At 39.3% G+C, this 72,089-nt stretch overlaps 3 protein-coding genes, 1 long non-coding RNA gene and 2 pseudogenes across 4 annotated transcripts; 2 read left to right on the top strand and 4 right to left on the bottom strand.

The window, feature by feature from the left end:
- Nucleotides 1-18,829: 18,829 nt before the first annotated feature.
- On the top strand, nt 18,830-20,369 carry LOC149388524 (uncharacterized). Its single transcript, XM_089623993.1, has 5 exons — nt 18,830-19,169; nt 19,273-19,352; nt 19,885-20,003; nt 20,088-20,164; nt 20,284-20,369. The coding sequence occupies exons 1-5, from the start codon at nt 18,896-18,898 to the stop codon at nt 20,307-20,309; spliced, it is 576 nt and encodes a 191-aa protein (XP_089480119.1). The 5' UTR covers nt 18,830-18,895; the 3' UTR covers nt 20,310-20,369.
- A 1,372-nt stretch (nt 20,370-21,741) lies between these two features.
- LOC149388525 (uncharacterized) lies at nt 21,742-23,125 on the bottom strand. The gene is made up of 3 exons (XR_016300475.1): nt 23,006-23,125; nt 22,814-22,913; nt 21,742-21,859 (listed from the first exon to the last, which is right to left on the bottom strand). It is a non-coding gene; the product is annotated as an uncharacterized LOC149388525 (long non-coding RNA).
- A 7,121-nt stretch (nt 23,126-30,246) lies between these two features.
- LOC149388526 (uncharacterized) lies at nt 30,247-32,312 on the bottom strand. The gene is made up of 3 exons (XM_089622457.1): nt 32,059-32,312; nt 30,489-31,545; nt 30,247-30,312 (listed from the first exon to the last, which is right to left on the bottom strand). The coding sequence occupies exons 1-3, from the start codon at nt 32,310-32,312 to the stop codon at nt 30,247-30,249; spliced, it is 1,377 nt and encodes a 458-aa protein (XP_089478583.1).
- Nucleotides 32,313-50,806: 18,494 nt separating this feature from the next.
- On the top strand, nt 50,807-53,827 carry LOC149388527 (uncharacterized; annotated as a pseudogene).
- Nucleotides 53,828-59,389: 5,562 nt separating this feature from the next.
- Nucleotides 59,390-65,245, bottom strand: EMB1270 (Pentatricopeptide repeat (PPR) superfamily protein). Its single transcript, XM_089623388.1, has 4 exons — nt 61,554-65,245; nt 61,251-61,457; nt 60,449-60,539; nt 59,390-59,932 (listed from the first exon to the last, which is right to left on the bottom strand). The coding sequence occupies exons 1-4, from the start codon at nt 65,192-65,194 to the stop codon at nt 59,405-59,407; spliced, it is 4,467 nt and encodes a 1,488-aa protein (XP_089479514.1). The 5' UTR covers nt 65,195-65,245; the 3' UTR covers nt 59,390-59,404.
- A 2,782-nt stretch (nt 65,246-68,027) lies between these two features.
- On the bottom strand, nt 68,028-70,132 carry LOC149388529 (uncharacterized; annotated as a pseudogene).
- Between the last annotated feature and the right edge of the window lie 1,957 nt (nt 70,133-72,089).

Genomic DNA, 72,089 nt, shown 5'->3' on the forward strand with positions numbered 1-72,089 from the left:
TGAACCTTAGGTTGGTTCTTCTTCTCGGCGTTGCGAGGTCTCTTCTTAGATCCAGAGGTGGAGGCAGTAGCATGTACTTCTCCTTGAGCCCTCTTTTTCTTAGTGAGTGCCTCAGCGGTTTAAAGTTCCTTCATGAGCTCGGTAACAGTGTACTCCAGCTTGTTCATGGAATAATTCAATTTGAAGGTATCAAAGGTTTCGGGGAGAGTTTCCAAGATCATATCTATTTTAGTCTCCCCATCAATCTCAGATCCAAGAATCTCCATCTCGTTGAGATAGCTAATGATCAGCATCATATGATCTCTAACGGGAGTTCCAGCCTTCATACGACAGTTCATGAATTGTCGGACCGCTTGTTGCCTAGCTTGACGTCCTTGCCCTCCAAACATCTCATGGAGATTGTAGAGCATATCGGTGGCAGTTTCGAAATCACGATGTTGTTGTTGCAACACATTGTTCATTGATGCCAAAATATAGCATCTCGCAATCTCATCGGATCGAAGCCAGGCCGCCAGGACGTCTTTCTCCTCTTGCGTCGAATCATCATTCGTTTGAGGACAGGGGGTGGTGAGAACCCATTTGTGCTTGTCGACAGTAAGGACTATGTCGAGGTTACGTTTCCAGTCGACGTAATTGTCGCCTTCGAGTTTATTCGAGGAAAGAATTGTTGAGAGAGGGTTGAGAGACATATTGCCTATAACAGTTGAAACAAGTTTATGATTAGTCTTTGGTTTAGGATTTAAGTTTCATTAAGACTTTTGTAAAACCCAAAGGTGTTATAAACCAAACGATAATTTACTCCCTCAAGAGAAGGCCGCAAAAAATCTCCATTTATAAGTAAATGACACATCATTAATGCTAAGCCAAGATGTCAGTACATCATTTTGACTAGCCACCTTGTAAATTGGTTTGATCACTCATATCCTTTCGCAGAGCCTTAAGGAAGGATACTAGGGATTGAGCCTAAGTGTGCAACCAACCACTTAGTCCAAAAGATCAGCTTTGAAAAACAATCCCCCAAGGGGAGGCCTTGCCATCATTGCATCATTCTCGGACGTAGCTCATTGAGCAATGATCGAAGCAACAACGCCTTGGAGTACTCACATTTAAGTGAGGGTCGCAAGAGCGGCTCTTAGTCCCACGTTATTGCATCTTTCATTAGTGTTGGGGATCGCGGGTTACAAACAACGAGTATAACCCTCCCACTTAGTTTTTGGAGATGGTTCATCGACTCTTTTAAGTTCGGAAACAGATTTCCTAGTTAGAGAGCGACAGAGCGGACAACTAGAAGAGAATCCTAGATCGACATGTTCAGAGCAGTATTAGTGCATAAAGGCACAAGGGACATACTCGATCTTTTCCTATTTTCTATTTCGGGAAAGTGCGTGAGGGAAGTGTGAACTTCAACTCACTCGAACACTTGAAAGTTTGAGATTACACATCTTTTTATTTTTCGGTTTTGTCTACAAAGAGACCTCCCACTCAAAATTTCAAGAGCATATAGATTTTGAACATATGTGATATAGATATAGTTTTGAAAACATTTTGAAAATTTATTTGATTTGGATGACAAAATATTTTCAAGTTTGAAAGTGAAAACGGTTTTTCAAAATTCAAACTAGTTTTGTAAAAATTCAATTTCAATTAATCTTTCCAAAAACAAAACTTTTAATCTTTACACATCATGTTTATAATCATATGAAAAACATTTTTGCTCAAGAAAGTTTTCTCATTAGAGTTCTATAACTCATGGTAGTGGGGTTTGAAAATCCGGATTTCTAAAAAAACTGGAGTTTCAGACAGCCGCGCACCTCGGAGTAAAATCGCCATAACTGGCGGCTCCGATGTCCTTTTGAGCCGAAACCGGTGGCATTGGACAGAGGACAGACAGAGCTTTAATTTGATTCAAGAATCATTAAATTTCGATTTCTGAGCAGAGAGTTATGCCGCTTTTAATGCGGGTTTACATTCCAGCTCGAAGAAAAAGAAATAAATTAAAGCTTTGTCCTTTTAGATGCGAAAAAGAATCGAGTGTAACGGAACGTTTTATGAAGTTGTTTAAAGCTTTTATTTGTGTTTTATTAGCAGGGTAATAACATAAAAATAAAAGAAATAACAACATGCATAAAACGATTCAAGTAAATAAACGAAACTAGCAAGAAAACAAAACTAGTCACAAAATTTACTCGAAAATTCTCAAACCTTTAAAACACGTTTTTCAATATAAAAAAATAAAAACTTTTAGAACTGATTCTAATGTGTTTTAACATCATCCCAAACTCATAGAAAATCAACATGGTTTTTAATTTAAAGGCATGAGCAATAAATTAAAAAAAACTAAGATTACAATTCTAACTTGTCACAAAATTAGTAAACTTTCGAAAACGATTTTCAAGCTCATAATTTAAAAACATGCACATGCATTCCTTTGACCATAGCTCTGATACCATTTGTTGGAATCGATCTAGGGTTTGAGAAAAAGTTTAACGCTTCGTTAAGCGGCGGAATTTTAAAAATTTTCTTTTTAAGTAAAACTAGTTTTTACTAACCTAGACAAGAGCATATGCATGTAAATAAAAACTAATATGAGCTATAAAAGTTACTAACCTTTTGATGCTTGAACGTTGATGAGCCTTTGGAAGGTTGGCAACGTTCGTCTCCCCTCGCAGCACGTCTCTCTTTTCTTTCCTCGGGAACTCGAGCAACCACGAAAGTTTCTATCACTAAATCACTCGAAAAGAAGGAATTAGTGAGTGGGTACTTTTAAACACTACGACTTGAGAACGAGTCTCGAAGTCGCAGAGCTAAAGACTAGGTCGAGTGAGGACCTAGGTGCCAAGACAAGAGAAAACCGAAAATAAACTAGAGAGAGAGAGAAGAGGACTTCGGCCAAGTTCTAGAGAGAGAGTCTCTCAAATCTCTTAAACTTGGATGAATGAATTGTGAGGAAATGAGGCTCCTATTTATAGGAGAGGTCTCACCTTCAATAAGGTAGTTTCCTCTTCTATAGAATATCACATATTCATGAGCAATTTCCTCTTTTTTCCCTTTGAGATACTCGGCCAAGCTAGGGCTTCTAGAAGCCTTGATTTGTTTCCTATTTTGTTCAAGGCTTGCCTTGTCTCTCTCTTGGCCGAATTTCCTACAAGCATGTGTGGGAAATTTGTTTCCTCTTTTTCTTTTGGCAAGTATCTAAATACATTTATGCACAAAATAAACTCTCTTTCCTTGGGTATTATGGGCGCCCATTTCACTTCTAGAAGGAGCTTCTAGAAGCTTCTTCATTTATTCATGAGAACATGAAAAAGGCCCATTAAGAGTTTTCAATAAAATTCTTATGAAATGAAATTAATTCACAAGGCCCAATTAATCATATTATGGCCGAGTGACATTAAGTCATCAAATGAACTTGTCAAAATTTATTGACATCCATTTCATCCTTATGTCTCAAAAGACAAAAATACCCTTTTAACTATTTTCGTTCTTGTTTTGGCTTAGCTTCCAGTTTAACTATTCCTATCGATGTGATTCGTGACAGTGACCTCATGGACCCAAATGAACAAAGCTTTAGCTAAACACTTGGACTCAAAAGTTCACAAACCTTTTCCAAGTTTAGCTTAATGCCAACTGACTCCACTAAAGAGCTGACACTGAAAATCTCTCGGTTCAAATGAATTTATTTTCTACTCAAGAATTCGACCTAATTATGATGAGCGGATCCACTGAATATTATCTATGTTTACCCTTCATGAATGTCATCAGCTAGTCGGGATTTACTAAATTACCATTTTACCCTTCTAGCTGTTATTTCCTCAACTCCTTTGTCGCTTGTGAATAAGTTAGAAACAATGTATTGACGAGGAGCTAACAAGTCACATTGTTTCATCCAAAAAAAGTCAAGACTCAATTTGGACACTGGCCAGTTCATTTATTCACACTCCAAGGAACAAAGCATGAGGTGACATACATTGCATTTCAGCAATCTTGTACATGAATTCCATATCTATGAGAACTTCACAAAGTTACTCATGACAGACTCACAACTTAGTACTTCACCAATAGGCCTTGTTCGGAATCACATAGTGAGTCCGAACTTTGACTTTCTCAAATGAGAATACTAAGGTGTGAAATGGCATGTCTCATTTCAGGATTAAGGTAAGCATGATGCAATTCATACATAGTGACTTCGAGACATAAGAGGTTAAATGGTTTGTTCTTATCTTGTCTCTAGAAGTGCACTGGTCAATTCAGTACCTTCGGAAGATACCTAGAAGAACTATAGAGTTCCTAACTCTCAATGCCTCATAACCAGACATCATAGATTCTTCTAACAATCATACTGAGGTCAATAGTCCTTTGACCCTAAGATTGCGAATATATCGTTTTAAGCAAACTACGAAGAGTTTGTTCATGCAAATCTACATTTGTCTCTTCGTAAGTTGTTAAGTTTGTTTATGGACTAAAAGACTATGGTTTTATCATAAAGCTTCAGACAAGGAAGATTGAATGAACGTTTCAACTTTATTAATGAATGAATAGACAATTACAAGCAAGAGTCTTTATGAGACTTTATTACATCAAATGTTCAAAATAAAGACTACAACTCTTCTTGTGGGCACCATTGACAACATTAACTTCATGCAAGCTGCCATCGAAGGGCCACAGATTTCCCAAGGTCGTTTAGAAGCACCTCCAACCACCCAAGTTCCACCACCACAACAAGCCCGCATCTACGCCTACACCAACGCTGATGCTCTAGCCAGCTCTTCGAATGTGGTAGCAGGTCAGCTTCCTATAGCTCATTTTGACGCTTTAGTATTGTTTGACTCTGGTGCTACACATTGTTTTATTTCGTTAGAACTGGCTAGGAAATTAGGCGATAGTGTAGTGAAAACTAGGAAGGTTTTCAGGACGGCATTACCATCTGGTGATGTGCTATTATCAGAGTACTGTTTAAAAAGAGTACCGATAATAATTGGTGGTCATGAGTTAAGGATCGATTTCATTGTCTTAGAAATGAAAGATTTTGATGCCATCTTGGGTATGGACTTCTTAGACGAGAATAATGCAATGATCGATTGTCGCCGAAAAAGGGTAATCTTCAAACCGGTAACGGGAAGAGGGTTTACCTTTGAAGGAAGGCCACTCAAGAAATCTAAGATGTTGGTGTCAGCATTACAAGCTAGAAGATTGATGAGTAAAGGGTGTTATGGATTCCTAGCGTCGGTAGTGGACAAGACTAAGGATGTAGAAGCAACTCCTGGCGACGTGCCAGTGGTGAGGGATTATGTAGATGTTTTTCCCGAAGAATTACCAGGCTTAGCTCCAGAGCGTGAGATTTCTTTTGGGATTGAATTACTACCTGGTACGGGACCGATCTCTAAAGCCCCCCTACCGAATGGCGCCAGCTGAACTCAAGGAGCTGCAAACACAACTTCGAGAGTTGTTGGATAAAGGATTCATCCGCCCAAGTCATTCACCATGGGGAGCACCGGTTTTATTCGTGAAGAAGAAGGATGGATCTTTCCGTATGTGCATCGACTACAGAGAGCTTAACAAGGTCACCGTCAAGAACAAGTATCCGCTTCCTAGGATTGATGACTTGTTTGACCAACTCAAGGGAGCAAAAGTATTTTCGAAGATTGACTTGCGATCCGGCTATCATCAATTACGAGTCAAAGAGGACGACGTTCCAAAGACTGCTTTTCGCACCCGCTACGGTCATTACGAGTTCACGGTCATGCCTTTTGGACTCACTAACGCCCCAGCAGCCTTCATGGATATGATGAATAGGATCTTTAGCGACGTCTTGGATAAATTTGTAATAGTCTTCATTGATGACATTCTGATTTACTCTAAGAGTGTCGAAGATCACGAAGAACACCTGCGAGTTGCACTACAGACTTTGAGACGACATCAACTATATGCCAAATTCTCGAAGTGCGAATTTTGGCTGGATAAGGTGCATTTCCTTGGTCACGTAGTTTCTAAGGATGAGATCTCCGTTGATCCTTCCAAGATAGAATCCGTCAATGATTGGAAACCGCCTCGAAGTGTGACAGAGATCATGAGTTTTCTCGGTTTAGCAGGCTACTATAGAAGATTTGTTGAAGGGTTTTCTACATTAGCTGCTCCACTCACCGCCCTCACGAAGAAAGATAAGAAGTATGAGTGGACCGAGAAGTGTGAAGAGAGTTTTCACGAGTTGAAGAGAAGACTCACCAGCGCGCCAATACTTATAGTCCCTGAAAGTGGAGAACCTTTGTCTATTTACAGCGACGCGTCAAAGACAGGTCTTGGTGCTGTGTTAATGCAAAACGGCAAAGTAGTGGCTTATGCGTCACGACAACTCAAAAATCACGAGAGGAATTATCCTACTCATGATTTGGAGTTAGCCGCAGTGGTTTTTGCCCTCAAGATTTGGAGACACTACCTGTATGGTGTTCGGTGTGAGATATTTACCGATCATAAGAGCTTAAAGTATATTTTCACTCAAAAGGAGTTGAATATGAGGCAAAGAAGGTGGCTAGAATTGGTTAAGGACTACGACTGTGGTATCCATTACCACCCCGGAAAGGCAAACGTGGTAGCAGATGCCTTAAGTAGGAAGGGTGAGGCTAGTCTATCAATGATGCGAACTTTATCTCCTCAACTCACTGATGAAATCAACAATTTAGGGGTTGAAATTATCACACAAGGATTAGCCAATATGACCTTACAGTCAGATCTTTTTGAGAGGATCAAGGAAGCGCAAATGCGTGATCCGGAGATGTCAAAGTTGAAGGACGATGCGTTGGAAAGCCAAGAGTCAAAATTTTCCATTTCGGAGAATGATGTACTCTTTTTTGATGGAAGGATTTGTGTACCCAACGAAGATGAGTTACGAAGGCAAATTCTTACCGAAGCACATGAGACACCGTATTCAGTTCACCCAGGTTCCACGAAGATGTATCAAGACCTCCGAGAACACTTTTGGTGGAACGGAATGAAGGGTGACGTTGCAAAGTTTGTCAGTAAATGTCTTACCTGCCAGAAAGTGAAAGCCGAACATCAACGACCAGCTGGAGAATTACAGCCAATCGAAGTTCCTGAATGGAAGTGGGAACAAATCACAATGGATTTTGTGGTTGGATTACCTAAGACGGTTGAGGGTTATGATGCTATCTGGGTAGTAGTGGACCGTTTGACCAAGTCTGCTAGATTCATCCCGATGAAGGTCACGTATTATGTGGAGAAGTTGGCTGAGTTATACGTGAATAACGTGGTGAGACTGCACGGCGTTCCTCTATCCATCATCTCTGATCGCGATGGGCGTTTCACTTCTAACTTCTGGAGGTGTGTGCAAAAGTCGCTGGGATCGCAACTAAAGTTTAGCACCGCTTTTCACCCCCAAACGGATGGCCAATCCGAGAGGACGATTCAGACCCTAGAGGATATGCTAAGGGCATGTGTCATGGATTTTGGTGGGAGTTGGAGTAAGAGGCTGCCACTTATTGAATTCTCATATAACAACAGCTACCAAGCCTCAATCGGCGTTGCACCGTATGAAGCTCTCTATGGAAGAAAGTGTCGATCTCCAATTCACTGGTTTGAAGCGGGAGAAAATAATCTCGAGAAAACAGATTTTATCCGAGACACAACAGAGACTATCAAGAAAATTCGTGATCGAATGGGAACTGCCCAAAGTCGACAGAAAAGTTACGCTGATAAGAGAAGGCGGCCACTGGAATTTCAAGTCGGAGATTTGGTGTTCTTGAAGGTAGCACCTCTAAAGGGTGTGATGAGGTTCGGAAAGAAGGGAAAGTTGAGCCCGCGGTACATTGGTCCTTTCAAGATCATAGAAAGAATCGGAAAGGTAGCCTATCGTCTAGCCCTGAATCCCGAGTTAGCATTGGTGCACAATGTGTTTCATGTCTCGATGCTTAAGAAGTACCTACTTGACCCAACGCACGACTTAATTCAAGAGCCCATCGAAGTTCACGAAGACTTGACGTATGAAGAGAAACCTGTCCAGATTCTCGATCGCGAAGAGAAAGTTTTGAGGAACAAGGTGATTCCTTTGATAAAGGTGCTATGGCGGAATCACAAGATAGAAGAAGCTACTTGGGAACGGGAAGAAGACATGAAAACACGATATCCCGATCTTTTTAAAGGATTTTAGTATGTCCAAGTAAGAATTCTTATGTTTTTCTCGACTTTTATTAATTTTCGGGACGAAAATTCTAATAAGTAGGGGAGATTGTGAAATCCCAATTTTTTTTTAGCTTAACTAAAAAGCTAAAATTTTTGTGTTCGAGTTACGTTAGTTTTTTTTTAATAAAGTAGTAGTAAACGATTTATTTATGTGGTAGTTTTTGAAGTTGTATTTTTTTTATGTGTACTTTAGAGTGTTTTTGAATTTTACTATATTTTTTAGATTACAAAATATGGATATAATATATATAAGTTATATATTATAAATAAGTTATGTGTATATATACATATTTTATACATATATGTTATAAGAAATTAAAGTTAACGTATGATATATTATATATATATATATATTACTTTATATTATATAACATAATATATATAACTCATTTTTAACGTTTATATATATATATATATATAAATAATGTTACCTATATATGATAAGCGTGTGTTTTTTTTTAAGATAAGTATATAAGTATATATATGATCAGCGTTATATATAAGTATAATAATAATTAATAATTATTATATTAAGAAAATAAGTAGGATTAGGGTTTGGGCTTTTAGGGTTTTTTTTGAAAATCCTATTTAAGCATCCCTCCTCTTTTTTTTAACGCTTCTTCTCTGCTCTCTCTCTCCCCCATTCCTCTTTGGTTTGAAAAATTCGTAGCTCCTAATAGGTATGCTTTCTTTTCTATCTGATTCGGATTCCCTGAAAACGTTTTATTAAAACGCTTGTGCTGGTTTCAAAAAAATTGTTTTTGCGTTGATTCTTTTTGGAGACGTTAGTTTTAAGTGTCTTCTATCTAAATCTGCAATCGAAAAATATTTTTATGAAATACAGAATATTTTCCGATTATTTTCAAATCGGCGCACAGACCTGAGACCTATTCCCGATTTTCAGACTTTAAACGCTTACTTTGGATTCAACAAATTTGGTTTTGCGTTGTTTCTTTTTGGAAACTTTAGGTTTAAATGTCTTCTATCTAAACCTTTAATCGAAAAATATTTTTATGAAATACTAAATATTTTCTGATTCTTTTCAAAACGGTGCGCAGACAGTTTTTGACAAAAACTTTAAAGTTAGATCTTAGCACTTCTTTTATTTTTAATAAATAGTTAAAATATTATTTTGGCCGTGATTCCTTTACAAAAAGTGCTCAAAATTATATTTTATACGTACTTGATTTCTTACAAAAGTTTTTCCAGAGTTTCAGTTTTCTCCGAAACCCTAATAGCCAAGGGTATTTTAGTAATTTCACGTCGGATCTCGTTTCTGAAAATTTCCAGAAACTAAGTCATGTATTAAATCCTTTTCTTACCTGATAAGTAATAGTCAACCTTTTCCGTTTAGGTTCCGAGTCATTAAGAGCATCTTTTTCCTTCGACGGTCTTCGATCGTAATTCCGATATCCAGGTGAGAATAATCTCACTGCAACACGGATTAGTTAAAAAAAATATATATAATACGTATTATGTGATATGAAGTATTTATGTATTGTGTGAATTTTTGTGTGTGCGTGTTTGTTCGGAATGTGCTTGTTATGATATGATATGACGATATGTGAGTTCATGTTATTATCTTATGCTGTGTGTTAGAATATCTATAACACGTCTTATGTTTCTAGCTATGTTATCATGTATGTTTTATCTTATGTCGCTCATGCTTTTAACGTAATAAACACGATTAATAAGTTAAGTAAGCAAGAGAGTCGTACCGCCTCGAATTACGGAGGTACCTAGAGGAATTTCTCGAGCCGAACTACGGGCTCACATAGAGAGTTCCTCATATGTTTATGTATGTGACGGGGCGTACTATGGGAGGTCGCAGTCCCATGGTTCGTTACCAAAGTGTACACTGAAATCGGTACGGCTACTCTAGGGGACCCCCGAACTAAAATACGATAGACTTTTAATAGGGTATCTCATGTCACGGTTAAAATTTAAAGTACTAATAACCGGTTCATGCATTTTTGTTTTATTGCTTATGTTTTGTGAGTTATAGTTATTCTCGCTGAGCGTTAGCTCACTCTATGTATTTACGTCCGTGTTGTAGGTAAACAACATATGAACAAGTGAGGAGGGTGGATCAGCGGCGGCGATAGCGAGAGGGTTGGGTTATGGTTGCCGTTTTCGAAAATAAAAGACTTCCGCTTTGGTTTCAGTTTTTCAATAATCCAAACCCAAGGTTTATTTGTTCATGGTTTAAGTTATGTTTTTCAATTTCGTTAAAGGTTACGACTTTATTTATGGTATTTATTTTACGATGGTATTGTGTTGGTTTTATATTTCCATTATGCAACTTCGACTTTTTGGTTGTTTTCGTTCATCAAGTTTTAAATGAAAATTTATTTTTTTTTGTTATGAGTTTTCAAACTTGATATTTTAAGTATGTTAAAAAAAAAAAAAAAAATTTACCCCAAATTTTCTTAAGTTTTAAAAAGTAAGATAAGTAAGACGGTCCGAAAAGTCGGGTCGTCACAGAACCCACGACCTCCACACAGGAGGTGGTGTAGAATTACCAAGGCTATCCTAGGTACCACTTAGAGTTTTGTTATTTTAATTATGTTATTTTCTTACATTTGTATTTAACTCACGCATATATATATATATATATATATATATATATATATATATAAGAAATCTATCGGGTATAAATTGAGCCCCCTGGGAGAAATCACAGTACAACAAAATGTAGCTCTAGCAACGATCATTATTTGTCGCAACAAGTTGCAGCTAAATGCTGGTACTGAACTTTGTCCACTTATAAAGCACAATGATTCAAACCCATTTTTTGAAGTCCTAAATGAAGACATTTAAAGAAAACAGAGCAAGTTCAGTCCATTTTAAGTGTCAGCTCGATAGCAAGCTGAAACGTATAATCAGCTCGATGAAGGATTGATGACCACTGATGTTAAGCTTAATAAAAAGATCAGTTCGATGGCAGCCAGATAGAAGAAGATTCAAATTAGATTTAGAGAATTATAACCGATATAACATGAGAAACGTTACGTATCCAAAAATTTATGTGGATAGAACGTTTATACACGAATTAATTTTGTGAACATTAGAATTTTACTATAAATAGATGTAGCATGGTCCGAAGGAAGAGGCCTAGCTCATTCGAACAAAACTTAATTCATATTTTCATATTCAACGGAAATTCTCTAAAGTTCATATTTATTGTTCTTATTTTTTTTTCCTATGCGAGTAGTCACGACTGTTTAAAATTTCAACGATTCAATTGTACATCACCAGCTTACTGTTCATTCTTTGAAGATAAAAATATCTAGTCTCGACAAAGTCGCGGTTGAACACTGTAAAACGATCTACGTACAACCACAATCTTAACCGCGAAAAGTCACACAAAACCCTTCATTACATTTCAATTTCCAAATGGAAGCTTTACAAAACTGGAAATTAACTTTGGAAATTTCGATAGGCCATAAATTTTTTGAGTAATAATTTTATAATACAAGAGTTATTTAATTTTTATTATCGTAATGACTTTTATTTGGAATTATTTAATTATAAATAAATATCTACATTCTCTTAAGATATGCTTCGCTTTCATATATATATATATATATATATATATATATATATATATATGTGAAAAAAATATGTTCGTCGAGGCTTAAAAAGATCATTGTGAACTTTTAACACTTGGTCAATAATACTAGGCTTACTTTATATTTTCATTATATAAGATAAAAAAAAAAGAATAATTACACAATATAGCCATTTAAAAACTATGTCATTTAAAAAACAAAAATGTTTTTTCATCAGCGATCAGCAAATGTGGGAGAAGAGGTGAGACCCATTGACATGTGAGTCCCACCTCCTCCCTTACATCAGCGGTCCGCGGAACGCTGATTTGAATAGCCAATTTTTTTATGATTTTAAATAATTAGCAATATACAAAGTCAAAGTAAGAGTAGAGTGAGTGAAGTAGAGATTGTACTAGACCCAAATAATTATTAATTTATAGGGCTGCACGGCTTTATTCCATATTTCCATTATTCTAGTCTGGGCCGGCCCAAACTCACCGGGGGCTCTAGGCGATTAAATATTTTGGGGCCTTATAATACTAATAAAAATTTAAATTTTCAGGGTAAAAATGTAAATTTTTTAGAAAATAGGTTAAAAGTGTAAATTTTTAAAGTAAAAATGTAAATTTTCTTAAAAATAGGCAAAAAAGTGTAAATTTTTGGGGCTCATCTACATATGGGGTCCTAGGCCTGGGCCTAACCCGCCTTAGCCCAAGGCCGGCAGTGATTCTAGTACAAGGTTTTTTATTTACGAGTTTTTTCAAAATTAATTTACGCTTGTTAGGATACGAAAGTGTTAGTTAGAATGACAGATAAATATGCTATCTTGTTATCCAGGAAATGATAATACCAACATACATATGGAGTTCAGAACTTTCGCTGGAATCATATATAGTTTTCATTTCTTATCATTATAGAACTCATATGGTATTCTTGTTCCCTTAAACACTTTCCTACGGTAGATTGTAGATTAAGGAATAACATGAGCTAAATAATGAGAAAAAAGAAAGGGGAAAAAAGGTGAATTAGCGTGAAGAAAAAGGACTCATCCTTTAGGAGAAACATAGCATGTCACAAACAAGAGTCGGAGATTGGAACTTTCGACTTTTAGAGATGATACTGAGTTACATACCACCGATGAGTTACATATTCTGTTCCCAGGTCCGGCCCAACTATAAGGGTGGTAAAGCTTTTGCTTTAGGCCCACTCATAAAAAGAGGCCAAAAAAAAAAAATTGAAACCCATACAAATTTGAACAAAATAAAATAAAAATTATTGCACTTTTGCAGACATATCAGCCACTGCTACAAGGCAATGCAAACGTGTAAGTGTAAACCAAATTAAAAGGCTAAAAGCTCATTTGCTAGCAAAAGACAACACAAGGCCCATTAATTTTTTAAATTTTTTAATCTTTTTTTGTCTACTTTTAATCCTTTAAATTTTCCACAATGCTCTGTATCATTTATTTTTTTTACAAAATGAAACACTACTTCTCCAATTTTTTATTTTTTATTTTTTTTGAAAAAAAAAACATTACTTCTCCCATCTTTATAATTGCTTTTATGATTTTCACTTATAATTTCTCTTGGTTTTGCCTTTTTTTTTTCCACTTTATTACTTTACCCCTTACATGTTGTATTTAAATTAGTATTGTGTGTGTGTGATAAATTGTTGTGCGTTGCCATTTTTTTATGTGATTTGAATATAAGCAAGGGCTAATTATGTAAGTAAAAAAAATATGAAATGAGATAATAATACGATTAGAAAAAATAAAATGAAGAGAGTAAAATTTAATTCCTTCTCACAAAGAGTTCTTGTTGATTGTGTAGGAAAAAAAAAGGCCTTAGTTTTGAATTTCGCTTTAGGCCTCGGAATTCATTAAGCCGGCCCTGTCTGTTCCCAAGGTGCTTAAAAGACGTATTAACTTGAATATTAGGTCATACCAAAGAGATGATTGTATCAACATATATCATGAAATCAAATGCCGACATGATGATAGAGCCAATGACATAAGTTTTATTTAGAGATTTGTAACTAACTAGGCCACTTTAAACATGTAATTTTGAATCTAGCCTATGTTTGACAATTTTTAGGGAAATAGCCAAATGACTTATGTGGCAATAATTAATGTCTGATTTGCCCTTATATATATTAACAAATTCGTCACTTTCTCTCTACTATTTTTTTCAAATAATTTTTTTTGCATCAAAACTTCAAAAATTCGTATCTTTCTCATACGAACTCGAAATTGAGTGATTTCAGATCCTACAAATTCGTGGCGTCGAGATCTTCAAAAGTAGACCATTGTATTTGATGAAAAATTATGTTTAATGCATCATAGTTACGTTTCCATTTATTTTTTTAATAATTTCAAAATTTTCCAATTATTTCCATATTTAAGGTAGTAACGTGATTTTTCTACATCTATGGTATTAAACATGATTTTTCATCAAACACAATGGATCTATTTTTGAAGATCTCGACTTCACGAATCCGTAGGATTTGGAATCACTGAATTTCGAGTTCATATGAGATAGATATGGTTTTTTGAAGTTTTTATGTAAAAAAAAGTGTATGAAAAAAATAGGAGAGAGAAAATTACGAATTTGTTAATAAATAAGGGTAAATCAGACCTTAATTATTGCCACGTAAACCTGTTGGCTATTTCCCTAAAAGTTGTGAAACATAGGCTAAAAACAAAATTCATAGTTTCATTATGGCTATTTTGCTACACTGCCCTTTTATTTATGTATTTATGAGTTGCGAGAGATAGAGAAAAGAATAGGAAGAAAAATAAAATTTTGAAAACAAAAGGGAAAAAAAAAGAAAAGAAAAAAAAAATACATATTGATATTGGTCGATTTTCGAAGCAGAAACAATATTATTCTGGCAATTAAATAATAATAAAATAACGTCCACGTGTCATATCATGGTTCTTTATTTTGTGGGACCACATATTCTCAGTCGAAGTACCATCCATTGTGCCGTGAAATTCTAACGGATCATTAAACATTGGACTTGAATTCGGAGGACTTGTCTTATCGTAGCTTTCATCATTTTGACTTTTGAATAATTTAATCGGAAGTAATTGACGGTTTTTTTTTTATATTTTTTATTTATAAGTTAAGTTATTCTTTATTTTGATATTGGGTGAAATTATAATATTATTACACATAATCTATTTTCCTTGACCAGGGAAAAAATTGGCCCCAACCTTCGCATGGACACTAGACAGGATCCAATTCAAGTTTCAACTACCGATAAAATCGTATTTTGGTAACAGCTCTTCCATAAATTCACAAAAAATAAATAAAAGAAGAGATCATGATTCAATAAATTTCTCATTTATTTTGGAATTTAATTTTCCGTATAACAGTTTCTATTATCATCAACAAGCACAAATTAACGCTGATATTTTCCCAACTCAATCAGTCGCTTAATTATGTTTGTTGCAACTAAACCTGGCTTACCGGTAGCGGGACGGGACGGAATCCCCGCTACCGGAATGAACAGTAACGGGACGGGACATCCCGTTAAGGCGGACGGACGGGACTCCCGTCCCGTTACTTTGACTAACGGGATCCGGTGATCCCGTTAGTCCCGCTATTTTTTTTTAATCTCGGCCGTTGGATCTTTGATCCAACGGCCCAAAAAAAAAGCCGTTTTTTTTTACCGTTTAAAAAAGAGCCGTTGCTTCATTTCGGCCGAATTTTTTATTTTTTTAACCCACTTATTTCTAAAATCTATAAATACCCCCCCCCCCCCCCCCCAATTCATTCATTTTCTTCACACCTTTCATTCACTCTCTCTCAAACTCTCTCAATTCTCTCAATTTCTCTCAACTCTCTCTCAATTTCAATCTCGAATTCTCTCAATTTCTCTCGTTTTTAGTCTCATACGCTTATATTTTATCATGGCATCTTCATCCCACAACCGAGGGGGTCGAAGGGGAAGAGCTTCCCGAGGTCAACAAATGCACCATTTTGAAGAAAATTGGTTGCACTTATCTCAAAACGCCCCCGACCCAAACACCCAATACTCCTTCGATCCAAATTACGTTGCTCCTACTTTCCACCACTCGGATTTCACCGAAATTCCAAACACACAAATGCCATATTATCCTCAAATGGATCCCGAGCAAGCATATCAAGCACAAATACCGCCATCCGAAGTCGCTTTTCAAGAGTTTCAAGTGTTCGAGCAACATTATCGTGAATCCCAAAATCCAAATGAAGAAGAAGACGACGACGAAACCCAAGATCCAAATGAACAACATGATGACGAGGAGGAGGAAGATGAAGAAGAAGACGTCCCACCACCACCACCTCAGTCTCGAACTCAAGTTCCACGACCTCGACAACGTGAGCAACAAGAGGATACCCGACAAAGACGACAACGACGTGCCCGAGAAGAACAACAACAACAACAACCACCTCAACAACAACAACAACCACCGCAACAACAACAACAACCTCAACAAGCACAAGCACCACGACGTCGAGCGAGGTCTGTTGTCTGGACGTTCTTTGAAGAGGTGATTGCCAACGGTGAAAAAGCCGGAAAATGTCACGTTTGTGGCAAAATCTTTAGCGCTCATAACACTAGAGTTGAGACGTCGCTATTGTGGAGTCATCACAGACACTGCCAGGGGGGGACACAATCTGGAGCCTCTACAACCCAAGTAAGTAACATCGATCCTTTAAAATTTAGACGTGATTTAGTTGAATATTTTGTATCAACCGATCAATCTTTTAGTCATATCGAATCTCAAGGCTTTGTTAGATTCATTAGTTCTCTTATTCCAAACGTACAAATAATGTCTATGAAAGCCTTGAGATCCGATATCCTAAAATGATTTTTAGGAGAAAAGGAACAAATGAAAGACTCAATATCCTCTGGTAGATATAGCATAGCCTTAACATCGGATATATGGACCGGTCAATCTAAGATGGACTTTATGAGCGTTGTAGTCCATAACATAGACGACGATTGGAACCTGAACAAACGTATCATAGCGTTTAGGAGGATAGAAGGTTCTCACACTGGTGAGAACATCTTAGATATCATAGTTAGTGTTTTAGCTGAGTGGGGTTTGAATAATAGGGTTATATCTGTGACCTTAGATAATGCCACTAGCAACAACGCCATGATTAGGGAGTTGACCCAAAAACTTAACGCAGACGAAACCCTTATACATCAGAGTCGTTGTTTTTTTCAAATTTTTTTGCGATAGTTTGCATCGATGTTTCTCTTTCCCAATTTTATAAAAGAGTCGTTGTTGCGACGGTTAGCGATTTCTTACGATCCCAATTTTATAAAAGAGTCATTATTGCTCTTTTCAAGTTTTTTTGCGATAGTTTGCAATGGTGAGCGATTGTTAGCGACGTTTTGCGATGGATAGCGACGATTTACGATGATTAGCGATGAAATTCATTATTTTCTTTGATAATATAATCAAAAGTGAACAAAATTGATTCTTTAATTTAATTTTGAGTGTATTCGTAGGAGATCGTCGAAAATCCTAAAAATTCGTCGGAGATCTTTAAAAGTGTTGAAATAGAGAGTTGGAGAGATGGAGATGTATGGTTTTTTTTTTAGAAAATTGTGTGAGTGATATTTTCTCTTTCTAGTCTCAAGACACAAGGATGATAGCTCTATGGTGTGAAAAACCATAGACTCGGCTTCTAACCATCTGAAACTGTCTTTAACCATCTCAAACCCATCATAAAAAGTACTCATTGAATTTCATCGCAAAATTTTGTTGAATTTCATCTTAAACCGTCTTAAACTGTCTTGAACCATCTCAACAAAAAAAAAAAGTCAAAAATTTAATTTGATATATTTTGAATACATGAGGTGTAATCAAAATATTTCTAGACTTTTTAGGTTAACACGAAATTTCTCTTTTGAATTTTGTTAGTATCAAGTTTAACCAAAAACGTATAGAAAGTCACATTTTCCATACACGTTTACATGCAACAATTAAAAGCAAATGGAGCAATATTTAATAAATATTATTTATCTTTTCTAAGACGTGGTGTGAGAGAGTGTAATCTTCAGCTAAAGTCGGCCGACAACAAAAGTAGCCATGTATCAAGAAAAGGGAGTCTTTTTAAAAAAAGAAAAAGAAAAAAAGAATTGACGCGTCTTAAAAAACAAAAAACAAAAAAAATTCTATCATTGGGAGTCATGGTGGCTTCACGGAATGGAACTTAACGGAAGGATGGAATTCCAGGTCATGCTTGTGCCTCACGGAATTCCGTGTTCCGCGTGACTGACGGAAGTGGCAGGGGCGGAAGATTGCTTAATGGAAGTGGAATTTCCGTTAAGCTTAATGGAATTCCATATTTCCATTTACTTCCATTAAGTAATTAAAAATAAATAAATAATCAAATTTAAATGGTAAATGAAAGGGACTAAACTGTTAAAAATTTAAATGAAGGTACAAATATGTAAATTAATTTTTTCCTTTGCCATAAGTGAGGCCTATGAATAAAACCTCTGTGGTAATGTCCACGTTTAAAAAAAAAAAAACTACTTTAATATGTTTTTATTTTGATATGAAATTTGATATGTAATGTTTTTATTTTGTTTGTAACAAATAAGTTATTAATAAACACGAAAAAACATTAGTTTATACAGTGACTAATGTAAGATTTTATAATTTATTTTGATATTTTAGTTTTTATTCACTTTTGATGTGAGATTTCTAATACATTAGGAGAAAAAACACTTTTAGAGAAGAAAAAAAAAACATTTCTAATATACTATATCTTTAAAAAGTTATTAATAAAGATGAAATTCAATTTACATATTAGTACATTCTTTTAAAATTTTAACAGTTTAGTCCCTTTCATTTACCATTTAAATTTGATTTTTTATTTTTTTTAATTCCTTATTGGAAATTAATGGAAATATGGATTTCCATTAACCTTAACGGAAATTCCATTTCCAATAAGTAATGGAAGGCACCAAAATTGGAAATGAAAATACTATTTCCAATAAGCAATTAGCTTATTGGAAATGGAATTTCCATTTCCTTAAAATAGCCAGGATGAATTGGGAGTCGTTTAATTTATAAAAGTAAAAAACTTGATGCGGACAAAGAGATATTTTCTTTGGGCACCGAACCAAATAATATTTATTAAGTGATGAGATCATCAGATTGTGGGAAAGAGGCTGCGGTGGTTACAATGGAGACGGTGGTGGAAGGCGAAGAAGTGTACAGCTGGAAAGAAGTGAAACTTCCGTCGCTGAAGGCAGAGCACGAGCCAGAGTTAGAGAGAGAAACAGGAGAGAGAAGGAGGGGCCGAGATATTCTGGTGGCTGTGGATCATGGGCCCAATAGCAAACAGGCCTTCGATTGGGCCTTAATCCACTTCTGTCGTCTCGCAGATACACTACACCTCGTTTATGCCGTTTCCAGTTACGTAACACGGATCGATATATATGTGTTTTTGATTTATTTTTTTATACGTGCTGCGAAATGTGATTATTAATTTTATGTTATTATAATTATTTTTTTTAGGTGTGAGGAACGATCTCGTCTACGAGGCGACTCAGCAACTGATGGAGAAGCTTGCTGTTGACGCCTTCGAAATAGCCATGGTTTGTTTTCTGGTTTAGTCTGTTAATTTTAAAAAAAAATTATTATTATTACTATTTTGTGGTTGTTTGTGCGAATTTTTAACGATTTCTGATTGAAGCATTTACTAAAACAAAAATGAAAAACGCTTGGGTTATTTATTTATTTATTTTGTTTTTTTGGGGGTTTTGAGTCATCAAATTGTGTGGCTTTCAATCTATTTTCAATTTTCATACGGAAAAAAAAAAAATCAAGATATACCCTTTGGCTTTTTAGCATCAGGCAAAGTGTTTGAAAAAAAGAAGAAATCGTTTTTTTTTTTTTTTTTTTTTTTTTTTAGTAAGAAAATTGAAAATTTAAAGGAATAAATATCTCAAGTAAATATAAACAGGGAAAATAAATATAACGGACTCAATTCCAAATAAGTGAAGAGTTTCATTTTTTTTCTTCTCCACTCTTTGATTTTTCCAAGACCTCTAAGCGGGACAGTATATTTAAGATTTTTTAAAAAATAATTGATATGTGATGTCTTATATAAAAATAAATATATATTAGGTAAAGACAGTGGCGAGGATAGTTGAAGGGGAAGCTGGGAAAGTGATATGCAATGAAGCAGCGAGGCTTAAACCTGCGTGCGTGATCATGGGCACCCGAGGCAGAACCTTAATCCAAAGGCACATATTATTTAATTTATTAAACAATATCTATCATACTTTAGATAAATAAGTAATTAATATACTGTTTTGATTTTGTTACAGTGTACTACAGGGAAGCGTGAGCGAGTATGTTTTCCACAACTGCAAATCAGCTCCTGTAGTTATTGTTCCTGGGAAAGGTAATTTTTTACTTCTCCTATTTTCAATAATGAATTTATTATTTGTATCACAACATAATTCATGAATTTTCATTTTGAGAGTTTTAATTCATTTCGTTTTGGTTGATGATGAATTACAGAAGCGGGTGATGAGTCTTTAGTCTAGTCGGAGCTCTGCTTTGTTTGTAATGAAGTCTATGTATTTTTTTATATTTGTAGTAAGCTCCTAGTTTTTTTTGTTTTTTTTATTTTTTTTTATTCAGCGTCCAGATTTATGTATCCATTTTTCCCCTTAAAATTTCCATCCTTACCTATGCCTAGCCAATGTAGTTTGAGTTCGGAACAAATTATAGCATTTGAATCTAAACCACATGTGACAAAGAAAAAAAATTGAGGATAGAGAAAAAATAATTGAAGATCCGAATGAAAACAAATACAAAATCAGACCTATACTTTGACATCAAGTGGAGATGTATTTACTATCAAAATCAGACTTATATGGGATCCCGATCAATACATGAGATATACGAAATAACTATATTATAAAAAAATGGTACATAAATTTTGTCACATGCAATCCGGATAGTGGGATGAAGCTTGGATCGCCGGTCAGTCTCATTTAGTACCATTTAGTGTTTTTTTTTCAATTTATGATTTTTCTGCTTAGGTAATTTACTTTATTTGAATAATTAGTAAAAAAAAATTAAAAATAAAATATAGTACTACGCGACGCGTGAATTATTTCTAACAATGAGCAAATGAATTATCTGACATAGTACTACGCGTAGCGTTATTATAATCATAGTACATATTTTCTAGATTAATTATTAGGTCTCAGAGATGACAGAAGAGTGAGTGAGTGTGTGTACTATAAGAACATGAAAGTAACGTTAGCAATTGAAAATTGTTGAAATTAATAAAAAACAGAATAGATATGTATATATGTCCACACTGCAACTGCTTTCATAGGGTAGATTTTTTTTTCTTCTTTTTTCTCAGCTGAAATATGATATATCAGCGTCCCTATCGACAAATATTATTGAATATTCTGGCACAAAAGAGAGAGGGTTTTTTAAGGTCCACCAATTTAGGGTATGTCTCTTATCAAATTGGAAAGCAAGTGGTTTGGTTGGAGTTTTGTCTTGTGAGGATGGCCAATCAGAGAGACAGAGCTTAGAAGTGGATTAATTGCGAAGAGCGACACTGCTTAGGCTCAGTAGTTATGGATGTCTTATGCCCGACGGTTATGCCGAGCACCTGAGGAACAACCACCAACTACACATGTTCAGGGAGCGGTTATTTTTATAACTATCAAGGTCGTGGGATTGATCACCCCACGTACTCAACTCAAAACGTCTATAAATAAAAGAGAAGCTCACCGGAAAAAGGACACTTCATTTTTTTTTCACGTACAAAATATAAGTTCAAAGCTTCACCTATCGTTCAAGACATTCATTTACTTACTCTATTCTACTAGATTAGTTTGTATTTAGAGAAAATCTTACCTAATTACTTAGAATTATCGAGACTGGGTTCTCGATACCAAGTTGTACTAATTTTACTTGTCAACAATAACATAATTAAACATGAATTCAAAAGTCTTGAAGAAACGAATAGGAAATTAAGTGTCAACAAATAAAACAGTGAATTTAAAAGGATCTCGGCTTAGGCGGTCGTGCGAGGGGCCTTCTCGGTCTTGCGGCCACTCTTGGACTCCTAGTAAAAACAGAAAATAACGGTAAGATTTAAAAAACAATAATCAATTGAGGGATTATAATTTCAAGATTCAACTTTTCTGCAAGAGAAAATGTAAGAAATTTTCCATGGTCAGATTAGGCAAAATTGAAAGAGGTAATTGGTGGATCTTAAAAGCATATTGGATTTGTAATGCTCTCCTTGAAGTGTCTAGCCTCGACGAAAGCGTTATATGATTATATTTCTACACCACGTGAACGTGAAGATGTGTTACAAGAAAATAAAAATTATAATTAATTTGATGTTAGTATAATTATTTTTTTAGGTGTGAAAAACCATCTCGTCTACGAGGCAACTCAGCAACTGATGGAGAAGCTTGCTGTTGATGCCTTCGAAATAGCCATAGTTTGTTTGTGGTTTAATTTGTTAATTTTTTTTAAAAAATTATTATTACTATTTTGTGGTTGTTTGTGCGAATTTTTAACGATTTCTGATTGAAGCATTACTAAAACAAAAATGAAAAACGCTTGGGTTATTTATTTATTTATTTATTTATTTTTTTGGGTTTTTAGACATCAAATTGTGGCTTTCACTCTATTTATTATCATATACCTAATTCCTTCTATTTTCAATTTTCTTACGCAAAAAAAAAAAAAAAAAATCAAGATATACCCTTTGGCTTTTTAGCATTAGGCAAAGTGTTTGAAAAAAGAAGAAACCGTTGTTTTTTTTTTTTGTTTCCTTTTTTGTTTTAGTAAGAAAATTGAAAAATTTAAAGGAATAAATATCTTATCTTAAGTAAATATAAACAGGGAAAATATATATAACGGACTCAATTCCAAATAAGTGAAGCGTTTCATTTTTTCTTCTCCACTCTTTGATTTTTCCAAGACCAAGGGAACAAATAAGGTAGTATTGATACCTTACTTAAGTCATACGGTACTCAATAAATGAAATATTTTCAAAATCACTTACCCTGGTCCAACGATAACGCCGAGCAACGTCCCGAACGCTTTTGTCGTCAAACTCGACCGCGACCTTCACGTACTGCTCGATGGTGGGTTGAGTACCATACCTAGAACACACAGAGAAAATCAACACATGAAGCTATGAAGCTAAATGATACTGATAATGATAATAAGAATGTATATACAACAAATGACATACTTCAGCATCTCTCTCTCCAGCTGGATCTGCTCTTCAGCAGACCACTGGACCATCTCATCGCCGAGGCAGAATGTAACTGAATCCATTTGGAGGCATTTCGAACCTTCTTCTCCACCACGAGAGCCCATCGCCAAAGTGTATAGAGAGTAAGAGACAAAGAGAGTTTCTTTTGGCAACGCAATACAACTTACAAGTAGTGTGAATGAGAGAGTGTTTCTTCGGCAATTTGAATAGAGTGTATGTGTGTGTGAGAGAGATTTTTTTTTTACCCAGGGGGTGATAATAAAGAGAGAAAATTAATTCATGCTATGAAGAAACCTAGTCTAACAAATTAATACTTATAAATGTGATATGACAAAACCCACTGAAAAGATTCTGTCACAAACCGTACTCAATCTCCAATTCCATCTGAGTTTAATAAATAAATGGTTATAATAATTGTGTAATATGGTCTAACATTTTTTTGGTAAAATCGTTTATGTACACTAACATCAAATTGGTATTTCTTCACAGCAGCTTTGGCTGGGAGAGGAAAAAGCATGAATGAGCAGAGACATATTAGCAATATAGTGAAGTGATGATCAAATGAGTTGTTTCTTTTGGCTATCTTCATCACAGTTATAACTGATAGTAATTATTGAAGAAGAATGTGTTTGAGCTTTAGAGGGTAGTTGTTGACCTGTAAAATTAGTACAACAATATCTCACGAAAATACACAGACTCCGAGTACGAAGCCTCCGAGTACAGAGGTGATTTAGGCGAGACTTTCTCTTTATACAGACGAATCAAATACAAGAGAGCAGTGTTTTCTAGAGATTTCAAGTGAAAGAAAGTGTGTAAGAAAGTCCGTGCTTCGTTCTGTGCTGCTGCCTCTATTTATACTCGTCTGGTCGTGTCTTTGACGGTTATTCTGAGGAACGTGGGGTGATCAATCCCACGTTCTGGACGGTTATGGGTAACTGCCTTTCGCCTCTCTCTGAGGTGGGCGGTTAATGCTCCTCGTGTGGTTCCTGAACCGTCAAGGTGTGCGTTTTAGAGCTTGAAACATGTTTTCTATTAGTTTTGACTAGTCTTTGACCCACGTTCTTCTCTTCTCTACGAAGTTCTGATCGGTGGGTTTCGTTCTTAACTTATGAACGGTTCGTTCCTTTTCAATGGATGGCCCTTGGGTTTACTTAACCTGAGCTCGGTGCTGGATTCTTCTCGCTGCTCGGTAGTCCGACTAGCCAGCTCGGAGTCTGACTAATTTATCCCGTAACAGCTGCCCTCCAGTTTCTTAGTTTTTTCTTTAGCAAAAATGGTAAGGAACTATTTCGGTTTGCTACGTGACCGTGTTCATCTTTGCTTACTCGTCTCGGGATGATCCGAGTAGAATTCTTCATTCTTTTGTTCTTTTTCTTTTTACAGGACGACGTCGTTTGTCATCTGGCCTTTCTGAACCGTAGCGTCTTTTGCTTCGACGGTCAGATGTGTTTGGCTTCCTGAACAAGCTTAATCCTCGCCGTTCGTGAGGTCTTTATATAAGGCCTTTTCTCAACTTTTGACTTCATTTCGTTTTTTCTTCTAAATTCTATTCTTAGAGCGTTCTCGGCTTGATCTGCTTATTCAGATTGTGCTTTTGGCTTTTTCGTTTTTGCTCGGATCTTCCGATCTTCAATCTCGCGGGTAAGGTCTTTTTATCATCGTTTTGATACATTCCTTTTGTTTTGAGATCGTTGTTCGGCGATCGGTATCTTCTTTATTTATCGTATTCGGACCCTTCGGACTTTAGGAATCTTAGTTTCTCAACTTCATTAGGACTATGGGAGGACTTGCGCGTCCTGATCTAAGCTTTGATCCTCGCGTCGTTCGGCGATCGGAACCTGATCCCGATAGTGTTACTTTGTTGGATGGGTCCAAGTTTCCTTTCCTCAGGAGTCCCGTATGGTATCATGTCCCAGAGATCGGGTGGGACCGTCCTGTGATGGCATATGATGAATCATGCGTGCCTCCCAATCCTGAGTCCGAGGGGGTTGATAACGAGAAAAAGGTTTTTGACTCGTCTTCCCTGTCGTGTAGGGACACCATGGTCGTGGAGATATCGTCTTCGTCCGCTTCTTCGAGGGAGAGCGGGTCGGAATCTCGTGATACGACGAGCCTTTCTCTTTCGCAAGACCGAGGAGAGGGCTGCTCTCAAGGTATTCCGGGTCCAAGTGGGAGGACCTTTGGGGTTGATCTTCCAGAGGAAGAGGAAGAGGCCCTGGTCTTTGAACGGAAAGAGGGCCAGTTTTCGGCCAAGGTTTGGACTTCTCGGGTTACCGAGAAATATATACAAGGGTTGAGGGAGGAATTTGAGATAGCTAATGGAATTATCCTCTCGGCACCTTTGGAACACGAGAGAGCCGATCAGCCTCCTGTCGGAAAGATTGCGTTCAATAGGGCTATTTTGAACGTGATCGGAGGGTTGCCAATGCATCCTCTCATTTCCCAGTTCGTTTCCGACCTGGGTTGTTCTTTAACCCAGCTCGTCCCCAATGTGTATAAGATCTTCGTCGGGATGGCCGTGCTGTGGGCGAAAATTTATGATCGCCCTGTCACTTTGCAAGATTTTTCGCAATACTACTCGTTTAAGTCGGCCCCAGGGCAGCATGGTTACTATTATGCTCGGGCCAATGACGATCAGTCTAAGGTGGTTACTCGCCTGCCGACCAGCCAGAAAAATTGGAAAGATCATTTCTTTTGGGTTGAAGGGAACGCTTCTTATGAAAGGTGCCCCATAAGGGCTTCGTTCTCGGAATTGGGTGTGATTTTGGTCCAGAATTCTTGTTTGATAATCTGAGCCAGGCTTTTGTTCTGGGTTCTTATATGTTTTATGTTTGGTTCCAGGTTCCCTTCCGCAATACTCCGAGGAGGAGCGACCACTTCACTCGGAAATTTTTGATCTTTCAGAGGCTGATCGGTCGACGTTTTTGTTATCGGACCCGGACCTGCTCGACCAATATTATTATTACCCTTATTCAAGTAAGTATTTTACTTGCCCTTTATCAACTTGCATATGTTTCAGTCTCCTCTCATTTTCATTTTTGTTTCTTAACAGAGATTGCCCAGATGGCGAAAAAGAAATCCGCTCCCGAGCTGATCCCTCCCAATCCGAAACGTGCCAAGGCTTCTAAGGCTTCGGCTGCTGGCAAGCGGGCGGCCTCATCTATTTCGAAGGTTTCGGAGCCTCTGAGCTCCTCTCCGGTTAAGAGCCTGGCCGAGCTTTCTTCTGCCTCTGATCCTTTGGCTCCGGTTGTCACTTTTCTCCGCGAGCGTTTCCCTGCCGAGAAGGTTCAGGAGGTTCTCAGGTTCGAGCCTTTGGAGAGGCTTAACCAGGCCACCGATTCGGCGATTTCGGTAAGTTTTTTACTTGTCTAGTCGGCACCTTTTCCCCTTTTTGATAGCTCATTGAGGCTGACCATTTGCTCGTTGCAGAGTTTTGTCAGTATGACCGGTCTCGTCGGACTGCTAGGCTCCGAGCTCACTTCCCTGAGACAAAGGAATGATCGATTCCTCAAGGAGAGAGATGCTGCCAGGGATGAGACAGCCAAGGTTAGGACGAGCTAACCCGGAAGTTCCGAGAAGACCTTGAGGCTGCTCGTTTAGCGGCGGTGGAAGAGTACAAAGCTTCCGACGATTATCGTGATATGCGCGATGATCTCTATACCGCTGGAATGACCGAGGCTGTTCGGCTTCTTGGTCCGAAGAATCCTACTCTGGATGCGACGGATCTCGATCTCGACTCGGAGTCAAGGGCCAGCGAAGAAGGCGACCAGGAGTAGAATTTATATTTGTTGTTGTTTTATTTTTTTGATTTCTGCTAACCCGCTTGGGTTTTGAACAATTGATCCGAGGTCGGATCTTTATTATGTACTTTTCGTTTTTCCCTTTCGGGATTTGAACAAATGATCCTTGGTCGGATCTATATTTTGTGTAAATTCACTTAAGTTTCAAAATTTCGGCAAAGTAAAGTATTACTAGGTATATTTTCTAAAAAACTGTTTGTTAGTTATCTAGCCGCCCAGTTTACTTTGTTGAAATGAAAGATAATTAACACATAACGTGATAAATAATACATAATGCGATTCTCTGACCACATAAGTGATTCCGAGCAGAAGAATGAAAGACGAACAATTACTTGAAATTATAAGCACGTGATTACTCGAAATTCCGAGTAGAAGATCGAAAGATAGAAAATTACTTGAATTTATAAGTACGTGCGACCAAGCCGCTTTTCGAAATTGTAAACATTATTCATGCGACCAAGCCGCTTTTCGAAATTGTAAACATAATTCATGCGACCAAGCCGCTTTTCGAAATTGTAAACGTAATTCATGCGACCAAGCCGCTTTTTGAATTTTTAACGAATAAACAACTTAAACGTAAAATTGGCGAAGGTGCTCAGCATTCCAGGGATTTTTCTCCATATCGCCGCTTAACTGTTGTAGCCGGTAGGCCCCGTTTCCGAAGTCTTCTCGGATGATGTAGGGTCCTTCCCAGTTTGCGTTGAAGGCTCCTTTCTGGTGGATTTTGGTGTGGAGAAAAACTCTTCCGAGGACTTTGTCGCCGACTCTGAATGATCTTGGTCGGACTTTCCTGTTGAAATACCGAGAAACCTTTTGTTGGTTAGCTAGATTTCTTAATCTGGCGTTTTCTCTTTTTTCTTCTAACAGGTCTAGACTAATTTCAAGCATGTCGTTGTTTACCTTTGTTGAGTAAATTTCTCTTCTTATTGTCGGTATCAAGACGTCGGTCGGTATGGCCGCGTCGGAACCGTATGCGAGGGAGAAAGGCGTTTCGCCAGTTGCAGAGTGCTCGGTGGTTCTGTATGACCAAAGGACTTCTTGGAGCATATCTACCCACTCTGACTTCTTCTCGTCTAACTTCGTTTTTAGGCCGTGTTTTATTGTTTTGTTGACGGCCTCCACCAATCCGTTGAACTGTGGTCTGACTGGAGTGGAAAAAACTTTGTTAATGCCGTATTTTTCACAAAAACCTTTGAAGGAATCACAGTCGAACTGGGTTCCGTGGTCGGATACAATTTTAACTGGTATTCCAAACCGGGTAATGATATTTTTCCATACGAATTTCTCAATTGCATGGGCCGTTATTTTATTTAAGGGTTCGGCTTCAACCCGTTTTGAAAAATAGTCGATGGCTACAATTGCATACCTGCATCCTCCTCGGCCTGTTGGCAAAGCTCCGATTAGGTCTATTCCCCATTCTGCGAATGGGATCGGGCATGAGAGGGCGATGAGTGGATTAGGTGGAAGTCTCGGGATGTTTGAGAACTTTTGACACTTGACGCATCTTTGCGTCATGTGCCGAGCATCGGCCTTTAATGACGGCCAGTAGAGTCCTTGTCGGATGATCTTTTGCGCCAATGCTTCGCATCCGATGTGACTTCCGCATATCCCTTCATGGATTTCTTTGAGAGCGTACTCGGCTTCGTCTTCATCTAGGCACTTGAGTAGAGCTTGGGAAAATCCCCTTTTGTAGAGATTCTGACCTTCGAGGAAATATCGGGCAGCTCTGAACTTCAAACTTCTAGCCTCGTTTTTGTCTTTGGGTAGAGTACCCTGCTGTAACATTCCCTGATCGGAGTTTGCCAAGACTTTCGTTGCTCGATATGAAGCACATGGGTGGCTTGCTCGATGCTGGGCTGCCCTATTTTGATCACTGGGATTGACTTCGAGTCTGATCCTTGAGTGGCGTGCTTTGCTAATGCGTCGGCCTCTACGTTCATGGCTCTTGGGACTTGGGTGATCTCGCAAAGTTTGAATTCGTTTGCTAAGTTTTTAGCCTTCTCGGCATATAGCGACATCTTTTCGCCTTTTGCCTTGTCTCCTTCTGGACTGGATAGCGCAATTCCGACCCCGGACCCTTTTTCGTTGACTGCTCCGTCTACATACATGTCCCAAATCGGGAATTCGACTGGCCAGTATGTGAACTCTGCAATGAAGTCAGCGACTGCTTGTCCTTTAATTGCTGGTCGGGGGCTGAAGTGTATGTCATATTGTGTCAACTCAATTGACCATTTCATTAGCCTTCCGGATACGTCAGGCTTTTGCAGCACCTGGCGCAGTGGGAAATTGGTGAGGACCGTAATCGGATGTGCAAGGAAGTAGTGTTTTAGCTTCCGAGAAGCAGTGATGAGGGCGAAAGCTAGCTTTTCGAGTTCCGGGTATCTTCCTTCCGCCTCGTTAAGGCGCCGCGAAGTATAATAAACCGGGACCTGGTGTTTTCCCTCATTCTTGATCAGCGCTGAGCTTACTGCATGTTCCGAGATGGCTAGGTAGATCTCCAGGGGCTCTCCTTCCTGCACTTTCCTTAAAGTCGGAGGCCATGCCAAGTGTTCCTTTAGGGATTCGAAGCTTTCGTCGCACTGCTTGGTCCATTCAAATTCCTTGGAGCCTTTGAGTATATTGAAGAAATGAATACTTCGGTCGGTAGACCGAGAGATAAAGCGACTTAATGCAGCTATGCATCCTGTTAGTTTTTGCACTTCTTTGATGTTCCGAGGTGGTCTCATGTTCCATAGGGCTGTGATCTTTTCCGGATTCACTTCAATGCCTCGTTCATGAACGATGAAACCTAAGAATTTTCCTGCAGAGACACCAAACGTACATTTTAGAGGGTTTAGTTTCATGCGATATTGCCTTAAAAGTTCGAATGATCTTCTAAGATCATTCGTATGTTCAACTATTTTTCGGCTTTTAACTAACAAGTCATCGATGTATGCTTCCATCGTGATCCCGAGTAATTCAGCGAACATTCGATTTACTAATCTTTGATATGTTGCTATAGCATTTTTTAACCCGAAAGGCATTACCGTGTAACAGTATAGCCCCCGATCAGTTATGAATGCCGTGTGGTCCTGGTCGGGACCATACATAGGGATTTGATTGTAGCCAGAGTAGACATCCATAAAACTTAGGATTTCATGACCTGCCGTAGCGTCTACTAACTGATCAATTCTCGGCATAGGAAAACTATCCTTTGGGCAAGCCTTGTTCAGATCTGTAAAATCCACACAAGTTCTCCATTTCCCGTTAGGTTTCCTGACCAGGACGGGGTTGGCTACCCATTTAGGATATTTAGTTTCTTTTATTGATCCGTTAGAAATCAGTTTGTCTACTTCTTCTTTTAGAGCAGTATACCTTTCGGAGTTTAAAGCCCTTCTTTTTTGTCTGATAGGTTTTTCTTTAGGATCTATATTTAACCTATGACATGCTATTTGGGGATCTATCCCCGTCATGTCGGACTGCGACCAGGCAAAGATATCTAAGCTATTAGATAGGAGAGTAATTAAGTTACTTTTGGTACCTGATTCAAGATATTTTCCAATCTTGAGCTTCTTCTCAGGTTGCTTTGGATCTGGGGCGACTTCCTCGACTTTGTCTCCTAGGCCAATTTCTTCTCGGCTCGGGAGGCATGGGTCAAAATCCGAATCGATTATCATAACCTTGTGGACATCTTTGTCCTGACTCTCTTTGAGATAATTTGCATAGCAGCTCCTTGCGATAGCCTGAGTTCCGACTACTTCACCTACCCCGTGCTCGGTAGGGAACTTCATCTTCAAATATTCCACCGACGCGACGGCTCCGAGGGACTGCAAGGTCGGCCTGCCAATGATCGCATTGAACGAAGATTTTCCGGGGACCACTATCCATGTTGTGTTGGTGGTTTTACTCCTCGGGTTTTCTCCTACAGTTATTGGGAGTGAGACTAATCCTTTGGGCTGAATTGAATCTCCCGTGAAGCCATAGAGATTTTCAGGGGAAGGAGCCAACGCGTCTTGCTTAAGACCCATCTTATGGAACGTGTCTTCATAGAGCACGTCAACAGCACTTCCAGTGTCCACCAAAATTCGGTGTACATTCCTGTTGCCGATTAGAGCCGAAATGACCAATGGATCGTTGTGAGGGTACATCACCCACCGAGCATCTTCTGCTGTAAAGGTAATTGGCTCCGAGCTAGATTTGGCTATCTTGTTAGGCCTCTGTTCGGCTGTAAACAAGATCTGCCGTGGTCCTGCGTAGGCTTCCCTTACATAGCTCTTCTGAGAGCTCCTTGAAGTTCCTCCCACATGTGGTCCTCCGACTATGAGTGAGATTTCGGCATATGCCTCACCTTTCTGTTCCTCTTGCTCCCCTTGCTCGGCCTTGAATTTCTTCAACGCTCCTCTTCGGATTAGAGCTTCTATGGCTTCTTTGAGGTTGAAACAGTCGGCAGTGCGGTGACCGATGTCAGCGTGGAAAGCGCAATATTTTGTTTTATCTCTCCTTGAGATATCTTTCTTGATCGGCCTAGGCTTAGGGAAATCTTCCTTGTCCTGTGTAAGACTAAATATCTCCTCTATCGGGGCATTGAGCTTATGATATTTATCGAACTTACTGGAAAAAGGTTTCAGAGGTCCTGCTCCTGACCGGCTCTTCTTCGGTGGGCGGTTGTCCTCAGAATGTCGTTCCCTATGCTCTTCTCGATAGCTCTTCGGCGGCTTTGCTTTTCTTGCCGCCAGCCTTGCTTCCTCCGCGTTGATATATTTCTGAGCTCTCTTCAGGAAATCGTTGTAGTCCCTTGGACTAGTCTTCTGAAGAGACCACCAGAATTCTGATTCTGTTCGGACGCCGGAGGAGATCCCGAAGAGCTTAAAGTCTTCGTTCAGATCGTCAACTTGAAGTGCTTGTTCCGAATAGCGATTAATAAAATCTTTTAGAGACTCGTCATGGGCTTGTCTTACCGCCAGCAGTCTTTCTTTGGGAGTTTTCCCTGAACTGGAGCCGACAAACTGTTCCATGAATTTTCTAGACAGCTGTTTCCAGGATCCTATGGAGTTTGGCTTTAATTTTCTGTACCATCTTTTGGCTGAGCCAGTCAGAGTGATAGAGAAAGCTCTGCACATAACTTCTGGTCCGACCCCTTGCAGCAGCATCCAAGAGGAAAAGGTGTCTATATGGTCTCCCGGGTCGGTCTTTCCATCGTATACTGGGATGCTTGGCATCCTAAACCGATCAGGCAACGGGTGTTCTAACACGCGGGCCGTGAACGAGGAGATAGCTTCTCCGACCTTTGGAACAGACTCCTTCTGACCTAGGGCTACCTCTTCAATCCGACGTTCCAATCTTCTAAGATTTGTTTTGTTGGTGCTTGCACTGTCTTCGGTCTCCGAGCTTTCTAAGCTGTGCCTGAAAGTGCTTGAATGTCTTTTGTCCATGCTGGGCTGGTACCGATCAGGAATCTTTTCCTGACTGTATTGCTCCTTATCGGACTCAGAAACATCTTCCATCCTCTCATACCGATCTCTGGCATGTTTCCGAGGTTTCTTAACCTGCGGATCTTGTCCGATGGGTTCTTTCCCTGATCGGTGCGAGGGCTCTTCATCTGGGATCACTATCGCGCTTCGCAGTGTGACCCTTTTTGCCTGCAACCTTCTCTTCAAATCCCTGTTATTTGCCTCTAAGACCGAGAGACGCTCTTGCATTTGTCTGAATTGTTCTTCGAGGCTGGGTTCCGGAAGGAGTTCAGCTATTTCTTCCGAGGTGAGAGGCAGGGTGCGGTTATGGTGCTCTATCTCCGTCTCCTGGTTAGAGACAGCGTTCACGGGTGCGGACGAACTAGCCATTTTCTTCAGCTGGTCCCCCTCCTTCTAGCGCCAACTGTTGACCTGTAAAATTAGTACAACAATATCTCACGAAAATACACAGACTCCGAGTACGAAGCCTCCGAGTACAGAGGTGATTTAGGCGAGACTTTCTCTTTATACAGACGAATCAAATACAAGAGAGCAGTGTTTTCTAGAGATTTCAAGTGAAAGAAAGTGTGTAAGAAAGTCCGTGCTTCGTTCTGTGCTGCTGCCTCTATTTATACTCGTCTGGTCGTGTCTTTGACGGTTATTCTGAGGAACGTGGGGTGATCAATCCCACGTTCTGGACGGTTATGAGTAACTACCTTTCGCCTCTCTCTGAGGTGGGCGGTTAATGCTCCTCGTGTGGTTCCTGAACCGTCAAGGTGTGCGTTTTAGAGCTTGAAACATGTTTTCTATTAGTTTTGACTAGTCTTTGACCCACGTTCTTCTCTTCTCTACGAAGTTCTGATCGGTGGGTTTCGTTCTTAACTTATGAACGGTTCGTTCCTTTTCAATGGATGGCCCTTGGGTTTACTTAACCTGAGCTCGGTGCTGGATTCTTCTCGCTGCTCGGTAGTCCGACTAGCCAGCTCGGAGTCTGACTAATTTATCCCGTAACAGTAGTAATAATAATAATAATAATAATATGTTTCTGTTCTGGATGAGACAAAAGCGAGGGGTTTCACTCTTGTTTTATAGGGCTTCATGTATGTGTATGTATTCAAATAAAAAATGTCTCAGTTCAAAGTATATAGTTTGTTAGAACTTAGAAGGCTGGCTATGTGTTGGTGAATTAGGTGAGGTTTTTTTTTTTTTTTTTTTTTTTTTTTTTTTTTTTTTTTTTTTTTTTAGAGAGGTTACATTACCATAACTAGCTTCAAAGCAATATATACACTGATAAGGACTTACTGTTTAATTCTTGAATAAAAACTTAATAAGTTTAGAAGATGTACAGTGCAGTGTTACGATAATTAGTTAGACTATACCGTAAGCAGGGAATGTATGAATATATGGTATTAAAAAAAGATAGTGAAAGTAAAGATAAAAAAAAACATTGGCTATGACATATATGTAATTGAAATTTTTAATTTCTTATTATTTTGGTTTGCTTTACTAGCTAGCTGATTCAAAACTTGGTCAAAGATTGATCAGTTGACATGTAACTACGCTTTCTAGTTTTTAGACTCCAGTCTTTGCTTGCTTAATATGCATAGTCGGTTGCAACAACTACAAAAAATGGACATGCTTTACCTTTCAAATATGAACGGGTATCTCTTATTTGGCTGAGATTCATTTTTCCGAAATGGTAAGAGAAGAAAAATTAACAGCTTCAAATTTAGCCGAAATATTTTTTTTAAATTGATTGAATCTCGATGACAGTGTTGTCACAAATATTTGTGAATAAATAAGCCGAATATTCGTGTCATTTATTTTGATTATTTAACTATCTTTGACGACAATGTCGCCGCTAGAACAGTTTAATGAATATCTCTTCAGCAACATTGTCGTTGAAGAATGTAAAATATGCGGCGATACCTAAACATGAAAGACAAAGACTTAAGGATTTTAATGTAGCATACGTTTCATACTTTTTATTTTTATTTTTAGTCATTTTGTTGACGTGACATTGATTCAAGTTAACTCCTACCACACGGTATTTTATCATATATAATACAAAATCTTCTCTAATCACACTGCAAATACAACACTATATTTTAGTTTGTCTCGCATAAAAAAAATTGTATTGGAAATGGAAAACAGGTGTGTATAGAATCTCTACAACATCACAAAATTCCAACAAGAACAAGAGTAACAACCTTTTTAATTTTTCCAAGCAAAAACTATCCTTATGTTTTCTGTCAATTTCTTCATTCATCGTCACAATCCACGAATTAATTAAAGTTCAAAATTGAATTCTTTGGGGTCCAAGGATGGTGAGAGATGAGATGAGAAACTACCAAAATCAATAGAAAATAATCCACGAAAGTGGGTCCATATTTTGTATTATTATTTGTTTTATAGCTTTTTTGCGACCAATTGATTGTGTCACGAATCAAAGCACTTGAAGAGTTAATGCTCATCTGTGTAACTGTGTTTCATTGATAAAAGATCATTCAACGCAAGAGCAAAGAAACTGATAGGCTTGTAAGTTGTAATTATATACTTGTATATAATATTTTGTATTATTATTTGTTTTATAGCTTTTTTGCGACCAATTGATTGTGTCACGAATCAAAGCACTTGGAGAGTTAATGTTCATCTGTGTAACTGTGTTTCATTGGTAAAAGATCACTCAATGCAAGAGCAAAGAAACTGGTAGGCTTGTAAGTTGTAATTATATATTTGTATATATATGTACATGAATATATATATATATATATATATATATATATAACAATTAATGTCCAAATATTAGTTTTCAAAGCGTGTCTGTGCGCAATTATAATAAAATTAACCCTAATCTTTCACCTTTGCATTTATTGTGTCATCTCAGAATCAACAGCATATTTTTAATGCTTTTTACTCAATAATAGATGTACATTTGCTATTTAGCTATGTTATATACGGTATATTTATTTAGATGCAATACCATATCAATTTTCTTAATATATATAAATAGCTACGCACTAGTACAAAATATAGCATCAGGTGCGACTTTTTTCGCACCTGAAAGTGCAAAAGTCGCACCTGAAAGTGAAAGTGCAAAAGTCGCACCTGAAAGTACTTTCAGGTGCGACTTTAGATGCGACAAAGTCACACCTGAAAGTTCGCACCTGATAATCCTCTTGATTATCAGGTGCGACAAGTCGCACCTGAAAGTCTTCAACTATCAGGTGCGACTAGTCGCACCTGATGCTCAATTCTCAGGATCCACTCAATCACATAAAAAAATAAAATAAAATGGATATAGAAAACAAGGGACGTACCTCCTGAGCAGAAAGGCAGATCAAAATAGCGGTATGTTTCACTGAACAAAGAGAAATCACAAAGAACACATCAGAACATGTTAGATTTTAGCAATGCAGCAGTAAATATCATAACTTTACAAGCACAGTTCTATCTTAAAAAAAACAAAAACAAAAAGTGGTAAATGGATGAATAATGATATTAATAACGCCAAAGATGGAAACAGAATTATGAACCAAATACAGGAAATATCCAATTCGGCTCAACTATATATAAGATGTCAACATCCTTGCCCAAATTTGTATAAAATCGCACTCCAAATAGATCAGTATCGGGGATCAGTATTCCCATTAATAAAATAAGCTAATTCCAAATCCAACCTAGCTCGGTCATTGAACTCTCAAAGGAGCTTCAAGACCCAATAAAAAAAAAGTAACTATATTAGTATCGGAGATCACAGATCGGAGAGCCAGATCGAGAATTGAGAGAGATGTGAGGGTTTCGAGGGAGAATGAAACGATTAGATTACCTGGGATTGTGGAAAGGTCCGACCTTGTTGGCGTAGAGTGGGACTTGATCTCCGTCCTTGTACCGGTGGTCAGAGTCGTCAGATCTTACGGTGGTCGACAGCCTGACCCACTAGCGCTTAAGCCATCATAACTCGAGCTACAAAACTTGAAATCGATTGATTCTAGCGGCAAATGAAAGTAGACTAATGTAGCTTTCTAACGAGATATTACAAGCATATATACGACAAGAATAGCTATCTCAAAAACAGCCCGTAATTCACTGTTACAATTCTGGAAATCTCGTTTTACTGCTGCGAAACACAAACTTTGGAAATTCATAACTCATTCAATACTCAATGGATTTACATGTTCTTGGTCATTTTAGAAAGCTCATACAGTCTACTATCCATGAAAAATATCCAAAAATAAGAACTCAGATCATATCGGTCTGTCCACGTCGATTTACAGAGGCAGTTCAAACACTAATCCGGATCCAAATCACACGGCCAAGATCCAAATCAAAGGCAAACTCAGTTTAAATCAAGAACAAACATCATTGAATCGATTCCTAAACTATTAAATCCGGAACAAATACTAATCCACGCCCTCTCATCATCTCTCTCTCGCTCGATCTCTCTTTCCCTCCCTCTCAGTCTCGCTCTCTCGCTCTCTTATCATCTCAAACTCAGTTTAAAACTGAATGAAAAAATGAGGGAGAGAATTGGCCCGGTTAAAATTTTAAACAATCAGGTGCGACTTTGTCGCACCTGATAGTAATTTTAAACTATCAGATGCGACTAGTCGCACCTGATACTCAAAAGCAAAAAAAAAATTAGCGAAATTTTTTATACTTCGGGTTGACAATCTGGTGCGACTAGAGCCATTTATATGCGACTTTTAGGTGCGACTAGTCGCACCTGATAGTCATGCGCATCAGAAAACCAAATTTGTAGTAGTGACGTTATATACGGTCTATTTATTTAGATGCGATTACCATATCAATTTTCTTAATATATATATATATATATATATTATCATTTTATCAACGGTAGGCATTGCTATTTCGCTTTTGAGATGGTCAATGTTTTGACGGTCGGCAAATATTGAAATTCGACATTCAAGACGAGCTCACAAAACATTAGTTAGTATCGACCTCATAAATTATATTGAACTTGATTTTTTAAAGTAACCATCAATTAGTATCGTTTTTTTTCATAGTATTATCAATAAAATTTATAGGCACTCTTTCATCGAGTATTTTCATTTAGACTTAATCGGAGAGATTTCAATGACATATTTACATGACACAAGTTAGTTGGAGGCATAAGATTGGTATTTATTTTATCTCAAATTTTGGTATCCAATACAAACCATATTATGAATCCTTTTTTATTTCTAAATTATCTTTACCTTTTCAATTATTATATTAGTGGTATCTTTAGATATTGAGATTATATCAGAACTCGTCAATAAATAACCGTGATTATTAACAAACATGTCAATGTATTTCAGTAAAATAAAAAATTAAAAATTATCATAATTTTATTATTATCCCCTACGTATTTGCGCGCAATAATGTTTTAATATCGCATTAAAATTTGGATTATTTCCTTGTTCTTATCATCATCTTTTCATTCTTTTGTTTTTTAAATATGTTTATTGTATAAATTTCATGTTTATCTATATTTACACTTGCATAAAATTTTAAGATTTGTAGAATACACTAGCAATATTTTTTGGGATACCATGTTCAGAAACATGGATAATCAATATGAAAAAAAAGGAAATATAACATTTCTTTAAAAAAATAAAAAATAAATTGTTCATCCGAGGAAATTTTATGATTTCTTTCATATTTTTATTCCTGAAAAAAATATTTTATTCCGTTCGATATATGTTCTCGAAAATAGTTTTCCTCCAACTATTGAGATTTACATCAAGGTATTAAAGTAAAGTCTACCTACCTATTTTAATATAATTTAATGGAGAAGAATGCGTTTTTTATTTTATTTTTTGGGAGCAAGAAAGCGTTAGCGATAGTGAAGTATTAGACAGAGAACACAACACTCTCTGTTTGGTGTTTGTCAAATAGTTTCTATACTCTCAAATTCAATGGTCCCCAAAAAACAAAATTCAATAGTTTCTCACTCATCTCATCTCATCTCATCTCTATCTCAGATTCTGAAATTCTCAAAAACCCAATTCACACTAAAACCTTTTTCCAATACAAAAAGAAAACTAAAGTGAAAAGTGGCAAGTGCATAGTGGGAATCCCACATCAGCTATAAGATTTTTTTTTATTATTATTTTATTTTAAATTACGCACACTCAGTCACCTTTCTTTTTTTTTTGCACAGCTGTCTTTTGTTTTTTTTTTTTACTGTCTTTTCTAAATCCAAAAGTTGAGTAGGTATGTTGCATAATTTCATTTTCTAGACCTAAAAGTGATGTAAATATCTTAATTAGACCCGTTAATTAAAAAATATTCAAAATTGGACTTTTGTACCAATTTTGGACAAAAATGCCCTCAATTCAAAATAAACCTCATATTCTCACCATCTCCTTCATCTTCTCACTTTCTCTCAAAACAAAATCCGACGCCAACCTTTCCGACGCCAACATCACCAAATCCGACGCCAACCTCACCAAATCCGACGCCGACCTCACCACCTCCGACGCCCACCACCAACTCCGACGCCGACCCCGACCTCCATCAACCTCCATAGCTTTCAAAACCTCAAAATGACAAAAAATGTATGTTTTTTAATGGTTTTTTCATGGTTGCTTAGTGTAGCATAGATAAGAAATAAGATTAGAGTGGTTTGATTTGTCATAGTAAATTTTTTTTTTTTTTTTAAATTTGGAACGCTGTGATTTTTTTTTTTTTTAAATCTTGATGGATCCCGTCGGATCCCATCGGAATCAGTCGGGATCGGATTGATTCCGATGGGATCCGACGGGATCCGATGAAGTTGTCGCTATGGAGAATCTAGTTAAATTTAGTTGTGTTTGTTTTTATTTTATTTTTCAGATTTTAGTTGTGGTTTTAGTTGTGTTTTGAATGATATTTAATTGTGTTTTTAGTTGTGTTTTGAATCATATTTAATTTTAGTTGTGTTTTGAATGATATTTAATTTTAGTTGTGTTTTGAATGATATTTGTTTTGTTTTTATAATTTATTAGTGATTAAACTTGTTATAACTCGTGTTTTAGGAGAATTTGACGTTGCTATGTGAGAGTAATTTTCCGGGTCGAATAACGTATAGTGGTTCGGGAATGTTGAAGCTTGTGAAAGAAAAATTCACAGCTCTGGATCTACTTCAAAGGATTGCAGAGACTCCGTTCGCTCAATTCTTCGAGGCGACGACGTTAAATTTCTCTTCAGTACTCTTACACTCTCTACTTCTTCGAAAGGTGGAGTCAACGAAAAGGGGTGAGATTCACTTCGCTATCGGAAATAAACGCGTGAGATTCGGTAAACTCGAATACGCGTTGATCACCGGATTTAGAATGGAAGACGGTCCGACGGCGGAGGAGCAGAACGAGCGAAGAAGTAATAGGCTCGTGACCGATCACTTAAACGGCGTGCGAAACGCGCCAAGTTCGAAGTCTTGACGAACGCGTTCAAGACATGTCAAGATTCGGAGGACGCGTACAAGCTCGGATTGTGCGTGTTTGTCATTGGGTATCTCCTCGGAGTAGAACACAACCGAGTCATCAACGACAAGTATCTCTACATGGTTGAAGACTTGCCATTCTTCTATTCTCTGCCATGGGGGAACATCACGTGGACAGAGACGTTCTCCGCCCTCTCTGTGGACATGAAACGCTACTGTCTAAAACAAAAGGACAAATCCGCCAACGAGAACATTCTTCAGAAGGAGGCAAAGTATTCTTTACCGGGGAATTTGCACGCCGTGCAATATTGGGCCTTCGAGGCTATTCCGGAGATTGGTCAGCAGTTCGGGAACAATATCGGTGTCCGAGTATCGAGGATGCTTTCGTGGTCAAGCGTTCGAGTGGTGACACGCAAGGACGTCGAGAAGGTTTTCCTTAAAAAAACGGTAATTTATAATTTATATGTTTTATAAATAATTTATACACTTATCTAAATTTTAAGTATTTATAATTTTTTTTCTCTTGTAGCTCGGTGTTCTTCAGATGTTGAGACCAAGGACCGGTGAGCGCGAGTTCTTCCAGCAACTAGAAACACAACTCAGTCAATCGCTCTATCCGACGGAAGGCGAAAACGTGGTTGAGCCACGTAATATCGAGGAAGAGATTGATTTAGTACAATCAATCGCTAAAGAAGCCGACGGACTCTGAGAAGCGGAAAAGGACGAAGAGGAGAACTTGTGGAGTGATGAAGACGATGATGATGATCATGTTTCAGATACACCGCGAGAACCTCGTCAGGTAAATTTTATTTATTAATTACTAGTTTTAGTGAAGTAGTTATTAGTTTCAATCATGTGAAGTAGTCTATTAGTTTCAATCATTTCAGCCCACACTTCACGCACCTCTCACACGTCCCGATCATCCCGCTCATCCCGATCGTCCCGATCATCCCGCTCGTCCCGATCATCTCCCTATGTGGTCTTTGACGGAGGAAATGTGGAATAATATGATCGAGACTCATAATAAACTACTAAAATCTCATAATGAACTTCGAAAATCTCAGAGTCAGTTGGTACGATCTCAGGCGACCGTCTTGAGAGCTCTAAGTACAAACGGTCGGAGGCTAGAGAGAATGAGGCGATCTCAGGTTAGTTTTTTTTTTTTAAAAGATATAAATAAATTAGTCATTTCTATAAAAATGTAGTTTCTTATTCAGTATTTTGTGTCATTAACTTACAGCTTGACATGTTCGAGAAAATAAACATGATTTTGTCGGACGTGACGGGTTTATGTCCCGGGCCGTTACCAACTACACAAGCATGTAAACCTCGTCCACCTCAACCTAGTCCTCTTGCCCCTCGTAGTCCTCCGGCCCCTCCTAGTCCTCGTTCACATGCGGCGTCGCAGCCGTCGTCTTCGCATCCCTCATGTACGACGAGGAAGCCGGCTTCACCTAGTAAAAAACGTCCCCGGCGGAACGATGTATCAGATAAGACGGCTCCCGTTGTCGACCCTAGCACAGAAGAAAGGTGAAAGAGAAGGTTCGAACACCATCACAAATGCGTATTCGAAAAGATACTTTCGCCTCCGATTTCACGGACCCGACGCGGCCGAAGTATGCAACAAATAAGCGGGTGTCGCCGTTCAAACCGTTGAAGGAGCCAATACTTAAAGATTGGGAAGCCGTTGTGAAGTGGAGTAAAACGCGTAAACTTGATGGTCATTTTATGCCGAAGATTTATGTGAAGATCGCTAGCGTGGAAGAAGATTTTTTCAAGATCCTTCTCGAGAACGGAAAATGGCTAAACGACACGGTATGTATAACTACTGTACTTTTAATATGTTTTCTCATCTAAAAGTTAATTATTATGACTTATATATATTTGTTAATCCAAATACGTTGACAGCATCTTGATGCTATTATACATATGCTACGGAGACGCCAACGACAATATGACGGGTATCGTCAAGACGTCTGCATCATGGATACCCAGTGGGTCCAACATGTATATGGGCCGTTATACGAAAGAACAAGAGAACAAGAAGATTGCCGACGAAACAGGCAATGAGGCGGATATCGTAGACTGGGATCAACGAATCGTGTTTGATCCTATGACTGGATACAGGAACTCTCAAGTCTTGCCGTGGAATTGTGCCGTTGAGATTTTGTTCATCGTCAACTTCAGACAGATGCATTGGTTCACGTTCCGAGTCGACCTCAAAGAGTTGACCATAACCGTCTTGGACTGCCAAAATGACATTGTGAAGAATAGAGAACATGCCAACAACTTCAGAACGATGATGGATGTTAGTAAACTTTAAAGTTTATAGTAAATCATATTTTTATTTTCTTACATTCTCATGTTAACGTAGGATTGGTGTCAAGCGATATCGAAGGTTATGGCAATGTCGAGATTATTCAACGAGCATCCGAAGGCGGAGCGAGAGCTAGATGGCGGGGAAATTCGACTTCCACCGTTCGGATGGGTAGTTGACGATACCGTCCCACAATGTGTGACAAGGTATGTAAAAAAATGTGTGAAGAATTATTTAAGAGTTATGTTATTTGTGTATAACATTTTTTGTGATTTTGTCTTTTAGTGGTGATTGTGGGATGTTCGCAGTCAAATACATGGAGCATATCCTTGCCAACGCCAGTTTTGATACACTACGAAGCGAGAACATGAAGACGTTCAGGAAGAAATGGTCAACGGACCTATTTTACCAATTAGAAGAGCGATGATATTTATTAAATATTAGGATATCTCTAGTTTTATTTCATTAAATATTTTGAATAGTTCTAGTTTGATGTCATAAAATATATTGGAATATATTGGATATCTTTTGTTGTCGCTCGTTTTCGGACAGAGCTCGGCCGTGTGGAGGTCGAGCTCGGCCGTGTGGAGGTCGAGCTCGAGACGTGTGGAGGTCGAGCTCGGGCGTGTGGAGGTCGAGCTCGGGACGTGTGGAGGTCGAGCTCGGCGTGTGGAGGTCGAGCTCGGCCGTGTGGAGGTCATGTCATTAAATTCATATTTAATTATTTTAAAGTAATAAATAAAAATATAAACATAAATATAACCACAAACATGTTCAACTCAAACTTAAACGTAAATTGTTCAACAAAATAAGTTTTAAAAAATAAACATAACGATCAACTTAATAAAAATAAACAAGTTTTCACTCTCTCCATGTGCATGTCTTCCTGTTATGTCCCATACCACCACATTTACCACATTTCCGATGAATAACAACTTTTTCTCCTTGAGATGGGAATCGATTGACTCTTCGTCTTCCTTGTTTACGTTTCTTCGGTCGACCGGCTTGCTTCTTTTCAACTGGTGCCAACACCTTCATGTTTTTTATGTCATCCGGAACGTTCCACTGATCTTCATTCCCAACAGGATATATAGACTCCTTGTACATCTCAATCCATATCTCCTTCGAATAGAAAAGACTGCACAACGAATAAATGTCCACACTCCTGTGTTGTGCGGATGCGATGGCATGCTCGCACGGGATTTCAAGTAGTTGTGGTAGTCCACAAGTGCATGTGTTATTCATCAAATGCACATCAAAGTCACCTTTCTCGTCTCTAACATTACATTCAAACATCCCGAGTCCGTAGGTATTCACGTATTGTGCTTTGCCATTCAGATGTTCGAGATTATCTTGAAACTTCGGGGATAGTCTTGTATCACATTTTCTAGCAATTTCTTCTCGATTAAAAAACCATGTTTGAAGTGTGAATCTAATGAACTCAAGCAAAGTGGTGATGGGAAACGTTCTAGCATTCCTCGTCTATTGTTGAAGCTTTCTGCATTATTGCTTGTCATTATATCTAATGCTCTTGCCCACCGATCAAAACCGACTTCCTCGAGATACTTAGCCATCTCGACATCTTTTCTCCTCAATTGCTGAAAATGAGCTTCGAAAGCCCGCTTATTGAAGGCATAAGCGGCATCATACAGTTCAATTCCACAATGGTCGGTCTTGAATTTGTGTTGGACATTTAGTTTGAGATGATGGAAGCATGCTCCATGAGGGATACCGGGAAACACCACTTCGACGCCATGTATGATGCTAACATGTCGATCGGATATGAACACCAACTCTTCAACGTCTTCCCCGATAGCTTCTCTCAACTTTCTCAAAAACCAAATCCACGAAGCATGACACTCGCTATCTACTACACCAAATGCAAGTGGATACAACTGAGAATTAGCATCCATCGCAATTGCGCATAGCAACTGTCCACCGTATTTTGTCTTAAAAAATGCACCGTCTAATGATATGACGGGTCGACAAGACTTGAACCCTCTACGACACGCCTCAATAGAAAAGAACGCGTATTTGAATCTATCGCCATCTTTCACAAACTCCGTAAGAGTCCCTGGATTCTTCTGCTCCAACATGTATAACCAAGATGGTAACTTCTGATAAGATTCTTCTGGCGTACCCCTTACGTAAGAAATTGCTTTCTCCCTTGTTCTCCAAGCTTTCAAGTACGATATGCCAACACCCCATCTTGTCTTGACTTCCTCTCTTACGTTATGCGCTGAATATTCAGCCATAGAGCTAATGTTGTACTTATCTTTGAAGACGTGCCCAATAACCCAAGGCGCAGCTCCTCTATGACCTTCTGTTCAAACCACACGCGCGCAAGAATGTCTACTCTCATACGACGTTATCTGCCACATGTCAGACCACTGCACAACACCCCTCAGCTTCCAAGTGCACATCTCATTTTTGCATATGACATACCATCTCTTTTTCGAAGACGATTTCACTCTAAACTCAAAATTATTTTTTAGAGTAAAAACATGAATCTGTTGCTTCATCTGTTTCTTTGACTCAAACTCTTTCCCAAGGTATATATCTTTTGTGCTACCTATTGCATGTAATCAATGGTTATAAAATATATAACATAACATTTTCCATATTATAAGTAGATCTCATTATTTTTATTACCTGTGGACGAATGTGACAACAGAGTTGGACCTTCATTACGTTCTTCTTTGATAACATCATCCGCTGTGAAGTCAGGGGCTTCCCATGAATAACGCACGAAATCCGTTTGTGAAACATCTTTACGAGGGTCACGTGACGGTTCACCTTGTTTTGATGGTTCACCGTGTCCTGATGGTACTGCAAAATGTTTAACAAAATCTTTATATTCTTCATGATTCGTAAACTCTTCGAATTTTGCTTCTTTGTCACTGTTGTGTCCATCTTCTCCCTTGTCACTTTTATCTTCGTCAACTTTGTTATTTTGTTCTTCATCATCTTCTTCCTCGTTGTTGTGATAATTATCTCTGTCATGCACGTATACTTCATCAAAATTCTTTCGTCTCTTGTTGAGTTCAACACGAGGCAACTCTTCATTGATAACATTTTTCCTTTATCTACTTTGTTTGCACTGAACGCTGTGATTTCTTTCGATATCAAAGTTACACAAAGTGCATATTTTCTACGACTTTTGCACTTCGTATAATACTTAACATCAATATCGTCCTTCAATAAAGCAGGCTCAATCGACATATTACCCGCTTCATATGGAACTTCTGACTTTAAGTCATACTTTGATCTGTCTATATCGACTCTATTGTACACCTTGTCGACTAACCCCGTGTACGTCGTCTCTTTCGAAACTTCAAGCGGAAATGTTCTTGCCTTTTTGAACACGTATAAGTGTCCATTTCTCTCCCATGTGCCGTTAACCATCAACAAAACTGCAAAAAATATCACATAAAAATAGATTAAATAAAAAAAAAAACAAGATTTTTTTAATTTTCTTGGTACACTGTCGGATCCGGTCGGATCCTGCCAGATCCGGTCGGATTCTGACCTTGCCAGATCTGGTCGGATCCTGCCAGATCCGGTCGGATCCTGTCCGAATTTTAGCTTAAATTTCATCGGAAATAATACTTAAATTTCATCCTAAATTATCGGATTTCATCGGAAATAACGTTAAATTCCGGGTTATTTGACCTAAATCTACCAACTTTTTTTTTTCTACACAAACTATATCAACATAACTATAAAAGATGAATGAATGAGCATACTAACCCATTTCGACGGGATTGAACAAAGTGGATACTCGAAAATGATGAAACGAGAGAAAATGAGAGAGAATGAGAGATGAAAAGAAGTAGGGAATGAAGTGAAGATGGTTATATTACCTTGAAAGGGTATTTTTTGTCCGAAATTGGTACAAAAGTCTAATTTTAGATATTTCTGAACTAGTGAGTCTAATTGAGATATTTTCATAACTTTTAGGTCTAGAAAATGAAATTTCTCTTAAAAAATAGTTGGCATTGCTGCCAGAATTGGCTAATTTGCCATAATCATTACAACTCATAATATTAATATACAAAAATGAAAATGACATGGTATTTCCAAATAAGTAATAAAGTTATTTTAGTTGTTTCCATTGAAGATGATCTGTATAATTAGATATCAAAAACTTAGAAAAGTAGCCAACTTAAACGTTTGATATTGCTAAATAGCCAAGTTTTGGTAAATATTAGGTAAATATCCATAAACGATGACGTGGCTTAATATGGCAGTTGCTATTTACTTAATATTTACGTTTGTAAATATATAAAATTGACTATTTACCTAATATTTATCAAACATTGGCTATTTAGCAATTCTCAACGTTTAAATTGACTATTTTGCTATATTACCTGTTAGATATACCCTTTTCGTCTGGCACTTTTTTTTGCTATATACGAATTTTTGGACGTCCACGTTAGTCAATCCATTAATTTCTCGCTCTTCAAAATCCACGTACGCTCGATGATTTACTCGTCGATGCCACGCCACAAGACTATATCGAATATGCTGGCTTCTCAAACTCTCATCTTAAAAAAACAAGAACTACTCAATCATTGTTGTGGTGGGATCTGAAAGGTACTAGCAGCTCTGTGCCTGAAAAAAAACAACTGATTACCTATGGAAATTGATTCCAGAAAGCAGTTTCTTGGCTTTGCAAACCACGAACCTTATTATACGCCAAAAATTAATATTGTGGACTATTGGCTCTCTTCAATCTTGATGATGGATATGAAAATGAAAGCAACTTAATGCGAGCCATGAAAATTAAAGCTTACCCAGACCCAAAAGAAGGCTTGGTCAAGAGTTTCAACCAAAAAGGACACTCTGGCTAGTCTTTGGTGCTTATATTTTCCATGCATTAGAGTAGTGGCTGTTATTTAGTTTTTTTTTAGAATACACAAAGGCAGCAAGGTTTATATTGTTTAAATGTGATATTATATTTTTCTGTGACATATATAGATGGGTTGGCTTGAATTTTCTTTATTTTGGTAAATAAGATGTTGATTTACTGTTTCCATGGACAAAATTGATTTATAGTTAATAGACAAGATTACTGAACAACGGCAAAATTGATGTTTTGAAAGATATGTCAATAAGTAGTTCAATTTTTAATTTTGAAAAAATCAACAAAATCTTATTAAAAAAAGGGTTTTGATATGTAAATATGTATGCTAAAGTACATAATTGATATTAATAGAAATGTTTAAGGACACTTATGATACTCATAAAAATTATAGGGATAAACGCGGTATATTGATTAAACACAGATCATATGATACTTTCCCTTTAATTTCCTTGGGAAATAGATTTATAGTTAATAGATGTGCAAACAAATTTGTGGAATTCTAATATATTTGTTGCTTTAGCTGGGCTATTTTCGTGATATAGGAGGTCCAAATGGGTTATGACTGATATGTCTCTGTATTTTCTTTAATGCTAGTCAGTTCTTAAAACGCAACAATAGAGCATTTATAATTATGAAAATATTCTAATTAGAATCCAGTCACTTATTCAATGTATCCCCAGAATTATAACACCATGATAGATAAATATAACACAAATATATAGAATTAGATAAAAAAAAAAAAAAAATAAAAAAAAAAATAAACGAAAAAAAAGAGGACTATATATCTTAACCAAAGAGCTCTTTTCTTAAAAGCACTGCAAATCATTTATATATTACGTAATAGCATAACTTAAATATAGAAAAATAAAACTATAAAAATAAAAATTTGTAGATAATTAAACCACAGAGAATATCACGTAGAGGGCCCATGGTATCTGTTATTAGGGATTTTCTCTTGCCCGAAAAATATGAAAGCCTAACAAAAAAATCAAAGAAGCACATCAAGTCCATCCCAAGAAACAAGGTGGAAAACTCAAAGGCACGATCGAGTGGAAGCGGCTCCCAAAAAAAGGGCGACTTGCTCAGCGACCTGCCCAACAACCTACCAAAGAGAGGCAACATGCCCAAAAAGGGCGACTTGCCCAGCGACCTGCTCAGCAGCCTGCCAAAAAGAGGCAACCTGCCTAGCGGCTTGCCCAAAAAGAGAACTTGCCTAGCGACCTGCTCGCCAACTTGCCTGACGACCCGCTCAGCAGCTTGCCTAGCGACTTGCCTAGCAACTTGCCTAGCAACCTGCTCAGCTACTTGCCTAGCAACTTGCTCAGCAGCTTGTCTAGCGACTTGCCTAGCAACTTGCTCAGCAACTTGCCTAGCGACCTGCTCAGCTACTTGCCTGACGACCCGCTCAGCAGCTTGCCTAGCGACTTGTCTAGCAACTTGCTCAGCAACTTGCCTAGCAACCTGCTCAGCGACTTGCTCAACGGCTTGCCTAGCAACTTGTACAGCGACCTGCTCAGCGGCTTGCCTAGCGACTTGCTCAAGCGGCTTGCCCAGCAACCTGCTCAGCGACTTGCCTAACGACCTGCTTAGCGACTTGCCTAGCGACTTGCCCAGCAGCCTAAGGCGACTTGCTCAACGCAAGCAACCCGGATCCCGACCTCAAACAATAGAGAATGACCCCTAGTAGATGACGAATCTACCCCCACTCTCAAGACAACACTATAAATATCCTCATCTCCAACACTTGGAGGTAAGTTTTGCTCACACTTACAAAACCTCTGCTTCTCTCTCTAGAACTTTGAAGCAGGACACCTAGACTAATGTTGAGCGTCGGAGTGCCCGCCGGAGGAAACCCCTCCGCAGTCCTTTAGCTCACGTTTCTATTTTTTCTCAGGTGACGAGTCGTCGGAAATCCTTTTCCGGCACGACGGAGGTTCAGGTGTTGGGACAACTTCTCCGTTCGACCACCGCGCGGTGATAGGGTCCGGCCCTAGACCGAACCGCGGACCGGTTTTCGTGTTGATCCATTTTCAGGCATTAACAGTATCTTGAACAGTTAGCCATAAGGATTCTTGATATCTTTGATGTTAGGGTTCTTTTTGTTTTGTTTTTTTAAGGCAGCTTCGCTGCAGTGGGGATTGAACCCACGACCTCCACACAGGAGGTGGTGTGGAATTACCACTAGGCTATTCTAAGTACCACATGGTTCTTTTTGTTGGGAATCGTGAGATTTGCTTGTCGTTTTGTAATTCCAGTTCTTTCGAATTCATTATCTACCCGGAGAACCATTCGTCACCTCGCTAAAAAAAAATGTTCCGCCATGTTTCCATAGTGATGGAAAAAATACATCTAATCTCTCTTATTTCTTTTTACTTTTTTTTTATGAACTTTTTTTTTCTCAAGTGATTGAAGATGAATACTTTGTACACAAACTTGAGTTTGTAAATGCCTACGTAAATTTGAGATTGGCAGAACTAAAAGTTTAAACAAATGACATGATACGTATAATTATAAGAAGAATTTGAAATCATTTTAAAATTTCACTTGAGTTTGGTCTCATAAGTAATCATTTTTGCGTCGTTTTAAAAATCAACAAATTTAAAACTGAAGTAATAATGAGATTATCAATGGAACAGACGTTTGAATAATGAGTTCAAGAATTACGTTTCCTATAGGATGTTTGGGTTTGTAGGATAGAGAAACGAGTCGGAGGTTCTTAATGACGACTATGAAAGTTGCTTCTTAGTGCTTACCCTTGACTTATAGTTTTTTTTTTTAGTGTTTGATAATCACAAGATTTTACGTGCTGATTATCTAGTTTCAAAGTTTTTTTTTTATTTTATTTTTAGAAATAGAATATGTTATCATAAATTATAATGTTGTTTTCCGTTAAGATTACCTAGTTTCAAGGTTGAGTTACTTGAAGTTGAAGATATTGATTCCTACAAATTTCGCGTCCTTCTGATAGATTACATGCAAAGGTGAACCATTCATGTAGGACAATTGCACGAATATTCAGCAGAATATTATCAAGCAGTTAAATCAAGCAATAATTTCCCATGTGTCGGCAAATCTTTTCCCAGCGAAGATGCTACATCACTTGAATAATTCAGTTTAAGAATACAAAGCCCTCGATATTCTTCTCTTCCACTCTGAAACCATGGCTACTCTCGGCTTGTATTTATCGCTCCTTAGATATGTCTCGGCTTATGGAACTAGACACGGACCAAAATGTTTGTAAAGCAGACGAGTATTGTTGGCAACGATCAATATTTTTTTCCATCAGAAGGTTTCACGGCCGAGAAAAGGGAAGAATAAGTTCAATCGAACTTGACGCCGGTCTTCAACGTCGATGTCTAACATTGTGGCTTTATATTTTGATTATCTTTTTTCCATCAATCTTGTCCACCTATGTATGTTATGAAACCGGTAGCTTTCAATGTCTCTTCTCACTTATCTTGCCCGAAGCCCCTCGCAAGCAAGGATGGCTTTCATGAGATTTCTTTTTGTAGAGATTGTTGGTGATGATTTATTGTAGAAAAACAGCTCGTCTCACCTCGTCAGCTCGTCTCACCCCGTCAGCTCGTCTCACCATCAGTTCGTCCCTCAGTCCATAATTCATCTCAGCTCACTCCGAACTGATCTCACCATCTTGGAACCAGCTGGTTCCTTGGAACTCATCTCACTTTGGGAAAAGTGTTGCATTCATTGTTCATTCTATTTTCTATGTCTTGTTCTCCGTGTATATTTATTATTCTCTATTTCCTAGAAGTAGTTATTACGCACATTTATTACACTAATCATGTATCTAACCTAGTCTAATGTATCAACCATATCTATAAATAGGTGATACAATTCATATCAATACATAAGAAATATTTCAAAATCTCGGAACACTCTCTCTCTTCTCCGATTCTCTATTTCTTTATCTTTTCAACATGGTATCAGAGCCCAGAAAATCAATCACCATGAACACTACTTCGACCACCTTTCAGACCTCGCCCACTCAGTCTCAATCTGAATCCTTCTCCCAACATATCACGAGCCACAAACTCAATGGTCACAACTTCCTACAGTGGTCTCAATCCGTGCTCATGTTCATATCGGGACGAGGTAAAGATGACTACCTCACAGGCGTGGCCACATCTCCTGAGATCGAAGATCCAACCTTTAAGAGTTGGAAGGCAGAAAACAACATGGTGATGTCCTGGCTCATAAACTCTATGCATCCCAAAATCGGAGAAACCTTCCTCCTTTACTCAACGGCAGCAGAAATCTGGCAAGCAGCTAGAGAAATCTTCTCCAACTCTGAAGATGTGTCCGAGCTGTTTGAGACTGAGAACACTCTCCACGACCTACGTCAATGAGAGATGTCTGTTACTCAGTTCTTCAGCTCGCTCACGCATCTATGGCAGGAGATCGACCTCTACGAACATCACCAGTGGACCTGCTCCGAAGACTCAAAACTCTACCGCAAGATAGTGGAGACCAAACGTGTGTTTAAACTATTATCCGGGCTCAACCAAGACCTCGATGAGGTTAGAGGTCGGATACTCAGTACTAAACCAATACCATCTCTCCGTGAATCCTTCTCCGCGGTCAGACACGAGGAAAGCAGAAAGACACTCATGCTTGGAGTTAACCAATCTAGTTCAATTCCGGGCTCATCCTCAGATTCGTCCGCCCTCACCACGCATGGAGACGAAGCACTTGCAGCTCGTGTCTCAATAGAGAGACCTCGCAAACCTCGCCCCTACTGCGATCATTGCAGACGACCTGGACACCTCCGAGAAACCTGCTGGAAGCTGCATGGGAAACCACCGAGCTCGAAGTCAACCCGAGACACTAAGGATCCAAACTCAGCCGGAAACTTAGTATCCACCTCGTCCGCTGCCTCGGACTCCTCTCCCTTCAGCAACGACCAGCTCGTTATTCTCCAAAAGCTTATCCAACAAGTCCAACTCAGTGGAGAACACTCGGTCATTGGTTCTCTAGGTAACTCTCCTAGAGCCCTCCATGTAAGCTCAGAGAATCCCACAGCATGGATTGTCGACTCCGGTGCCTCTGATCACATGACTGGTAATCGAAGTCTATTCACAACTTACTCCGCTTGTAATAGAAGCATATTAGTCACCATCGCCAACGGAGCCAAGACTCAAGTCACTGGTATTGGCACCGTGGTCTTGACGAAGTCCATGAGGCTAGACTCGGTGTTCTTTGTTCCTCAACTACAGTGCAATCTCTTATCTGTGCATAAGTTCAACCAAGACTCTAAGTGTCGAACTATTTTTTATGAAAGTTCATGTGTGTTTCAGGAACATGTCACGGGGAGACAGATTGGTAATGCCGAGCTGAGTACCAGACTCTATATCATCAAGCCAGATCAGCCCGCCATGTGTCAGCTCGCCCAACATTCACCCCAGTACAAAGAGATCATGCTCAATCACCTAAGACTAGGGCATCCAAATTTCATGTATATCAAAAGAATGTTTCCTTATTTGTTTATCAATAAAAATATCAATTCCATTCAGTGTGACATGTGTGAGTTCGCCAAACATTCTCGAAGCTCGTATCACCCCACCTCGTACAAACCATCTCGTCCATTTGCCACAATTCACAGTGATATATGGGAGCCTTCAAAAGTTCCCAATATCACTGGAGTTCGATTGTTCATTCTCTTTGTTGACGACCACACTAGACTCAGTTGGATATACATGAAGAAACAAAAATCCGAAACATCCAATCTATTCAAAACCTTTCACAAAATGGTCCAAACACAGTTGGACACCTCCATTCAAATTGTCCACACCGACAACGCTCGAGATTACTTTAATTCTGAGCTCGGCGATTTCTTTAAAATATATGGCATAATTCACTCCAGCTCGTGCGTTCATACCCCGCAACAAAATGGGGTAGCCGAGCGGAAAAATCGACACATTCTCGAGGTCGCCCGAGCCATCATGTTCTCCTCAAACGTTCCATCTCATTTTTTGGGAGAAGCAGTCCTCACAGCCACATACCTCATAAACAGAATACCATCTCGGGTCCTTGGTTACAAAATCCCGGCCCGAGTCCTTCTAGAGACATACCCTCATTCTCGTCTCATCTCATCTCAACTCTTCCTGCGAAAGTATTCGGCTGTTCAGTCTTCACCCATTCTTATGACCACGGTAAACTGGAACCAGAATCGCTCAAGTGCATCTTCCTTGGCTATTTAACAACTCAGAAAGGCTACAAATGCTATGAACCCCAGTCACGAAAATTCATAGTCTCCACGGATGTATCTTTTCATGAGTTCAGCACTTACTTCGCCAATCCAGTTCGTCAGGGGGAGAATAATGAAAATGACTTCCCAAATTGGCTCATCATAAACCCAGAATTCACCTCGCCACTTAGTTCACCTAGTTCGCTCCTAAATCCGACCTCACCTGTTCAAGAAATTCCCAGCTCGCCCCACAGTCCGACCTCACCTGTTCAAGAAATTCCCAGCTCGCCCAGTCCGACTCTGATCCTCAGCTCGCAAGCCTCTGAACCCTCTCCATGCGAACTGAACATCACCCAGAGTCCGGTACAAGCTCGCGAACAAAATGTCTCTTCGAACCTGAACCACGACACTATTGAACAAGGTAACATCTCATCTCCAGACTTACCAATTGCAGTGAGAAAACCAGCTCGGTTGTGTGGTCAATACAGGATGGAGGATTACGTGTATTATGGGAACCTATCTACGGGCTACCAAGCCTATGTGGCGAAGTTAGATGAAGGTAAAGTGCCACAATCCATCGAGGAAGCCCTTCAAAGTCCTGAGTGACGAGATGCGAGTCATGCCGAGATCCAAGCACTCGAACAGAATGATACATGGGATATCGTCGAGCTACCACCAGGCAAGCGAACGGTTGGATATAGATGGCTCTTTACCATCAAACACAATCCAGATGGGACAGTGGAGAGATACATAGCCCGCCTTGTCGCGAAAGGGTACACTCAAGCATATGGCATTGATTATGTCACGACCCGTGAGCGACACCTCGCCCACGAGCCGCAACCGATCGACTCGAATATCATACATATTAAATAATAGATCATAATACTTTTATATATTAAAATAGTTTGCGAAAATTCGGGGAAATTTTTCGCTTTTATAACTTAGAGTCTTATAGCGACTCCTATACAAATATGTTCCGGAACGTTTTATCAGAAGATACTAACCCCCGATTGAGAAACCCCCCCCATAGCCCATAGGTTAAGGCAATACGCGCTCGGTCTCGGTCTTCAATCTCGTTTCCCGCTTACGAGTTTTTCCCTTATCTACATTATCAAGGGTCATAAAACTATGAGTCGATTGACTCAGTAAATTGGAGTCTATCTATAAAGTAAAACGACTAATGTCATGTGACGTACAAACAAACACATAAGAATGCAAAATGATTGCTAGATGTAGCTAGAACATAACATTAGAGCATGACTGAAGCGTGATATCACACTCTATCTACTCATTTGTCGTTCTGCAAGATCGTACATCTTCTTCTGCTACGATCTCCAAAACGACAATAAGCCAGCCTCGGACCTCGAGCAGCAGTCTTACGGCGGCTTGGGTGTTTTAAGATTGTCTGGGATTCACTATTGGTATCATCTTCATCTGATGTCGGCGCATGTGTGCCGCCTTGGCACGACAATGAGTTCACTCGAGGCGACTGCTCATTGTTGAATGGGTTCACTCTAGGCGACTGCCCATTACCATCGGGGTTCGCTCGTGGCGACTGCCCGTTATCGTTGGGTTCGCTCGAGGCGACTGCCCTTTACCATCGGGTTCATCGTGGCGACTGCCCGTTACCGTTGGGTTCTCCCCAGTTTTGAGTACTCATCGCCATACATACCACCTAGGTCTGCCACAAACACAAGTCGTTGACTTGTGGGTACCACCGACATGGGTTTAATTAAAGTTTGGGTACTCTACGGCTAGCAGCGTACACGTTAAACTTATATATAGAAGAGCGTAACGAGATAAACTCCAAAAGAAATTATTATTTCCCTTTGAAGCTCGTTTAGTGTTTTAAGTTGAAAGCTCGAAATGTGACTTTCGAACTCTCTACTCCCGATTGAATTCGAGAGTCTTATTGCTCTTCCGTCTTCTCGATTCTAACCTACTTCCTAGAGTTATAAGAGATGTCTAACTATACACAAAGCAAACGTGGCTGGTTCAAGTTAGCGTTTGAACCTGACGGGCGTACCTGAACTAAGTTTTCAAGCAAGAGTGGCCGAGGCCTTAATTTCCGAGTTTATTCATTTTAGGCTTTCACCTACTCTTGTTTACTAACAAGCAAATGCACAAACAAACAGGGTTATACCCTTGGTAAGTAAATGACTTATGTCTCCTCACTTACCTGGAAAAGATCGTCTGAAAACTTGTTGACTTCCGGAGTTTCCTTGCTTTTCACGCTTCCCGAGACTCTACACATCTTGAAGCGTTAACACGTCCTGAAGCGTCGAGAAACTAAAACCTGAAGTTGAAATCTCATTAGTCAATGATTCGGGAGAAGCTGACGAGCTTAAGGTTCGTTATCGGGATCAACTGCGAGTCGATTCAGGAGTTCGAGAATTTAATTCACTTATTTCTCGACTTTTCGAAATTTAAACTTATTCAAGACTCATGCAAGTTCGTACCAGAGAACGAGTACGAAATAAAATCATAATCATTATTTCACGAGTCTTAAATAAATTAAATGAATAATCCGAAAAATCATACAAACCGAGAATTCTGAATTAATTAACCAGAATTTAAATTCTCGAACATTCTTAAATAATTAATTAATAATCCCTGAATACAATCTCAAATCCAAAAATTAAAACTCGAGTCTAACGCTATAAAGCGATAAACGACTCACGAGTTAATCGAGCTTTATTTCGATAACTCTTTTAACTTGATATCTTCAAAAACCGGCCTTGTCGCTCTTGACTCGTCTGAATCCCGTCCGTCCGTCAAGATCTGTAATTCAAACCCGGAATCCGATAACGAGTCAATTCACGATTCCCAAAACATGACAAAATCTTGAAATCCCGATATCACGATTCAAACACGAACCCATAACCAATTCAATCGACTCAACACAAATCCAACTAACCGGAAACGTCCTAACATGAAAACGATCACAAAAATATCAACCGGAGGCTCAGAAAAACATTCCACAATCATATTAAATCAGCCAAAATGATAATAAAGCTCACGGCCAAGCAACCAGCCGACCAAACCAAACACACGGCTAAGATAGCAACTTCAATGAAAATTCGTCCAAAAATTCAACAAAATTCCAAACAGCCATTTCGATCAGAACCCAAGCTTTAGATAGGTTCATAATCGTCTCAATATCATCAAACAACCTCCAGAAATCACAAAAACCCAAAGAACAACTTCCATGAACCCTAGAACCTAATTTTCGACAAAAAAACTCACTCCAAAACATGAAATCCGAAAACAATCATCAAAGACAAGCTAAAATCACCAATAACCGAGTCCAATGAACACTCAAACACCACCAATTTCTCAAATTACTCAAGAGAATCAAAAATCCCAAATTCGAGCTACAAACCCTAGAATCATAAAATCCATTTCGGGTTTGATTGCTTACCCAAATTTTTTTGTGAATTGGGACTCCTCGGCGTGCTCTCTCTCTTCCTCGGCGTCTCTTTCTCGGGCGGTGGCCACGGCGAGCTCGCGGCGGAGTGCTTCCTCGACGTGAACGCGCGGCGACGTGGCTCGGTGGCGCGCAGAGAAGAGAGAGGAAGAATAAGAGATGGGGGTGAGTATGGTGATGCTGAAGCTCGGTATCAATGGAGACAATGGGCCGAATTTTTTTTTCTTTTGTCTGCAGGTCTTGCGCGCGTCCGGAGAAGAAGAAAAAAGAAAGGAAGGAAGAAGAAAAAAGAAGAGAAAGGAAAAGAGAGAGAGGATAGGTTAGGTGGCCGAAAATGATAGGGCAAGGGAGAAAATGTGAGCTACATGGCAGACTCCCCTTGAGCCACATGTACATAGGTGGCCCCTCATAACTTGGACACGTTTCTCACAAAACAACCTCTCACCATATTTTTCCTTTCAAACTCGTCCCTTATTTGTTGCACATAAGTCCTTTTAAAAATAAAATCTCACAATCCTGTCCTTAATTAATTAAAAATAATCTTGAAAAATAACCGAGGAAATTATTATTATTTCCCGTTATCCCGAATATATTTAAGGGATCACGGAATTTATTTTTACTCTTGAGATTTTTGAATCTCCGAGTATGTTCCGAATAATAATATTAAATTACTCGGATATTCTCATTCCGAAATTCTATCGACCTTAAATATTATCATTTTCCAATATATTTAAAATTTAAGGACGTCTCATATGCAACAAGAATTTGAATTAAAACTCGTCCATTTTATTCAAATTCACAAGTCGAGCGTTTACCAAAGTTTATACATTACAGATTATCAAGAGACGTTCGCTCCAGTTGCGAAGTTCAATACCATCAGAATCCTCCTTTCACTAGCAGCCAACTTAGATTGGTCTCTCATTCAGCTCGATGTGAAGAATGCGTTTCTAAATGGCGAACTAGAAGAGGAAGTCTACATGCAACTCCCACCGGGATTTGACAATGATCAAGGAGCCAACAAAGTCTGCAAACTCAATAAGTGTCTATACGGTCTAAAACAATCCCCACGAGCATGGTTCGGGAAATTCACCAATGTACTCAAGCGTTGCGGCTACGAGCAGAGTCAAGCCGATTCAACACTCTTCTCAAAGATCTCAACACAAGGCAAGCACACCATCCTGAGTGTGTATGTGGATGACATAGTCATCACCGGAGACGACCTAGAAGAGATCAAGAGACTGAAGCAAACTTTGTCATCTGAGTTCGAAGTCAAGGACCTCAGCAGCCTACGATACTTCCTCGGCATGGAGGTAGCTCGATCGGAAAAGGGCATCTCTGTTTCCCAGCGCAAGTACACTTTGGATCTCCTCAAAGAAACTGGCATGCTTGGCTGTAAACCAGTTGACACTCCGATGGATGCCAATGTGAAACTTCTAGCTCACACCACGGAGGCCGCCACCGACAAAGAAAGATTTCAGCAACTCGTAGGAAAACTCATCTACCTAACTCACACGAGACCGGATATTGGATTCGCAGTGAGTATGGTAAGTCGATTCATGAGTAATCCCTCGAAAACTCATATAGACGCAGTTATGAGGATTCTCCAATACCTCAAAGCTGCCCCAGGGACTGGTCTCTCCTTCAAGAAAAGACGAAGTCGTGGTGTCGAAGTGTTCACAGATGCGGACTGGGCCGGATATATTCCAGACAGACGATCAACATCAGGCATGTGCACATACGTCTGGGGAAATCTTGTTACCTGGCGAAGCAAGAAGCAGTCTGTTGTCTCAAGAAGTAGTGTTGAAGCCGAGCTCAGGTCTTTAGCAAGCGGAGTATGTGAAGGCATCTGGCTGAAGAGAGTTCTCGACGACCTCAAGATTATCATCGAAGGCCCAATCAAGCTTTTTTGCGATAATCAAGCTGCTCTCAGCATAGCTAAAAATCCAGTCCATCATGACAGAACGAAACATATCGAGATCGACCGACACTTCATCAGTGAAAAGATTGAAGCAAAAATTATTGATATGGAATACATTTCGTCAGGTCTTCAGCTCGCCGACATTCTCACCAAAGCCCTTCCTCGAGCAACCTTCTCCGAGCTATGTAGCAAGCTTGACCTCCTCAACATATACAGTCAAGCTTCAGGGGGAGTGTAGAAAAACAGCTCGTCTCACCTCGTCAGCTCGTCTCACCCCGTCAGCTCGTCTCACCATCAGTTCGTCCCTCAGTCCATAATCCATCTCAGCTCACTCCGAACTAATCTCACCATCTTAGAACCAGCTGGTTCCTTGGAACTCATCTCACTTTGGGAAAAGTGTTGCATTCATTGTTCATTCTATTTTCTATGTCTTGTTCTCTGTGTATATTTATTATTCTCTATTTCCTAGAAGTAGTTATTACGCACATTTATTACACTAATCATGTATCTAACCTGGTCTAATGTATCAATCATATCTATAAATAGGTGATACAATTCATATCAATACATAAGAAATATTTCAAAGTCTCGGAACACTCTTTCTTCTCCGATTTTCTCTTTCTTTATCTTTTCAACATTTATTATTAGCTTTTTGTCTTCAAGTGTTCTTATTGCTTCAACTTCAATGCGTCCTTTTTTAATTAAGGATATTAATGTCATCTGCAATATTATGGCTAAGATGTTGGTGTCACGGATGAAGCTCTCTAGATTGAGTCCTTCGTTTCACTGAATCAATCCACACTTGGTGGATAGATATTCATCCTAAGATCTTAGTATTCCCATAATATCCTAATCACACAGTTATTGTTAGTATTGTACATCTAAAATTCCCATGAACTTGCGCCAATAAAGGATTCGACCTATTTTTCTATTTCTTTAATTATCTACGAGCTGTCCACATTGGAATATTATTTAGCACAATTTACCTAATTCGCCGCTTTACGTCCTAACCCAGCCCCAGCAGAGTTCGAAAGCAGCGATTCCCTCGTACCATCGTTAACCTTCTTCCTCAACTTCTCCAACCTTTGCCGCTTTCCCTCGATGTCGGCCTCGATGACCTGGCCTCGTCTCTCGTTCGAAAGCATGGCGAGGCGGGAAAACTTCTTGGGCCTGAGGGCGGGCCCGAGCTTTTCGGTGATCTCTTTGAAAGCGGGGACGAGGCCGCGCCTCAGGAAGCAGCCATCGACGAGGCGCATCGAGTTGAGCTCGGGGAGCGAGCGGCTGTCTCTGAGCTCGAGGTCGAGGCAGAACGGCGAGTCCTTGAGCCACATCCTGAGGGAGTGAGCCTTGGCCACGAGGAGCCCGCTCCGTGTCTTGCAAGGCAAGAAAGGAGACCCCATTTCCCACAAGCATGCCTTCAGCGTCTTGTTCAACGATATGGAGTTGTACTCCGACGATCCCGTTATCAGTACCACTGACTTTGGGGATTCTGGGAACCCCTGCAACGACGCGTCCTGCACAAATATTGTGGAATTTTTTTTATTTAATGTTATTTTGGTATAAGCAGTATGCCCCGCGCGTTGTTGCGGAATAATTAATATGTTTTAGTCTTGAGGAAGAAATATATAGAGACATTTATAGAAATATTTAGGTTTGAAAAAAAATGTATTTAAAGTCTTTTGGAGACATTTTAATCTTTCTGATAAAAAAAAAAATCGGCACGAATGAACACTACTTGTGTTTAGGGTCCAATCTCTTATTTTTTTCTATTAAAAAAAACAGTGCGTAAATGAGGTTCTTCTCATTTATATATATAATATAATAAGTATAGCATTAGTGTGGGTCTAGAGTTGAAACGGAGGGATTGACCTACTTCTCGATTTTTAGGTCGAGATCATCAAGTTTAATATCAATAAAAGTTGTATTTGTGATCTTAATTATCTCGGATCCTATCACGCGGTACAACAGCATATAGCTAATCCAAGATTTTTGTTCGAAAGTACAGTTGAGTTCAGAGAAACCCGACTTGCCTGCATGTGATCAAGCCATAATGTAAGAGCAACGAGCGACGAGCCAGCGGACAACTTTCTGAAATCGGCACCCCAATCCTTATCAGCGACCCTGAAGTATAAGCAAACCAAGGAGTTAAATTTAACAGGCGGGAAAAAAAATCTAGTTTTATATTTTTAGCGTAAACTATTACTGGTAAGGGTTTGTTTGGAACTTGGAAAATAGAATGGACATGAAAATTGAATCTCTCTTATCTTCCTTGTGTAGTTTGGGGAAAATAAGAGGGAAAAAGAAAAAGGGAGAGAAAATGTATAGCTAAATAGGGGTTCCAGGTTCTATGGAAAATCGAGTGGAAAATGAATCCATCCAAATTTGTACATGACTTCATTTTCCCTCCTATTTTCATGACTTCCAAACACGGAAGAGAATTTTCATTTTCCCACCCATTTCATTTCCCTTCAAATTTCCGCTTTCCCTGGCATATTCCTGGTTCCAAAGCAAAGACCCTAAGAGCTCAATGAAAACCAAAGCGAAAGTATACACAACCAGTGAACTGATACAGTTGAGAATTATGGGTGTTCAAGACAAAATCAACCACTAGATCTAAACATTTCTACCCATAAATTACAATGCAATAGGACAGGCCAGTCTCTAAACAAATCAGATATTAAAGGTCTTTAAATTCTGGACAAGATGACGAGAGCCACAAGGTCCCAGAATCTCCTCCCAATCTATTATGTCTGTTGCATAGCAAAAGCCCTCACAGATAAGAAAATATATATATATGTATATATATTTAAATGGTCAAGAGCCTAGACCAACCTGAACACATCGCGCCGATAGATTCCTTTCTTGATTGCAAGCTGAAAAACCCACGAGGCAGTTGCCCTGAGTTCGAACGCCCACAAGAGATCCTCTAAAGCATTGACAAAGTTAAAGGCTGCATCGTCATCCACAGGACGTAATTTTTCGAGGCACTGATCTACATCCGAAATCAGCGATTTTGATTCAAATCTTTCCGTCAGAATCCTGAGAAACAAAAACGAGAAACAAAAATTACAAATACAGAAAAAATGTGTTTATACGGGAAACTCGTGTGCATTTCAAAAAAAGAGTACCTATTACCTTATCGGATGATCAAACCCGGTATTGCTTATAACAGTCAAGAGTTTAATTGCTTCTTTTGTTTCCAGAACCAAACTAGCTGCTCTGATAAAGCATGTCCATATTCTATGGTCCGCTTCCAAACCCTCGTTAATCATCTCATTGAGCTTTTCGATTGCTTTGTCATAATCTTTATTCTTTAGATAAGCATCGATGACGGAGCTGTACGGCAGTGTATCGAGATTCAAACCGGTGACTTTCAAATTTTCGAGAACGGTCTCCGCTTCTTGAGGTTGCCCAGAGCTTCCATACGAAATCATAAGCAAGTGCATCGTCGCAAAATTGGGCTCCATACCCGCTTCTTTCATCATACCCACGAGCATTTCTGCTTTCGATGGGTCCTTAGAGTTCCTGTAAACTTTAATCATGGTATGGTAAAACGAACGGTCCAATTTATGTCCGCTTGATCGTAGCATTTCAAAGAGATCCTCGGCTTGACCGAACATTTGCTGCTTACTGAAAGCTGAGATCAGGCTTTTATACGTATCCAATTTCGGCTCCAAGCCTTTGTTTCTCATTTCGTTCATCAGAGATAACCCTTCTTCTGGCCTACTGACTTTGCAGTACATTATTATCAAAGTGTTGTAAGTATACTCGTCAGGGCTGATTCCAGACTCTTGAATTGTTTGGTACACTTGGACGGTCTTTTTGAAATCTTCGATCGTCGAGTAGAGTCTCAAAACGGAGTTCCATATCGAGATATCGGGCTTGAATCCCCCGTCTTCCATCTCAGTAATCATGGCCTCGACGTCTCTCACTCGTCTCGCTTTACAAAACAGCCTAATCATAATTCTGTAGAGATTCATGGTGGGAAAATACCCCGCCGCCTTCATTCCGTTGTATATCTTCGTGACCTCGAACACGTTGCCGGCTCGAGCAAAGGCTTCGAGCATCAAGACGATCGACGTTTTGCTAATTTTGAACCCCATGTCCTGAAGCTCCTGGATCACGACGTAGAGCTCTTCCAATCTCCCGTCGTTGATCAACGCTTGCAATAAACCGTTCATGGAATCCACGGTCGGCGTCGGACCATCGCGCATCATCGTGTTGAAAATCGCTCTCGCCCGCTCGTAGCATCCACTTTCGGCGTAAGCGTTTATCAGAGCATTCCACACTTTCCGATCGACTTTTTCGTGCCTCTGTCTAAGACGTCCCACCAAGCTCTCCGGAACCTGCCACACCTTGGCTTTCCCATACGCCTCGATGACACAGACGTAGATAGGGACTACTTGGCCTTCGGCGAGTAAGCCTTTCTCATCCGCCTCGTCAAGGAGACAATGAGCTGTCTCGGGGAAACCCATTTTACAATACATGAGAACCATGGCCTCGTACAACGAATTGGAAGGCTCGACGCCGAAGAATCTCATGTCAGAGAAGACCTGGGACGCCTCGCCAAAGAGCTCGTTCTCTTTACAGCCTTGAATCAAGGCCTCGTACATGGTTGAGCTTCTGCTGAAAGAATGGAACCCTTTTGTCTCACCGTACTCCTTGAAACCTTCGTCGAATTGCCCCGCCTTGCACAGAATGACAACGAGCGCCTCGGCTATGAGCTGAGTGGATCCGGGCGCGTGTTCTCTCAAGAACTCGAGCAATTCACGAGCCTCGGAGTGTCTCCCCGATGAACTGTACGAGCTGAGAATAGACAACATGTTTTCCCGGTCAAGTTCGTACCCGTTCACGATGGCCTGCCTCAAGATTTTCGCTGCGTGATCATAACACTCGCCTTTGACGAGGATCGACGAAATGGCCTGCGGGTTCATCCCGCGAACCGAGTCCATATCTCTGATAACCTTCTCGAGAATCTCCGACCTCTCTTCCCTCCCGAGAACCCGAACCATCGCCTCGTACAAGCCGTTATCGGGCATGAAGCCATCGCGCAACATTTTCTGATACGTCGACGCCGCCTTCGCCACCTCATTCGACCTCAGATAGATATCCAACATAACCGAGTACGCCAGCTGGTCGGGTCTGATCCCGGACCGAACCATGCACCGAAAAGTCTCCTGTGCCCGGTCCCGCTTCCCCGCCTTGGCGTACCCGCATATCAAAGCGCTGTACGTGCGCAAAGTCGGTTTTACCCCCGCGTCCAACATCCCCGACATCACGCGCTCGGCCTCCTCCGTTCGGTTCGCCTTCCCCAACGAGTCGATCAACACCGTGTACGTCACTGCGTCAGGGCTTCGCCCGGATTTCTTCATGTCCCCGTAGACCTCGAACGCCAGGTCATGCTTTCCCTGCTTCCCGTACATGTGGATCAACGTGTTGTAAGTCATCTCGTCTTTTCCGAACCCTTTCTCGACCATCTCCTCGCAAACCTCCTTCGCTCTCTCCACGTTCCCTTCCCTCGCGAAGGCGTACACCAACGAGTTGTACGTCACCGCGTCCGCGCGAAACCCTCTGCTCTCCAACTCCTTGAAGAGCCTCTCGGCCTCGTTCGGGACGCCGCACCGCCCGAAAACCGAGATCATCGCGTTGTAAGTCCACAGATCGGGCTGACACCCGTTGGCCCTCATGTCCTCGTACACCTGCGTCGCCTGAGCCAAGTCCGAGGCCCTCGAGCACCCGCTCAGAAGGGTGTTGTACGTGATGACGTCGGGTCTGAGTCCCGAGGCTCTAACCTCGTCCAAAAGCTCGAGAGCCAAGCCCTCGCCGGAGACGGCCCCGAGGGATTTCATCCGTGCGTTGACGAGCGTGTTGAGGCTCACGAGGTCGGGCTCGCAGCCTCGCTGGCGCATCAGGTCGAGAATTTCTCGGACTTTCTCGAACCGGCCATTCCTCGCGTGGACGCCCATCGCGGCGTTGTAGACCTGGACGGTGTTTCCTACTTCGGGCTCGGCTCGGGAGAAGATCTCCAAGGCCAGCTCGTCTTGGTTGGCCTTGCCGAGCACGGAGACGATCGTCGCGAGCATCCTCGGGTTCGGGGAGAACCACCGGCGAAGGTTCAGCCACTCGTAGACCTCCAGGGCCCGCTGCCAGCTGTCGCGCCCGACCCACTTGACCACGAAGCATAAGTCCGTCGGGGTCATCTGGACCCTCCGATCGTCCAGCACGTCAGCCACGAACTCGCCGGAGCTCAGCCCCAAAATCCGGTCGGTCAAGTACTTCACTCTCTCCCTCCAGTCCTTCGCTCTCTTCAGAGCAAGCTTGTTCATTTTCTTCATCCTGGTCTTGCTCGGCCTGCTCAGACCTTGCTGAGACTCATCGTCCTCCAAAGACTCGCGGCTCTCGATATCGACCTCCTTGCGGGCCGGGTCGGGAGAGACAACTGCGAAACGGGCTTGGTCTGGCATCGGATTGTCATGGCCATGAACGCTATCGGAGGCCGGCTCGAAGAGCTTGAGCTTAGGCCATCTCACTGAAGGCGTGGCTCTACTGTAGGTAAAAGTTTTGGTCGTTTTTCTAGCATCGGCATTATCGGTTTCGTTTCTTAATTGGTCCGAAGTCGAGCTAGGGTTAGGGCTAATACTAGCCGTTGTTGTTGTTGAGAGGCCTGAATGATTGCAATTGAGAGAAGTGGTTTTGCGTACCTTGTTGGAGTGAGAATCCGAATGGAAAATAGGTATGGACGAAGAAGAAGCCGATAAAACAGCTGTGAATGCCATGGATTGACATGAATGTGTTGTCTGTATCAGCTTGCTCTGTTTCTGTGTCTCTTCTTCTTGTTCCTTTTTTTTTCTGATTGTGTTTCGTTTTAACCGAATTCAAGAAGCGTCTGTTGATATTCCACGTACGGCCATTTCATGGAGTGACGAAGATGAGGGAAAATGGAATACCAGATTATGGAGAAAAGGAAATTTTTTAGCCTCTTTGGGGATGGAAAAGAACTACAATTTCATAGAAGTGCCATTTCTGTTTGTAAGATTTTTATTTAGGAAAAATGGTATGAAATAGCCAATTCAAACTATGAATTTTGCAAAATAGTCATAGTTTCATTAGATATAGTAAAATAGCCAATTGAGAGCACTACGACTTTTAATCCTGTCTCGATTAATTTTAATCTAGCCTTCATAAAGCTTATATTTTGTTTTTATAGTTCATTGGGATTAAATTTAATCCAGTTTAGATTAATCTTACTTTGGCTAATTTATTTATGGTTGACAAACTATGGCTATTTTGCAAAAGCTTAAGTTTTATTTGGCTATATAGCCGCTTGAACCTTTTATTTATCGATTTATTTTGTAATTATAGACCACAATTGTAATCAGGTGCAGATATTTCTACATTTTAGTTTTGGTATTTTTCATTTCTTTCTTATTTGGGGATTTCAGTTTTATTGGAAATTATGAAGAAATTTTCTCTAATACCGACTTTAGTTTTAATTCCAGGACTACTGTCTAAATCAATTTAAATCCAAAAATGTTTGTTTCATGTTTTAATATTGTTCATTAACTAATTTGCTCATATTATTATTTGGACATTTTCGTTTTATCTTAATTCCTAGAACCTAGTTTCAAGCTTCTTTCGTCAGAGTATGTTCTTAGAGTTGTCTAAAGCTTATTAAACTCTTCCAAATTTAGTTCTAGTTCGTCAATAATTTCTAGGTCAGAAAAACTATCAAAGATAAAGTTATCTAAAATTAAAATTGATAGTTCTATTTTTTTTCGATAGTTAGCTTATATTTGAAATCCAAAACCATTCCTTTTTTATATTCTATACTTTTATTATACATCATTAGTTCTTAAGTCTCACTATGTCACTCGTTAATTACATATAAATCCATGATATAGACAACAAGGAGGAGGGTCTTATTATGTCCTCATTATTTTTCAGTACATGATATGATAAGGTGACCACAAATGACAAATTATGGTAGAAGAATTTTTTTCAATCTCTCTCTCTCTTATCTTTCATCATCGCTAATAATTGTACCTCATCTTAACGCCTTGTCTAGTATAATTTTTAAAGAGAAAATGGTGGCAATAATACCCAATGTTTAATCAAATCATGACTTAAATACCCAATCTTTTTATTCTTTGGCAAAAATACCTAACGTTACTTGATTGCCATCCGTTACTACTAAGTCCGTTACTAATAAAACGGAGATACACGTGTCCAGTATCTGATTAAATCTAACTATTTTGTTTCGAGAAAATGTGATAAAATAAATTTAATACCCTAAATATAATAGAGAAGGGTTTTATTCGAAATCCCCAAAATCAAAACATCACCCTAAATAAAAAACTCGAACCCTAAACCCCCAAAAAATTTCCAATTGCGCGTGACCTTCTTGTGTATTCGTCGTGTCTTCTTCTTCTTCTTCTTCTTCTTCTTCTTCTTCTTCTTCTTCTAATTTCTGAGATAGAAACTTTCAACGATGGAAGACGAGTCGTCGAGTTCGACCCGGAGGAGTGGTCGGAGTTATCGCGAAGGCTCAGTGCAGACGAACTCGGCTTCGGTTGGGATTTCTGAACGAAATTGCCACTGTGGCATTCCGTGGGTCCAAAGGACAGCGTGGACGGAGTTAAACCCAGGGAGGAGATTTCGAAATTGCTACAAGGTAAGGTGTTCGAAATTGCCACTGAAATGGAGCTTGATTTTTTTATCAACCCCAGCGTGGACGGCGTTCACTTTTTCTGTTGAGAATTGATTTATTTTTGCAGAGAAATGGAGCTTGCAGTTTTTTTGTGTGGATTGACCCTGAAATATGCAGGAGATCAAAGGAAGTGATCCCAGGACTCATCAGAAGAATCAGTGAAGAACGAAATGAGAACGAGAGATTACGAAATGAGAACGAGAGTTTACGAATTGAGAATGCGAGAATCAGAGGACTTAACCAAGAAGTGAATGAACTCGGAGACCTTAACAAGGATACTCGGAACTCAGAGAATCAGAGGAATTTCGGATGTTTCAGAGTGTTTTGGGTTATGGTTGTGGTCTGTATTTTGATGTACTGGTACTAGGTTATGGGTTATAGGTTATGGGTTATGTGTTATGGTTATGGTCTGTGTTTTAGAAGGCAATGCAAGTCTGTGTTATGGTTGTGGTCTATGTTTTAGAAGGCTATGCAATTCTGTGTTATGGTTATGTACATTTTCATATCTGTCATGGTTTAAATCGGACCTGTAAACCGTTTACATTTTCAGGCGATGACAAATCTGTGTGGTCGTAATATATTGCTAATGGTTAATGGTTATGTACATGTCTGTTTACATATTTGTGTGGCAAAGGCAATAAATAAGACATGTATATCAGTAAACATAGACTTGTAAATCAATAAATTGGACTGTATAAATCAGTGAGGAAAAGAGCTTCATTTTCAATATCTGAAAATCAGACTTTACATAATACCAAAAAGACATGTAAACATACCAAACATGTTCTAATTACATCATTTTCAGATCCTAAATACATCACTTTTAACCCAAAAAAAGACCTGTAAACATATCAATCGGGTTTTAATCCCAAAAAAGACATGTTAACATACCAAAAGACATGTCAAAGACCTGTAAACAAACCAAACAGGTTCTAAACCCAAAAAAGACCTGTAAAGTACATTTTCCTTCTAATTACAAGATTGAGAGGGTTGGGACTTGGCTTGTTCGGCTTGTTTCTGCCTTTTCCTTCTCTCGGCTCGTTTAATAGTCGCCGGGCTTGGATTGGCCTTGACAGGTCGACCCCTTTTCTTCACTTGTTGAGTCTGCAAATAAAAAAAAATACATTGAATCAGATTTTGCAGCACTCTATAAAATATAGACTAAATGAGTTTAGCAATGAATTTTACCTGTTCTACAATTGTGTTATGACACGTGACCCTTGAATGGCCTTGTTGCTTACAGTTACTGCATCGATTTACTTGCCCTTTTCTCGATATTTTGTGTATATGCTCAGGGAATGGACCAAAACCGGGTGGTACTTCATCATTTGATTTGTTTCTCTTTTTTTTTTGGTCTTCCAGGCATTGGCTGGTCAGGGGGTGGAAGTATCGGGTTTAGGCCAACTTCTGGCCACTTGTCCGGACTGGTCATCGGCTCGATAATCCCCAAGTACGCAGCTGTGAACGCTTCCTTCTTGTACCAGTCGTCAATAAACTCCATGTGCTTAAGACCCGATGACCATATGCAAGCCAAGGCATGCCCACATGGTATCCCAGTTAATTGAAATAACCTGCAAGTACATACCTTGGCTCGCAAGTCAACCACAAATTGTTCGGACCCTAGGAAAGTGACTTGAAACTTCCCATTACCGGCGAAGGTTGCCTGACAATATCTGAGAATAAACACAAATACACACAGCCACAAACACAATCACACACGGCCAAAAACACAAATACACACACGGCCAAATACACAATCACACTCACACAAACACACAAAAACACAGAGAATCAAACACACAAACACACAATCACACGCCCACAAACACAAATACACACGGCCACAAACACAATGACACAAATACACACGGCCAAATACACAATCAAAATCACACTCACACACACACAAATACACAGAGAATCAAACACAAATACACAATCACAATCACACTCACACAAACACACAAAAACACAGAGAATCAAACACACAAACACACAAATACTTATAAGAATTGAAGAAAAGATCATACCTTGTCACATTCTTATTGGTCTCAATGATTTTTAGGATGCGTTTACCGACATCTTCTCTCCATTTATGAACTTCCACTCTCTTATTTGCAAATCGACGCATAAGCCAATCTCTAATTTTTTCTAGCATAGTCACAATTGGCTTATCGCGAGCTGGCATGATCACCGAGTTGAATGTCTCACACATGTTGTTGAGAAGCATATCACTCTTGACGTCCACTCTAAAATGTGACTTGGTCCATTCCCTCGGATCTTTCTTCATCAACCATTCATGTGCCTTCGAATCTTCATCTTTCAACTCTTGCATCCGCTTCGTAAAGTCTTCCCGTGTAGTAGCTCTTGCACAAGCCCACAACATTTGTTTGAGCAATAAACCCCCATGTTCTTTTTTGAAATTTGAGTGCAAGTGTCTCACACAAAAACGAATTTCAGCCCCGGGAAACACTTCTCCTAAAGCCTTCTCCAATCCTTTTTGTCTATCACTCATCATAGTGAATCGGCTTGGATTATCGACTTGCAAGTCCTCCCTCAACAAGTACATAAACCAAGTCCACGATGATGTGTTTTCCTTCTCGACCACGGCAAAGGCTATTGGAAATTGAGAGTTATTGGCGTCAAGACCAATAGCAGCAAGTATCATTCCTTTGCTAAAACCCTTAAGAAAACAGCCGTCAAACCCTATGATCGGCCTACAACCTTTGTTGAACCCGTCCTTACAAGCCGTTAAACAAATGTAAACCCTTTCAAATACTCTTTTTTCTTCAACTAGATTAGTCTTAAGAATAGCTGTGGTACCTGGGTTTGTGGATTGGAGCTGTTTGCAATAGTCATCGAGAATTGCATATTGTTCTTTTATCGAGCCCTCTAATTTCTGAAGAGCGAATCTCCTCGCCGAGTAGAACACCGGACTCGAGACGTGACAAAAATTGGACGCAGCACTCATTTCCTTGAAGCACTTGTAATCCAAGTTAGGATTCATTCTAAACTGCTCTAGGAAGCGATCAGCTAGCCAAGGACTCGTGACATGCTTATTGTTGAAGACTATTCCGCACTCATGGTTATCATTCAAAGTATTTACTCTTACTGACTTCTTCTCCGATCCCTGCAGCCGAGCATACAAGAGCCATTTGCAACCCTCGGCATTGCACTTAGCCCTTAACCGCATTGTGTCATTCACCACAATCTTGTACTCCCGATTATTCAGAATGAACACTTCCTTCAAAACATGCCTCAGATGAACCATAGAAGGAAATTCCATACCTAATTTGAACTGAAAATTGTTAAGACTTAATCGAGGGTTGAACTCTCTCCTACTCTTCTTTGACACCTGCTCACCATCCTCGTCATCGCTGCAGAGACTATCGAGACAACTCTCTGATCCCACGCCATCAGATTCTTCATCGTCGGCCGCTTCGACGTTGCAGATTTCATTCAACACCTCACGCCATTCTCTGCCTTCTGGGTTATGACCCTCCTCCGCGTCGGAATGATTAAACTCATTTTCCAAAAGCCGAAATCTGTCTTCCTCGCCATCACCCTGATCTGACATCGTCGGTAAAGGCTGGTTCGTTGACATCTGTCGTCGATTAGGGTTTTAGTGTTCGTCGATTTGGGGTTTTAGGCCTCCGTTGTTTTTTGTTTTTTTTTCGTTTCTCAGTGTATTCATTTTCCTCTTTTACTTAATAATAATAATAATAATAATAATAATAATAATAATAATAATAATAGTAATAATAATATTACATGTCTGTTATTAATTGTTTAATCTTGACCGTTCAAATTTATTAGTAACGGACTTAGTAGTAACGAATGGCAATCAAGTAACGTTAGGTATTTTTGCCAAAGAATAAAAAGATTGGGTATTTAAGTCATGGTTTGATTAAACATTGGGTATTATTGCCACCATTTTCTCATTTTTAAATTACGGGTTAGTGATCCAATCCAACCTTATTTTTGTACATTTTCGTAGACTATATGGTATAGTTACATATTTATGTTTTCAATTTGGATTAGTTAAGAATTGGTTAGATTTTTAAAATCTTGGTATAAAGGAAAAATTGAGCGCAAAAATATGTTTCATTAACAGCCAAAATCTAGGTGGAATTTAATCCTCAGACATTTGTGATGGGGGTGCTTCTGTATTGCTTTTTGCTAGATTGCGAATTGCAATGCTTTGCAATAACTTTATCAAATCAGATTGTGATAAGCTGCGAGGATTTGCCATAACCCATAAGTTACTAAATACGTTTGCCATAGCTTGTGATAAGCTTTTAAATATTTTTTTAGGTGATTTTTTTTTAAATATTTTTGCGATGGGGGCATATTTTAAAAAGAAAATAAATCTAAAAATAAATTTTAGTTTCCTAGATTCTGACTTAACCGAAGCTTTTAATTTGTATTTTATTGTCACCAAACTAAGTGCACAGTACGCAATTCTGTCATTGTTTCATCTCATTAAATTCAAGTAGAGATGATTTTGTCATTTTATCTTTGAAATATCTAGAATTTGTCTCTGCATTTGATTCCGAATTTTCAGGAGATACTCAGAGTCGGAGAACTAACAATAATTAATATCAGCGTTTCTTAGTTCATAAGGTACTCAACGTTAACAATGCATATCCTACTTATAGACTATAGTTCCACAAACCCATTTCCCACCAAAATGCCTTTTCATTCTTCAGGCTGCACGTTGAATGGTTGGCCCTTGATCACATGCCGACATTGGAACCTGAAATAACAAGCCTCGGATATAAATAAAAGTTCAGAAATAAGAGCAACGAAATGTTTTTGAAGTTGTAAAACATATGAGACAAAGACTAACAGATATAGCAAGTCAAACGTTGTGAAAACGAAACAGTGCTTTTGAAGTTCTAAAAGGGTCTCTAACCAGATTGATTCATTCTGAGCGGACTCGGCTAAACCAACCGGGTCGGTAT

This window comes from Urtica dioica, chromosome 8 (genome assembly GCF_054948205.1).
Source record: "Urtica dioica subsp. dioica isolate 48M chromosome 8, U.dioica_male_clone48M_v1_H2, whole genome shotgun sequence".
Classification (NCBI taxonomy): Eukaryota; Viridiplantae; Streptophyta; class Magnoliopsida; order Rosales; family Urticaceae; genus Urtica; species Urtica dioica.

Coding starts and splice junctions, on each gene's coding strand:
- LOC149388524 (XM_089623993.1), top strand. CDS start 18,896: ATGAGATCATCAGATTGTGGGAAAGAGGCTGCGGTGGTTACAATGGAG. Junction 19,353..19,884: donor ACGCCTTCGAAATAGCCATG/GTTTGTTTTCTG, acceptor AATATATATTAG/GTAAAGACAGTGGCGAGGAT. Junction 20,165..20,283: donor AGTTATTGTTCCTGGGAAAG/GTAATTTTTTAC, acceptor GATGAATTACAG/AAGCGGGTGATGAGTCTTTA.
- LOC149388526 (XM_089622457.1), bottom strand. CDS start 32,312: ATGGAAGATGTTTCTGAGTCCGATAAGGAGCAATACAGTCAGGAAAAG. Junction 31,546..32,058: donor TCCTCGTTCACGGCCCGCGT/GTTAGAACACCC, acceptor GGAGGAAGCAAG/GCTGGCGGCAAGAAAAGCAA. Junction 30,313..30,488: donor AGGACAAAGATGTCCACAAG/GTTATGATAATC, acceptor CCTATCTAATAG/CTTAGATATCTTTGCCTGGT.
- EMB1270 (XM_089623388.1), bottom strand. CDS start 65,194: ATGGCATTCACAGCTGTTTTATCGGCTTCTTCTTCGTCCATACCTATT. Junction 61,458..61,553: donor GGGTTTGATCATCCGATAAG/GTAATAGGTACT, acceptor TTTGTTTCTCAG/GATTCTGACGGAAAGATTTG. Junction 60,540..61,250: donor TATCGGCGCGATGTGTTCAG/GTTGGTCTAGGC, acceptor CTTATACTTCAG/GGTCGCTGATAAGGATTGGG.